The sequence below is a fragment of the Desmodus rotundus genome, chromosome 12 (genome assembly GCF_022682495.2).
Source record: "Desmodus rotundus isolate HL8 chromosome 12, HLdesRot8A.1, whole genome shotgun sequence".
In the NCBI taxonomy this organism is placed as follows: Eukaryota; Metazoa; Chordata; class Mammalia; order Chiroptera; family Phyllostomidae; genus Desmodus; species Desmodus rotundus.
Window position 1 is genome coordinate 86,134,347 of NC_071398.1, and position 71,939 is coordinate 86,206,285.

The 71,939-nt window shown below is 46.7% G+C and overlaps 2 pseudogenes; one reads left to right on the plus strand and one right to left on the minus strand.

Moving 5' to 3' along the window:
• Positions 1–32,298: 32,298 nt before the first annotated feature.
• LOC112319433 (importin subunit alpha-8-like) lies at positions 32,299–34,035 on the minus strand (annotated as a pseudogene).
• Positions 34,036–68,209: 34,174 nt separating this feature from the next.
• On the plus strand, positions 68,210–69,009 carry LOC112319528 (protein SET-like; annotated as a pseudogene).
• Positions 69,010–71,939: the final 2,930 nt, after the last annotated feature.

The window sequence follows — 71,939 nt, forward strand, 5'->3', positions numbered from 1 at the left end:
AGTGATGCCTGCTGCATATCTGATACCTCTGATCAAATTCTAGCCTGACTCTTGAGAGATGCCCAAAGTTAAGGCTGAGACACATTGTGACTTATTAAAGATAGTAAAAGCTAACATGAATGTTAGTTAGTATGTGCCAGGAAGTATTCTGAATACTTTACAATGTAACTCATTTAATCCCCACAACACCTCCTAGGTGCTCACCCTCACTTTACAGAGGAGGAAATAGGAAACACAGAGAGGTTAAATGACTGCCCAAAGACACAGAGCAGAAAGACGAGCCAGTGTGGAAATCCAAAATCTGATTCAGCTGCTGCCTTCTATTGCCGCCGTCTGTTCTGTGTGAATCACAGAGTTCCTTAATAGGGGTGCTCAGAGCCCAGGTCTGCTGGTTCCTCATGCTGAGTTCTTTTCTGCCATGGAAACAAATTGATATGCTCCTCGGTGTTCACAGTTGTATGCCTTGACATTAGAAGGAAAAAAAGAATAGCTCTAAAAGAAGAACAAACACTAACCTTGACTATCGAGGGTGTGCTAGGCACTTTGCTAAGAGTTGAGGAATGAAAAATAAATAAGTGCTACCCAGTCACTGTCTTGGAGAAGCTCACACCTCAGAGCAGAAGAGGTCCAGCTGAAATCCTACCTCATTCACAAAGACTTTGCCTGCGGCAGTCTACCCTTGTAGGGGGGCTCCACCTGCAGCCCCCCCCCGACCCCCGCCCACCACGGATGAGAATAAGTCTACCAAGACATGATCTGCTTGGGGAGGAGAGGTGGCCGATCTCTCAAAGGAGAAGGGCCAAGAGCCTTTTCCTCAATGGGCTTTTATTGGGTTCAATTTGCACAGGAATACAGGTAAAGCTCATCAATCATTGTCAGGCAGTAAGGATCAAACAATAGATAACAAACAAAGAACTCTGAAGGCTTATTCTGAGTCAGGGTCAGTTAGCTAAAGGGCTATAAGACTTTGGGAAACAAACTCATTTCAGGCTTGGACCCTTATCATTTAAATTGAGGGTATTAATAAAGCAGGTTTCACAGGATTTTATGCATTCTTTCTTAGCCTGATCGCCCCCGGGGAATCCGCCCTTTCCAGCACAGGGCTGTACCGCGCCCTCTGTCATTATTTCAGGCTTAAGTCAGGCAGGAGAAGTAAGGCAGCCAAGAGATTAGGAGACTTCTGGCAGACAGAATGAGGACTCAGGCTATGTCAAAGCCAAGTGTCAAGGGTCCATCACCCCCTTTTTCTATAACCCCCCAAGTCCTTCCCAGTAGGCCTCTTCATGACCATGCCTGTTTTAGGTCGTCCCTCCCTTGAGGAATCTTACCCGTCATTGGCTAACTGGTCAGGCTCAGGGCCAAGCAGGGTAAAGTAAAGTAGGCAGAGGTGGTGCCCTGCCAGGGAGATAAGCTTTGTCTCCTTAGTGGCTTGTGGTCCCAAGGTCTCTGACTCAGCCTTAACTATGGGGGGTTACAGCTTCTGAAACCAGGCAGGGCGGTTCCCAACATACCCTGATTTGGGGCTGCTCTGTATTCCTGGGCTGGCTGCTAATGTTCTCCTCTTCTGTACTCTAAGCATCACTGCCATCCCTGGGCATGGTTAACCCTGTGGGTTAAGTTTGCACAGAGGACATACTAAGTTGGCGAGATGTTGAGTAGAGTTCTACATGGCATCCTACTGGCCCCCAAAACTGTTCAGTGACTTGACTTCACGGGGGTATGTACACTTTGCTTTGAGAAAGTTGATCAACATAGGTCAGCAGGCTCCATGTGGAGGTTCATTTTATTAAAACCTCTTTAGACATGGGCCCTATAGCTATGCTGTCAGTTAATTTATTTATACCTCATCTCTTTTCAGGAAGACTCTAAACTGACCACGTATAATATGGTTAGTGGAATAGGATAAAAGCAGAAAACTTGATTGAGCCAAAGAAGGTGGATCAAATATTGCCCATCATATAGATTATCACAATTGTTGTGATGAAGCAATAAATTTCATATTGTGCTTCCTAGCTGCCAGAGCAAGGTGGAAAGCAGATGAATTCATCTGTCATTATCAAAAACAGAAAGCATAATAACTTCTCACAGGGCCCCCAACTCATCTAAGTCAAGAGAGATACTTTATCACACTTGGCTGTTGTGATTTGACTATGAGTTTATGCTAATGAGGTGACCAAAGGCTGGGTCTTTCACTGGAGAGACCAAGTGATTAGAGGGCTGGAACTTTGACCCTCACCCACGGACCTGCAGGAAGGGGTTGGGGGCAGGGAGCTGGAAATTAAGCTTATAAAACTCTTGAACGCGGAGAGTTGATGAGCATTCAGGCTGATGAACACACTGAGGTGCTGGGCAGGTGGTGGGTCTGGTGAGAACATGGCATCCTCACTCCCCCCCACCAGGCCCTGCCCTGTGCATCTCTTCTATTTGGCTGTTCCTGAGTTGCATCCTTTATAAGAAACTGGTAAACATAAGTCAAGTATGTTTACCAGTTCTTCTAACTCACTTCCTGAGTTCTGTGGGCTGTTCAAGGAAACTACAAACCTGCAGAGGAGAGGAGGAAAGTCCAGATTTGTAACCAAGTTGGAGAGAGTGTAAGGACCATGGGGATTCACTACTTGCCATTGGTGTCTTAAGTGGAGTGGCAGTTTTGTGGGACTGAGTCCTTAGCCTGTGGGTCTGTGCTAACTCTGGGTAGTTAGTGTTAGAATGGAAGTGATTTGTAGGACACCCAGGTACTATCTGTGGAGAATCGCTTGTGAGATGGCTGAGTCGTTGGGGTGGATCCATCTGGGACAAGGGAATCCAAGAGGATGGGGAAGATGGCCACATGGCGGGAGGATTTAAATTCCCAGGAGCCTCTTTCCACAGGACACCTGACTGTTACAAGGGAAGCTCCCTCCTGGGTTTGGAGTAGGAGTGAATTAGTTCCTTTGGGAAATTCCTTGGTTTCCAGGTTTGGAGGGTCACCAAGATCAGTGTGGTGGAGGTAACCAAGTGGGAAGACAATGTCAGCTCCTTAGCAAGCTCGCAGAATAAGTCCTGGGCCCGGCATCTCCTTCAAACTTGGATGTTTTAGGGCTTTTGATTATGAGTCTTCTATTCTAGGATACGCTGTCCTGTTCTTTGTGTGAGAGATATGTCTCTTGTTAGGGATATGGAATCAGAGCTGGACAGACAACTACACTGGATTTAGGGGGACAGAGAAAACATACCAAATGATTCCCCCATGCCAGTCGAGGATGTGTGTGACCATGGGCTGAGGACAGTGTGTTCACTGGTGAAGAACTGCCTGGCAAAGGGAGATTTTAAAAATGGATAAGGAAACAACTTCCTAGGAGCACTGAGACTTGAAGTGGCCTTTTAGGGACGACTAGGGTGTAGATTGCTGTGGTGATGAGGGGAAGGTGTTTTTGGAGGGGAGGAACCACTTGAGCAGAAGTGTAGAAGTAGGATCGAGTATTGCCTTGAGGAGGGATAGCAGGGAGGTGACAGTAACTACCAAGTGTGAGTTCATTCTGTGCATCAGCCGCTGTTCTAGATTCCTGCCTAAAAGGAGCTTGCATTTGGAGCAGATAGACATTAAACTAAGCAGCAATATGAACAAAATACTCATGGATAATTACAAAGGTCAGGCAGGAAATAAACAGGGTGCTGTGAGAGAAAGCAATGGGTTTATTTTACGAAGTGTTCTCTTACCCACTATTTCATCCACACCACAACTCTTTGATGGAGGCAGGGCAGGTATTATCCTTATTTTACAGATCAGGGGACTCTGGCACAGCCCTCGGCTCTTTCCCTTCCAGTGTGCCCTGCCTACTGCAGTGCTGGGCAATTGAAGATGCTCTATGAATTCTGGACAAACCAACAAGCCTCTTCTTCCAGCTTCTTGGTGATGGGCCACCAAAAGTCAGCAGCCAGCTGACTTTTGTCACATTGAGCCCGGAGAAAACTTCCACTTCACCAATGCATGGTGACATTGTAAACAGTTGAATAAACTGGCCTGGTTTCCTTGCAGAAAAAGAAACATATGCTGAAATGATAGAGGCTCTCATTAATAAGAAGAATTTACGTCCCTGCCTGTGGTTGGCGCTGTTGCTGCAGCTCCTTTGCTTGACCTGAAGCTCAGCAGTTTCTCTTTGTACAGACTCTTCCACTTGGAGAGTGAATGGGATTTGGGGGCACTTTTCAAGGGGCCCTGCTCCACGCTGGCTCTCTGTCCTGTCTGTCGTGTCCCCACAGGGCGAGGTGGAACCAGGTGAGCACCGGCACTGGTTGCAGTGGCGCTATGTGGAGCAAGTGATACCAGACGTGGTTGAGCATGAATTGCCTCTTGTTCGTGCCCACACGCCCAGCCCCCTCTAGTGAAGATGTCAGGAGAGGGGAGCAGTGCCACCATCATGGGGCATCAGAACTGCTGGGTTGATCTGTTGGATCCACAGACCCCCTTGGACCAAGTGATCTGGGCAACACGATGAAGGGATCTGAATCTCAGTTCACCCAGGGAGAAAATGTGTGTAATGCTAACTGGTTTTTAAAATCAGTAATGACTTGAAACTGCTTTTTTAGGGAAACTTAGGATGTAATAAACATCTAAGTCCATTCAACACCCTGGGTGAAGAAGCATCGAGAATGCAGAGTTGAATGGGACTTGGGGCACATGCTCAAGGATGCCATGGTCTGTGGGGGAGATAGCTGTGTAGAAACGAAGAAGGGCATGTGTCTGCTGTGCTGGTATTGTAGTAAGGACGTAGCCCAGGGCTATGCAAACAGATGGTGTAGGCTGGAGGACCCGGGGAAGACCACCAGGAAGTTCACATTCGAGCATGTCCGGAAGACTGAGCAGGAGTTTTCCAGGTGGAACAGGGAGACCCCAAGTTCTGAGGGTGAGGTTTTCTAGAGGCATTCACCTAGAGGAGGTAGTGTTATACTCAACTTGACTTTGGGACTTAGTCTGTTTCTCCTACCACCTGCTCCCCTCCATCCATGGGTGGGGAGAAGTAATTTAATATATGTCCAATCAAGTGTTGAAGGATTAGAAGGAATTACTTCCTCACTTACAGAAGTCTCTAGGTCTGGACGGCAAATCTCTACATGTGGGGCACTATCTTCTTCCTGGGTCTTTGGGAGCCGTTGCTGATGAAGTCACCACACTTTCTGCTGAGCCCTGACTTGGCTTCTAAATGTTTCTCAGCACAGCGCTGCAGACAGCTGCCACCAGCCCGAGTGTGCAGGTGTCAGGGAGCGGGGGGTGGGGGACAAATGATTTGCCATCCGTGATCCAGTTCATCTTCTTTGATCTCGTTAGGCACACGGGTCCAAAGGCAGCAGAGCGTCCTCCCACTTGTGGGTGGGGGAAAAGGAAGTACAGAGTCAGTGTCCCCATCTTAGGATGGATGGCATGGGCCATGGTGGTGAGTAGATACAGCGGGGTGGGGTCTCCACAAGTAAAAATTCCTTCCCTCCAGGTTTGGCTGCATCGTTTCTCTCTCTGTGCTGCATCACGCATTCTCCCCAAGTTTCCGACTTGGGGAGTCCTCTTCATTTTCCCCATGTGAGCCAACAGGAACTACAGAGATGATAAGGGAAGTAAAACACACGGTCCTCAGCCTTAAGAGTCCTGAAATGGATTTGGAGCAATGGGACAGGCATTCATGACCTAGTGAAGAAATTGTGTTCTTTTAACCGTGGATGTTAACATATAGACTCTGTAATTATGTGTAACACCACATAAGTAGTATTTTGAATGCTATTTACTAGGCAGTATATGGTGATGTAAGATATAGCATCGGTCCCCAAGAGTCAGGCAAGGAACAGGGACAAGTAAATCAGCCTTTACACGACAGTGTGGCAGGGGCTGTGTGCTAAAGCTCCTGAGGAGAACAGGGGAGCAGGGACAAATGAACTGGGCCATTTCCAGGCGTTGAGGGTTTGACTGACATTCTGGGAGAAGGGGCAGGAAATGCAAAGCCAGGGAGGAAAGAGAGAACGGCCCATTCAGGACTGAAAGTAATTTTCATGGGTATAGCTGGGGATCCAGGAGATGGCAAAAGAGGAGGCTGGAGAGGTTCATGGAAAATCTGGAAATCTTGTTGAAGAATTTGGGCTCAGCCACAGGGCTGGTGACGAGCTGCGGGGTGTGTTGAGCAGAGCAGAGGCAGGGTGGCATAACTGAGGCAGCACTGAGCGATGTGTTGGAGACGGGTGATGCTGGGGGCGTGCAGTCTACACAGGAGGCCACACCAGGGCCCCAGGCAAAGGAGCGGTGATCCAGGTGCCAAGCAGAGGAGAGCCGCCGTGGGGAGGAGGAACTCAAACACGGTAAGGCGGCGGTAGGGCAGGATCTGCTAACTGGCTGTTTTGAGGCTACATGGGAGGGAGAACTGACCTATGGTTTCCCGATTGCCATCTTGGGGTGGGATGTGGATAGGGAGAGAGGACTCATGGGGCGATGGCTCATCTTCAAGGTTAGGAAGGCCCTTTGAAGGTTAAGGTCCAACTTCCTGCCTTTTGCCATCATCAAGGTCAGATTTAAAGCATCCAGCATAAAGGAGAGTGTGTCCAGTTTATAAAGAGTTACAGGGAGACCACCTCTTTCTCTCTGGAATGGGAAACCATTCCCCTTTGGAACGATTCTTTCAATAGAGAATCGATCTCTCCCCAATTCTATTTAAACACAGCTAGAGTTTTTGTGATTATTACATGTAAGTTACTGTAGGACTCACTGCCTTCTTTCCCGCTTCTGTTCCTGTCTTAATCCTTGCAGATGCCGGCCATGGACTCTGCTCGGGGATGGCTACCACAGGAAGCTCCAAGGACACTTTTCACAAAGTGTGTCACTTAGTGGCTACACTTCCAAGTAGCACTGGGATGATTAATGAAGGGCTAAGTCATCTATCTTGGTGTGTTATGGTCTGGCAGGTACTGGTTCATCATCTGCAGCATATTTAACGAAACACAGCAGTGTACCCACACTTGGAGAGGAGGAGGTAGAGAAAGAAAAGGAAAGAAGGAAGGAAAGGTGAGATGAAGAGGAGAAGGAGGCTAGAACAAAGAGAAGAGAGAAGGGCATGGATTGAAGTGGTATAAAAACGCACACACAGAAAGTTAGTTAGGAGGGAGGATGGGCTAACAGCAGGCCCAGGGGGAGTGAAGGGAAGGGCGTCCTTCAACCACAGGTGGTGGAGAGGAGGGTGGGGCGGTGCCTGGACCTGGACTGCAGAGTGAGTTGAGGGATGGAGAAAGGACAGCCTCCAGGAGGTGTCCGAGCTAGGACAGCAGCACGAGCGATGTTAGCCCCCAGATTACTAAGGGTGACTGCCTACACCATCTTTTATTTATTTATTTATTTATTTATTTATCTATTTATTTATTTATTTATTAAGGAGGTTAAGGATGCAAGTTTTATTTTTAAGTGTTTTTGCTAGGCAGGGGTTCTCGAGGAAGGAAGAATGTCTCAGGAACTCCCCTCCCTCGTCCTCTTTGTGGGTCTCAGCAGCAGCAATAGAAATGTGACCCTGGGCCAGTTACTGACTCTCCATACCTGTTTGCTCATCTAAAACAAAGGCCGGCCAGGCCACTCCTGGGGCTGGTTGTGAGCATCACCAAGCACCAGTGGCTCTTTTCCTCATCACACAACCGAGCATGTGACTATGCCTCCAGCCATTACCAGCTTCACAGAAGCAGGTGCCACACACAGGTTTGCTCCTGCTAAAGCTCGTGGGTGTTCAGCAAGGGTAGCGGAGAGGGGTGCACAGCGGCACACGGCAGCCTGTGGTCGTGGCCGTGTTTCCACAGAAAGGACTGCGATTGTGTGCTAAGTCATCACTTAAATAAGTGGGTCTCATCTGTTAAAGTTCCATTTTAGGACTTATGGCACCGAAGCCCTAAGGTTGCCTAGCTTACGGTCATGGCCAGAAGCAGTGGGAGACACTGGTGTTGGTGCCAGGGAGTGAAATACAGGGGTAACATTGTGGTATCAGGCCCAGGAGAAGAAACACTAGAAATATATTTTTCATTTGTTTCTTATGAAATCCACTCATAAGAGATCTTTCCTTAAGCAAGTAAACACATTATCTTCTTAACAGGCTTTTTTACCGTTCGTAACAAGTAGGCCATTTGCTGTGGAGAGGTCCTCCTTTTTGAAGAAAACCATTAAAGGACACTAATTGAGATCATTTCAATATGTTAATACACCATCTCCTTTCCTGGTGCATCCAGAGACTACGGGCTCAAACTGCCTCCCACTCTGTATGCACTAGACCTCCACACCCGAGGCTTATCGCAAGCAATTATCTTACCCAAATAAAAAATGAAAATGGAAAAGTTAAATAAATAACAGGACATCCTGATGGAATCGCAGTAATGCTCACCTTGGTTCACATTAGCCCTGACTTGTGGACAGCGAGATTTGTTAATGTGCTTGTCCTTTGTTTAGGCGTCTGTGCCTGTAAACCTCCTGACTTTCCAAAGTGAGGGATGGCAGCCATCCCTGTTCTCCCTAAAAATACATTCTCCGGGAAACTGGAGGGAGGAAAACGGGCACTGCAGTCCCGACCTAATATTGCTTACATTGGAGAGAACCCTCAAAACAGGTCCTGACCGGTGTGGCTCAGTGGGTCGGGTGTCATCCAGTAAAGCGAAAGGTTATTGGTTCAATTCCCTGGCAGGGCACGTGCCTGGGTTGCAGATTCAGTGCACCCGAGGGACATAAACATTGATGTTTCTCTCCCCGTCTTTCTCCCTCCCTTCTCCTCTCTCTAAAAAAGTAAATAAATAAAATCTTTAAAAAAAAAAAACAAAACCCAACCAAATTTCACCTAAAATGTATTGTGGTTTTGTGCACAGCAGATCGAGCTTTCTATTGTTCCCAGTTCTCCTGCTGTGTAAGCAGCTCCGCACACCTGTGCCAGTGAAGTCGTGTGAACTTGAAGGGGAAACTGTACCTTGGTGCAGCAGTTAGGACAGACTAGCTTGGCCTCTGGCAGCAAACAAGCCTAAACCTCAGGGGCGTTAACACAGCAGAAGTTTTTAGTCCTTCTTCAAGCGAAGCCCACTGCAGTTGCTGCCGGCTGTCACCCCAGTTGCCCCCAGCTGACCCGCAGCCTGGCCTCCCACTGTGCTGATCTTCATCATCAGCATCTTCATCCCAGTGTGTGTGCTTCCTCAGTAGCAGCACGGAGGGCAGCCTGGAAATCTAGACACTGCTGATTAGGAGCTTTGGCGAGAAAGTGACACAGGGCAGTTCTGTTCACATTTCACTGGCCAGAACTGGTCCTGTGGCAGCCCAACCTCAGGAGGGTGGGGAAGGGGACCCAGAAGTAAATGGAGCACTCAACATTAGTGAACGTGAACAAAGTCTAACTTTAGGAACTTTTGACCACTGACTGCTGGCTTGTATGGTAAGGGTATGTTTAGTTTCGTTTCTCTGTGCTCACCTAAGTCTAACTGGGCAACTTAGCCCAGGTATCCTGGAGACTTCTGAAGTTACCATCCATCCATCCATCCATCCATCCATCCATCATCCGCCCATCCATTCATTCATTTAGAAATACATCTGACATTTAACATTGTGTAACTTAAGGTGTACAACATGTTGATTTGATACATTTATGTTTTGTAATATGGTTGCCATTGTAGCGTTAGCACCCCTATCAACATAACTTTGTGAGGTGGGGGGATAATTAAGACCTAGTCTCTTAGCAAGTTTGCTGATTATAATATGACATTGTTTTCTGTAGTCACTATACTGGGCATTAGATCTCCAGGACCTATTTTTCTATTACTTACAAGTTTGCATCCTTCTATTATATAATTATTACATATATAAATTATACATATCATTAAAAATAGACATTTTAGAGCAGTTTTAGGTTATAGCAAAATTGATCAGAAGGTACTGCGATTTCCCATATACCCCATGTCCCCTCCCCCCACCACACAACCTCTCCACTATCAACATCCCTCACGAAGTGGTCCATTTGTTAGGACCGATGAACCTATACCGACACATCATTATCATTCAAAGTCCATAGTGTACAAAATTGTTCCTCTCGGTGTCGCATAGTCTGTGGGCTTGGACAAGTGTATAATGACATGTATCCATCATTGTGACATCACATGGAACAGTTTTACTGTGCTCACAGTCCTCCGTGGTCCATCTCTTCAGTCCTCCCTCCCTGCTAAACCCTGGCAGTCATGGACCTCTTTACTTTCCCCTTCCTTTGCCTTTTCCAGAATGTCACATAGTTGGATTCATACTGTATGCAGCCTTTTAAGACTGGCTTCTTTGCCTTTGTACTGTGCATTTAAGGTTCCTCCATGCCTTTCATTGCTTGATAGCTCATTTTTTTTTTTAAGATTTTATTTTTTTAGAGAGGGGAAGGGAGGCAGAAAGAGAGGGAGAGAAACACTGATGTGTGGTTGCCTCTTGCACGCCCCCCCCCCCCCCCCCCCGCCCCCCGCCGCCCAGAGACCTGGCCTACAACCCAGGCATGTGCCCTGACTGGGAATCAAACCAGCGACCTTTTGGTTCGCAGGCCGACACTCAACCACCGAGTCCCACCAGCCAGGGCTCATTTCTTTTTAGTGCTGAATAATATCCCATTATCTGGGTGTTATCACAGTTTACCTCTCCATGCACCTGAAGGGCAGACATCTTGGTTGCTTCCAAGTTTTGGCGGCTATGAGTAAAGCTGCTTATAAACATCTGTGTGCAGGCTTTTGTGAGGACGGAAGTTTCCAACTCCTCGGGTAGATAACAAGGAACACGACGACTGGATCCTATGGTAGGAGTAGGCTCAGTTTTGTAAGAACCTGCCAAACTGTCTTTCAAAGTCGCTGCACCATCTTGCATTCCCACCAGCAATGAGTGGGAATTCCTGCTGCTCCACATCCTCGCGGGAATTTGGTGGTGGTATTGTTTTGGCTTGTGGCAATTCTGATAGGTATCTCATGGTTGTTTTAATGTTCAGTTCCTTAATGACTTACGATGTGGAGCATCTTTTCCTTTCCTTATTTGCCATTTGGCGAGGCATATGTCGAGGTCTCTTGCCCATTTTTTAGTCAGGCTGTTTGTTTTCTTATTGTAGAGTTTTAGAAGTTCCTTGTGTATTTTAGATAACAGCCCTTCAGATATGTCTTTTGCAAATATTTTCTCCTAGTCTATGGCTTGTTTTAAAAATATTTTTAAAAAATGACTCAGAGTCTCAGCCTCCATATGAAACCCACATTCCCATCAATGGCTCTGTAGATTCTTGGAAGTAGGGGGCTTATATTTTTCTTTGCCGCCTCTAGCTAAGCTTTTTCTATCCATAGTATTTTTGATTTTTGTTCTGAGTAGAGTAGATGCGAACATGAAATGTAGCCTTCTTTTTCTTGAAATTCCTTTCATCTCTAGCAGCCCTCCCTCTATTCTACCTCTGTGTACCACTGGTCCCTGAGGTCTGGGGCAGAGGTGTGGAGGTTACAGCGTGACCCTGTGTAACAATTCAAAATGCAGTGTTCGATAGAGCCATCCTTCACAGTTTCTCCGCCATGCCCAGCACCTGGAACAGCTCAGGGGCCCCCTCTTCCTTTGCCTGCAAGTTGCTTTTTCCCACCTGTTTCTTTCCCCTGGACTTCTTATGCCTCCTGCAGAGTCTCCTCTTTCCTTCAGCCCTTTCTGATTGTAAATCCAAAAAAACCCCCAAAACATTTCCTCTTTTTTCCTGACACAGAGGCACTCATTCAATCCTTCCTTTTTTCATGCCTCTCTTCTAGAACATATTCTAGGATCTGTCATTTCACACCCGAATCATCCATTGGGCATGCCATCAACACATAATACGTTTTCTCTCAGAATTTCTGTGGCTGACTTTTCAAATACCCCTTCCTTCACCTTTGTGGGATAATCTCGCCAAGTGTGATATGGGGGGAAGGGTTAAAAAAAAAAAAGTGTAGGCGCAAGGCCAAGTGAGCCCTGCTGTGCAGCTTTGGGAGCAGGAATGAGCGTTTTATCACGGCAGCCACTCCCAAGCACACCTGTTCACGGGGCAAACCTCATCCTAAGATCAGGTGTTCAACTTGTTTTAGGGACAGTTTGCCCACAAAGTTGAAGATCCACAAAGGATTGCTACAAAGAAAAACTATTTTGACATGTTGCAGATTGAAAGGCAGAGGCTGAGCTCAGCACTGCCCTTGGGCCCAGCCTGAGGGGTTCTTGCCCTGGCCCTAAACTTGTAGGGCCCAGCTTTGAAACCTCTTCCACCCATGCTCCTCTATGCAATACAGAGAATCTCTGGGACCGAGGATGTTTGTCCTGAGCCCGTGCCTCACCCCCAATACTTTCTAGATCATACACAGGGTTCAGAACCCCAGAATTCCTTGGGCTCCTAGGGCTGGCGTGGCCTCTGTCCTGGGTCAGTCCCCTGAGCACAAAACACAGTGTTCTCGTGCACACACTCAGCCTGTGGCCTTGCCGGCAGCGTGTGCAGGGAGGTGGGCATGTGTCTGAGAATCATCGGTATGAAATTGGCCTTCCAGGTTGATCTGAAGGCTTATCTGCAAGGTATGAAGATAGAAAATATTTTATCTAAGTCCCTTAGCTCAATACGTTTTAGACATGTCACGTGCGACCTCCATTTGTACTCCCGCCCTGGCTGGCAAATGTTCCTTTTTCTCCTTAAAATTATCATTAAGGGTTTCCTTTTAGAAGAAACTGTTCATGGAACAGAGGACAAAGGCAGCGGCAGCGATGAGCTGGTCTCCTCTTCCCACTGACCAATCAGCCTCATTCCGGACAAAATGCAACATGAAACCTAATGAGAAAGACTCAACTCTGGGCTCTTTCCTCTGTGTTCGGCTTGTCACAAGGCGCTGGTCCTTATTTGTAGTTTGTGTAGGAGGCACGCCGGTCCCAAATTCCTCTGACTCTCTGTGACAGCAGAACTTTTAAGGACGCATTGCAAACGGGATCCGCCTACACGTGTGCACACACGTGCACACCCACGCCCTCTGCATACTTGGTAGCTTCTATGGACGCAAGGCTTCCATAGAAGCCTTGCATCCACCTGTTTGCATCTGCTACTGAAGGGGCTTGTAGAGAGAGTTACCATGACACATCCTTGCAGAAAACAAGAGCTGACAGATGTTTTTTAATTAAAGAAATGCAGGTTACGAGAAAGGTGCCATGGGTAAAGAGAGGGGGATTTGCCAGCCGCAAACCCCTGCTCATTCCACTCTGCCCCGACTCACAGCATCTGCTTCTGGATCCCATGAAATGCCATCACCAGGAGCAGAAGGGAGGGGGAGCAGACATAGGTATTAGGATGCAGCCTCCAGCCCTTGATTATCAACCATTTGGGGTGCAGGGAGCTGTATTAGTAGAGAACACCAAGCAACACTGTAGCTGAATGTTCCCACTTCCTTCTTTGACAAACCATCCATTGGACTGAGTCTCTTCGACTCTCTTTCCTTCCTCTGGGGCCAATGACAGGGAGGAAAGAATGTACCCAGGACACAGAAGCAAGTATCCTCAGTCCTGCTCAATCAGCTCTCTCTGATTGGCTTGGCCAGCAAAACCATCATATTGAAATCTCCAGAGGGAACTTGGAGGACTTCTGGTCCCATCCTGCACTTTGCCATTGAGGAAACAGAAGCCCACAGAGGGGATCTGACTTGCTAACAGTCCCCCAGTGAAGTCAGTGACAGAGCTTGGCCTGGGACCAGGTCTCCCACTCATGGCCTCCACGCTGCCCATGAGGACCCCTTTATCCTAAAGCTCTTACAGCCCTTTTGGGCCATGCAGGTTAACCTCTGGTGACCTGATTTCTTTGGTAGCCCTCCCGCGTTAGTACCATTTAATGTGCCCAGTGGAAGTACGAGCGGGCTACAGTGGTCACAAAATGTCCATGTTACTGAAGCCAGGTGGGCGAAATAAATGAAAACAGTGGGGAGTGGAGGGCCTGTGGCGTACTAGAAGATACTTGTCTCTCATTACAGCATCTACAACTAATTGAAAATCTGAACGCTGTGTTGACCAAACAAAACATCCACAGGACTCACTGACTCAGACTGACAGATGGACGACCCCTGACGAAGAGCCTAGGACTTCAGTAGTGGTTGAACACCTGGGCCAGTGCTGTCTAATAGAAATATTATAATGCAACCCTCCGTTACAGGTAACTTTAATTTTTCTAGTGACCATATTACAAAGTGAAAATAAACAGATCAAATTAATTCTGAAGATATACCTTATTTAGTCAACAATATCCACAATGTTATTTCAACATGTAATCAACTTAACAATTATGAATGAGATGGTTTACATACTATCTTCCAAATCCAGTGTGTTATTTTACGGCAGGCCTGGGATTGGGCTTTACCCTTCCTACAAGCTGCATACAGCATCTCATGGATGCTGGCAGAAGAGATGAGATTCTTGGGGCAGAGATAAAGGCTTCCTTCCTCCTGGTGCAGGAAGCCCCCCGAGCGTCAGCATGTTTTCATCAGTGCCCCCGGTGTATTGTGCTAAGAAGAGTTCCAAGGTGGCCCCAGAGATTCCCAGCCCCTTACCCCAGCATGCCTTCTGCTCATCATTCCATTAAACACGCTCTGAAGGGGTTTTGCAGATAGGATTCAGATCTCTGGTCAGTTGGTGGGAAAGTAGGGAGATTAAGCAGGTGGGTCTGACCTAATCACATCAGCCTTTTTAAATCTGGGTCTAGAGTTCAGAGACAGAGAAGTCGGAGATTAAAAACTTGAGAGGAATTTGACACTAAGCAATTCTGCATTGTTGGCTTCAACCTGGAGGGGGCCAGATGGGAAGGTATGCAGGTGGCCTTTAGGAGTCGAGTGGCCCCTGCTGACAGCCAGCCAGGAAAATGGGGCCCCAGGTATGCAACCACAAAGAACTAAGCTCTACCAACAGCCTGAATGAGCTTGGAAGTGGACTTTTTCCCAGAGTCTGGTCACTAGACTCAAATATATTTCTCTGCTTGTGGTATCATCCTGAGACTATAGGATTTTTTTCAATCTTTTTTTCTTTTTACTGATGCTCCTTCTGGAACCTTTTTAGGCATCTTCCCCTAATTGTCCTCCCTCTTCTGTGAAATATATCCACAGCTATATTATATATTTATTTATGTACTGTGGCCCTTTGGAAGGCCAGTGGGACATTATAATATTTAAGTTCCCCACACCCCTGACCCCAGTATCAACCTTTGCTCCCTTGGGGGCAGTATTGCCTCTGCTGAGTATGTAGGCTCTAGAGGACTGGAGTTATATTTACCAGATTCACCAGAGGCAGACTGATGACTTAGGTTGCCAGTGTATTTCATTTATGGTGGAATAACTTACTCCACTATTTGTGTAGTGATGTCTGTATGGCATGTCAGGTGCTCGGAGCAAGGAGATGCTGGGATCAGGCAGGTTAGGATTCAGAGAGCTGGACTCCCTTACCATGGTGGCCCTGAGTCCACATTGCTGCAATGAGTACCCCACCCACCTCTCTTTTCTAGGCTCTTGGGCCAGATGGCAACTCCTGCCCTTGAACTAGAACTTCAATAGTAGCCAGGCATATGGACCAGCACTGTGTCTTCTTGGGGACAGCTCTGGATAAACACTGAAGCATTTTTGTTCTTAGGGTCTCTAAGAACACGCATCAGTTGCACACACCAATCCCAATGAATGTCCCCTTTTTTCTCAAGCATTTTGAAGAGTAGATAGCCTAATTCAGCTTTGAGACGGTTATTTTGTTCTTTGGAAGAATGGGAGGGAAACTGTCTACCTGGATGTGTGAGCCCTGGGAAGAATATGATAAGCCAAACATTTCAAGTTCAAGTACTTTTAAATTCCTGGAAGTTAATCTTTGCAGGGACAAGCCTAGTAAAGTCAAGATTGCACATTCAATATCCTTAGAGGCCAAGTTCTTTCTCCCTGTTCTGGGGCCACTTACTTCTTCTCTGACTTTGACCAGCCAACTACAAAATGCTAGCCATTAGTGAAATGAGGAACTGTGCCTGGCGGTGTCAATGAGGTGGATGAAAACTAATCTTGTTGAAGCACTCGTGCTCTGTCAAGGATGTGTTTACCCACTTGACTTGGAAGTACGCTTTTAAAATCTTCAGAGTTTTTTGTAACTAACTTCTAACTTGTACAATGGTCAGGGCAAGTGGTCTAACTGATTCTAATGTTTGGTATTAGCTGAAGCTCTCTTTGCAGCCTGGCATCTAACTAAATTTCATCAGTGCTCCGTGTGTGTGCGGAAAGAATCTATTCTATAAAATTGCCTGAAAAGTTCTATATGTGTCTTTAGATAAAGTTTTTAAATTGCATTGTTGAATCTTCTGACTTTACTGATTTTCCTATGTACCTGATTTACTAATTTGGAAATAGTTTATTGTTGTCTCTCACCATGATGAGGGATCTGTCAATTTCTTCTTTAAATCTCATTAATTTTTGTTTTGTATATTTCGGATCTTATTTATCTAAAGTTTGTAGTTATCTTATTTTCCTGATGAATTGTTCTTTTTATTGTTAAAAAGTACCTCTTTTTATCTCTAATCATTCTTGAAGTCGATTTCATCTTATAGAAATGGTGATAGAGCTTTCTAATAGACAGTATTGATCTAGTATGTCTTCTATGATTTACTTTAAATATTTCTATGTTGACATATTTTAGCTATGTCTTTTGTACAATATACATAGCTGATTTTTAAAAAGACAACATCTTTGTCTTTTATTTGAGAATTTTATTTTGTTCATATTTATTGGAATTATGAGTAAAGTTAGATTTATTTTCCCAAAGATTTTGTTTTCTATTTGCTGTGATTTAATTTTTTTCTTTCTCATCTCCATTCCTACAGTTTCATGTGTGTCAATCAAGCTCTTTATTCTTTTCTCTATTGTAATGATTTTAAGATCGTTCATTTTATTTTTGTTCTTTAGAGGCAACCTTAACATTATAGCTGTATACTTGACTTAGAAAGTGTCAGCCAGGATTTGTAGTGCATTTCCATGAAACACCGGTCACATTGTGTTCCGCGTTGTTAAGCGGTAAGGCCTTGATCTCTATTCTCCCCCAAACACAAGGAGCTGAAAACGTTTTCACTGATCACTTCCTTCCATCTCCCATAACGTCGTCCGTTTCTCTAATTATCTTTTGCTTTTGTACCATAGTCATTTTTATCATTATTGATTTATATTGTTCTTCATTATTTACATTTAGTTACCCATAAGTTTACTAATATTTTTGCTTACCTTTTTTTCTTACATATTACTTCTTCCTTCTGGATTCAATTTTGTCTTTCTTGAGGGGTAGCACTTTAGTAGTTCTTGTATTGAGGATCTATTAATTTATTTTCAGTTTTTTATTGCCTTAAAAAGTCATAATTTACCTATGTGACATACTTTCTCTCGAATGTATTAAATAAAACATAACAAAGAAAACCCTTTTTAGTTATTGTGCCTTCACTCTTGAATGATAGATTAACTGGGTATAGAATTCTAGGTTCATAGGTATTTTTTTCTTAGCACTTTAAATATTTCTACCTGTTATTAATTTACTGCCCCTCAGCTCCAGATCCACCCTTCTTTGCCATACTTTGTGATATCAGACCTGAACTCTGTAGATTACATTCCTCCCTTGCCAGAAGGCTTGGTGTTAGGCTCTGCCAAGAGAGGGCACCAGAGGGACACTATGAGGCTGGAAGAGGAAAAAGGAAAAAAGATAATTCTTTCCCCCCTTTTTTCCTTCTGGTTCCTGATCTGCTCCCTGCTGAGCCACAAAACAGACCAGAAAGAAGGCCGGCTTCACTGGCACCACATCACTGGGTATCATGTTCCTATGGCAGCCACACCCTATCCTCCAAGGGCTGAATTTCTGCTTTGCAGGGTCCTCTCCTCTAGGACTTCTAAGTTTTTTTCTTGTTTACTTTCCTCTCATCCCTAAGGATAATAGTTTCTTGCTGTAGTGTCTAAACTCTCTACACCTTGGAGTTTGTTTTGCCCATTTTAGTCGTTAACTACTTTTTAATTCACTATATTAAATTTTTCCTGTTTAAATTGCTGATGTGGTTTCAGGCTCCTGACTGGACCCTGACTAATAAAATATTATTCTATTGTTTTCTGTTTTACTTTGTTGCTGTGCTGAAGACTGTTGTCAGCCAAAGATTTGAATAGACACTTCATAAAAGAAGATATATAATCAGCCAATAAGCCCATGAAAAATTTCAACATTAATATTCAACAATGTTCAACATTATTAGTCACCAGGGAAATGTAAATTAAAGCCACAATGAGGTACTGTTACATATCCACCAGTATGGCTAAAATTAAAAAGTCTGACAACAGTAAATGTTGACAAATGTGTAACAAGGAAACTCGCATACTTTGTTGGCAATGCAAAATTGTACAACCAATTTGGAGAAAGATCAGGTAATTTCTTATAACTGTACACCTACTTCCTCTATGACCCCAGCGATTCTTCTCTGAGGTATTTTTATTTCTTTTGGGTAAATACCTGATAGCATAAATTATTGGAGTGACATTATTTTATATTGGTTTTCGACATGACTTATTTCATAGTATCTTCCACTCATTTGCACTTTGAGAAAGGAAGTCCAGTTTGGTCCACCCATTCTCATCAGACTGGTTTTACAGTGACCAGGAAGAGTGGCTGATATCAGGACTTTTACCAAAAGAAATATGTGCTCATAAAAACACTTTTTAAAAAATGTTCCTAGCACCTTGATTCATAATCTCTAAAAGAGAAAGAGCTCAGATGTCCAGCAATAGGAGAACCCATGAACAAACTGGTACATTCGTATGATGAAATACGACTCAGCAATACAAAGAAATGAACTGCTGATGCCTGGCACACCGTGGATGCATAAGAAAACCAGTTATGTTAAGTTAAAGAAGCCTAATGCAAACATGTAGGATTTCACTCACGCACAATTCCAGAACAAGTAAAAGTAATTTGTGGCAGGAAAAAAATCACAGTAGTGGTTGACTTTGAGGGAATGGAGATGGGGTTTGACTGGACAGGTACACGAGGGAAGTTTCTGGGGGTGATGATGTTGTTTTATACTTGCTAGAAGTTTGGATGCCACAGCAATTTACACTTAATCATTTGTGCATTCCTTTGTATGTAAATTTGACATCAGAAGAAAGCACGTGTAAACAAACACTGAACTCTATTTCATGATAACCTTGCTAAAGCACTTAAGGAGTACAGCAATCTCTGTAATTGGCTTTCAAATGCACAATATAAAACACCCCTAAATAAAACAACATCGACAAATGAATGAGGGATGGATACAGAGATGGAAAGAAGAGAGTTATGTGCTAAAGCAAATACAGTAAAATATTAATGGTAGAATGTAAGTAGGGGGAGATAGGTGTTTGCTATAAAGTTCTTCAACTTTGCTCTATGTTGAAAATTTTTATAATGTTGGAAAAGGGGGCTGCTGTCTATTGTTTATTTTTAAGTATTCTGTGTTTTCTCTATGGTTTTAAAAATATTTTTTTTAAACATTTTTTTTTTTTTGGTGTGTGTTCTGCACTTTCACCACACTCAGAGCTCATGTGCTTACATCCTTTTTCAATTCTTGAAATGTAGCAGCACTTTAAAAAAAATATTGCCCTTCCTCTCTTCTTCTGGACTTTCCATTAGATCTGCTTATGTAATGTCTCATCCTTTGTCCTCATATCTTAGAGCCTCTTTCACATTTCTTTCTCTCTGCATCTTTGGGTATTTTATCCTCATGTCCATTTTTCAGTTTACGACTCTTCAGCTCTATCTAGTCTGCTGGTTAAACTATGACTATGTTTTCCTTTCTAGAAATTCTATTTAATTCTTTTCCCAATGTTCTTGTCATTTTGTGGTGCCATCTTTTTGATCCTTGTATGTATTTAATCATTTTAAGCAAATTTAGTTTTTAGCTTACTTCTGATAGTCTATTTTAAGTGAGTGATTTGGGGGTTAAAATTCTGCTATTTGCCATATCTGCTGATTCTTGCTCATTGTGGATCGCTTCCTTGTGTGCTTCATCAGTTTGGATTGTGACTTTTGGTCAGTGGACATTTATAAAAAACACTTCCAGCTTGAGGAAAATTATGTTCTTCCAGAGAATTTTTTTCATTTGTTTCTGCCTAGAGAAACCAGAGCCATGGGCTTGGATGTGATATTATTTTTTTTGAATATCAAGCATCTAGAGCAAAGTAGAACCCAAAATCCATATGAAGGCAAACCTGTGCCTATGAAGTATCAGAGGAGACCTTCTTTTCTTCACCTAGAGCCCAGTTTGAGACAATTAAGCTTCTTGATCATCTTCCTGAGTCTGAGTGTAGGTTGTGTTTGCTCCGTCCTCCAACCTCGAAGATCCTGGCTTTCTGCGGGGCAATGCTGGAGTGGGGAGAGGGTGCTTGCATCGCACTTCCTCGCACCGCGTGGACTCAGGACCTAGCCCCCCGATATCATGTGGACATCCACACCCAAGCCCCCACACCACCAAGTCTGGCAGCTGCAGCACCGGCTCAGTGTTTTGACTCAGGTTTTCAGTTCTCCCATCGTTTTGGGTCTCTGGAAATTTCCCTCACTTTCTTCTAAAATCAGTTATTGCTTGTAAAAGGGTATTTGTTACAATCTATTCAGCACTTTGTAGGTGTTTCATATGGGGAGGGTCTTCAAGTAATCTGACCTTCCATCATACTGGAAATGAAAGCAGTGTTAGGCATTTCACATGGATAGTAATACTTATTAATAATTCACAAAACCTTATAATATATATATTATTAGTCCAGGAAATCCAGGCATAGAGGGATTGAGCAGCTTCTCCAGGTCTTACAAGCTGGTAAATGTGGAAGTTGGAATTTTCCCAATGTCTACAAGATTCCAGTATGTGGGCTTTTGTTCTCTTGTGTCGTAAGGGTAGAGAAACCCATCTCTGGCCTGGGAACGCTGCTTTGCCTGGGTCAGCAGGGCCTGTAAATTAGTACTGGAAGAACCTCCCTCTCGGTATGCATTTGCTATCTCCTCATACAGCAGCAAGGCCTGAAGAGTGTCCTTTGAACCATAAGAAACAGGTGGCTTTGGATTTTTTCCATTTCCTTTCTTGTCCAGATTGTGGGCTGGCTGGAAAAATAACACTCAGGGTCCTGCATGGGGACACTCTCCAGGGACACTCTCAAGGCTTGACAAGAGCACTCAGCCAGAAGATCATGGGACTCCTGTGTCTGGTGCTGATTTTTGATTGAATTATACTTAAGTTGCTTGCTCTCGTTTGCAAATCTGATAAGTGATGAGCTTTCCGTTTGTCTCTGAGACTGCTCTGTGGACAGTTAGGGTAACCAACTGTCCTGGTTTACCTGGAATGAGGGGTCTCCTGGGATGCAGACTTGGAGCACTAACGTTGAGTGACTATGGGCAAACCAGGATGTTAGTCACTCTGCAGACCCTCTCCTGGTATTGTTAACCAGATCAGGGCCAGTCCTTTGCCACAAGAGGCCAGAGCATCTTCTGGTTTCCAGATTTCCCCAGAGATGAAAGGAAGGAGGTTTAACAGCGAGAAGAGGAGCACAGAGGACAGAAGATTCATTTCAAGGACATATGGAATGAAGCAAAACCTCACCAGGTACTTCCAAGCTGGTCCTCATTACACCCCAGCAGAAGATGGAGCAGCTTACAAGGGACAAAGAGTAAGAACATCAGGGGAGAGAACTAAGATTTATAGAGCGTGGTCTTCTGCACCAGGTATTTGGTTAGATTCTTAATCTGTATCATATCATTTAGTCCTGCCTGGAGACCATGTTATGCCCATTTTGAAGAGGAGGAACTCGAAGCTCTGAAAGCTTAAGTCACTTGCCCAGTATCATGTATTTATGAATGGTCATGCCTGGATTCACACTGAGGTGGACCTGACCCCCAAACCAGGACATCTTCTCCTCTGCCACAGCGAGGGGATGGGGAAGAGTGTTCGTTATGCCAGCACTGGTTGCAAGGGTTGTGCTCCAGGGAGGAGAGATGAAAAACAGGCAGATTCTGCAAACTGTTGTGAGTCTTGCACAAACAGTCCCTACTCTTGGGAAGTGGCAGACAGTGGCCACTGCCCTAGGGGCACCTTCAGGACTGCAGGATTCAGGGAAGTGGGCAGGAGAGTGTGAGGTGCTCCCTGCCAGTACCCACTCTCTATTCCTTTCCTCCTCCCAACATACTTCTACTGTTGGGTTTGGGCAGTGAACAGGGATGCTGGACTTGGAGGTGAAGATCCCTTTCCCCTTGGCTGTGCTGTTTGTGGACCATCCTGTAGGCAGCCCCAGTCCTCTGATGCCTGGATCTGTGCTTCTTGCTGTTGGGCACCCCACTGCTTGGCTTGAGGTCGTGAGTTTGGTCTATCGTGTCCCCACTTGTGCATCTGAAGAAAAACGCCTCCCACTGCCTGTCTGTTGCATTGTAAAATGCTGGATCAATATTGAACATTATTAGGGCATCCTCGCCTAACACATTCTAAGGATCCAGTGATCAGAGCAGCTTTTAAAGGCCTCTTCTAATATTTACCTACCCAGCTTCCTTCTATAGTCTTAGCTGTGTTTTTCTGAAACAGCTGTGTCTAGAACAGAAGGCTCTTTTGTGTAAACTCATAAGTCACCTGTACTTATTTTGTGTATCCAGGGTTGTTATGCTCTGCAGCGAGCTATTTTTTAAAAAAAAATAGGAGTGGGTATTTGATATAATAGATTATTACATGTTCGGCATATAAATTACTAGGTCTCAGAAGCAAGAAACGAGTAATTTTGCCCTGAGGTAATATAACAGCTACTGCAGAGTCACTAAAATCAATTAAATAGATCATTTGTGGTCAGGGCAGAAGCTGGAATTACTACCTAAATAGCATTTAGAAGTCATTTCCTCATTTAATCATTCAACAAACAGGTATTGAGAACCCGAGGTGAGTTGGAGACATTATCTAAGTGTTGGGCAGGGCTACATAGACATGCAAACCATACAGCCTCAAGGAGACCTGAGACTCTCCCGATCCTTCCCACAGAAGGTTAACTGAGGTCATTGTGCTCTTTGATGGGTACACCTGAGTGCGAGGGAAGTGGGCTCTCTCAGAAGCAGCTGGACGCAGAAGCTGAGCGAGGGGCAAGCTACAGTTCTGTTGAGCAGGGTGTGGAGGGAGGAAGAAGCGGCAACATGAGCCAAATCCTAGAGACTGTGTCTCCAGAAGACCAGTTATGATGCAGGGCATATTCAGAGCCCAGGGGCTTGGTACTAAGCCCAGCTCTGCTGCTTATTAGCTGAATGATTTGGGGGCAAGTTCCTTATCCTCACTGAGTCCCAGTTTCTGATCTGTCCACAGGTAATTGTACTGTTTACCCCCGGATTATTATAAGGATTAGCCGAGTTACTGTATGTGAAATGCCCAGCACAGGGTGGTCACTAAAAAAAAAACAAACCCAAAACCAGAATGACCATGATGCTTATAATCCGGGCCCCCATGGAGGGTTGGGTGCCCTTCTCACCTTGGGGACCAACCCCCCCCAACTTCCAGCTCAGAAGACCAGAGCTATGAGGGGCTAATGCTGCCCTTGTTACTGACTTGGGTCCCAGCTGAAAAAGAGACCCCAGTTTTCTCATAGTCCCCAAAGAAGAATCCAATTTTGTGGGAGAGTCAAGGAGATCATCGCATTCTCTATCCAGGATGGAAGCCATTTGCTACTAGTATTTTTCCCCGCCCGTAGGAACTACTTTAATCTTTGCCAGTGAGGGACTTGTCGTTTGCCTCTATAATTGAAATAGGACCTGTGGGTCAGCGGGTTGGTGTTATCCGGCCTGTGAGTCATCCAGGGCCGTTGTCCTCTTTTTATCAAGTGAGTCAAGAATACATTGACCCAGGTCAAATGGTGTGGAGGGCTGAGAAATTATCTAATGAATTTGAGTGATCGAGTCCCACCCCTATACCTCTTTAGGGGGCACAACACCCTTCAACCCTGAGCCCACCCTCTCTTCCTGGCCACTGTAAAGCCAGCCTGATGGGAATGGGTGGGCCAAACTGGACTTCCTTTCTCAAAGTACCAATGTGTGAAAGATACTATAAAATAACTCATGTCAAAAACCAATGTTAAAATTATGTCGTTCTCTGATAATTTATGCTCTCAGGCTTGACAGCGAATATGCTAACTAAATTAGTCTTTAAATGCTTGTGTTTCTTCCAATTATAGGTTTTGGGTCTAATAATTGCTTTAACGAACAGATGAATTGCCTCAATATTCTGCCTATTTATGATGTAAAGATGTGGCCTTTATAAGCCGATATTCAATAGAAATAACTTAAAAAAAATTTCCCTTCCCTCAATCTGTAAAACGAAGGACTCTTTTGAATGATGATTAAAGGAACTCTTGACAATCCCTTCAATTACACTTAACCGACTTTCATTGGGTATTTTCTCAGCTGGAGGAACAGGGCCGGCGCTGATGGGGACACAGAGACAGGAGGAAAGGAGTCGTGATCACTCTGAGCACAGTAAGGTGCTGCAAGAGCCTAGAGAAGTCGCACCAGGGAAAAGCAGCATTTTCAGAATGCCCTGTAGTTGGCTGGACCTTGGAAGCAGAGAGGCTGGTGGGGGAGAGTTTTCTGGAAGGGACAGCGAAGGACAGAAGGAAATCAGTAACCTCAGAGATGGCCATTCTCTGGACTCTCTGTGAGGCCTCAGTACCTATAGCTCCCTGAATATTAAGAGTCTCTGTCCCTTTAGCTCGTTTATAACCAGCTCATGGTCACTGGCTAGTAAGCTAAGAAACCAACATTGCACCTTGGGTCTGCCTGATGCTTTTGAGCGTTTGCTGCTTGTTCTTAGGCTTGGGGCAGAGCAGAATGGCCTGGGCACACTTTTGAGACACAGAATCCAGGCGGGCGGCCTAGGCTGTCTGCAGGACCTCTGCGTGGGAGCCTGGGTGTGCGTATATTGGAAACCTCTGGGGCAGTGCTTCTCAAGCCCAAGTGTACACAGGTCCCCTGAAGAGCTTATTGACATACAGATTCTGATTCCGAGGGTCTGGGGACATTTTTTACAAGCGTCCAGCAGAGCCTGAAGCTGCTGGTCCTTGGACCATTCATTCTTCACCCAGCTGGCCTAGGTTTCTGAATCTCCCCTGAGGATGGGAACCATAGCATGGTCTACATGGGCTCTGTGTAGGCTTCTCTCAGTGTGGATAACAACTATTCATAGGGTCCACAGAGGCTCAGAGCTGAGAGGCCGGAGGGAAGCAGGTACGGGTGGGCCCTGGGGTCCAAAGTGCATGGTGAGTTTCAAAGCAGGAGGACATGCGGGCGGAGCAGGCCAGAGCTGTGGTTCTATCCCTGACGGATTCCACCCACAAGACCCTCAGAAGGACCTGCTGATTAAATAAATGTGTTCTCAACATAGGAGGAAAACCCCAGGTTTAAAAGTAATTTCCTTCTGTGGGCCAAGCCTCCCTTCCCCAGTAAGACACACACAGACATTCTCAGAGGAAGTAACTGGTTCTTTGAAGGAAACCCACATGAGGGAGGCACATCCAGCCTTTGATAGAAAGGATGGTCTTCCTGATTTTCTCTGGGTCCCAGACTGGGGAAATGCAATTATGTTCCATTTACGTTGAAATGAAACACATTTTAAAGTTTTTTTTTTTTTTTTAAATAATGGAAAAAGCAGGTAATCCAAAGAAGTGAATGTCATTCCTTTAAACTAACAAAATAAATGAATTTAGGTTGTTTTTTTTTTTAATCAGGAAATAGTTTCATTGTTTGAATTTAGATATAATTAAACCATTGATTTGGCCTCATTAGAAAGTGAATGTTTATCAAAGAAACAAGGACACTATTACAGGGATACGGATGGTGGGGAGCTACGGACTTTATCCAAATACGTACTGCTCATTTCTTTATAAAAAGATAAAAATTAGGATTAGCGAGCAGCCTCAATAGGAATTGTGGCGGATGTCTTCTGATTTTCCTGAGCGCCCCCATCTCGGCAATATTGTGTTGCTTAGGAACTAACAAAACATGTCTGTGTGTGTGTGTGTCTCTCTCTCTCTTTCTTTTTTTTTTTTTAATGGTCCCTTTGTGCCCTGATATTTTTCCAAGTTGGCAGCTGTGAGGAAAAACAATGTGATTTGGTTAGATGCAACCCCCCTCTCTCAAGTCTGGAGCAGAATAGATAAGAACTTGTATGTCAGAATACAAAGTTTACTCAGCACCAGTCAAAAGCTTTTGATGTTGCCCGCCCAATCTGGCCTCGCATCTTTGAAGTTCTGTTACACATGCTAGAGTTCCGTCAATAAGAAACAGACCTTTCTTTCCCCTGCTAGTTAAAACATCTGCCTCCTGGAAACGCCCCACATGAAAGCAGGTTACAATAGTTCCAGGGCTAGTGGAGAGCCAGGCTTCGCCACACTGGTGACAGGGAGAGAAACGTGTAAGGCATGGAAGCCATTTAAGAAAACCCTCCCAGGCCTGGGGAGGCACTATTTCCCATTCCAAGACTGAGGAAAAAGGGTTAGTTTGGTCCTCTTGTAGGCAGGGGGGGGGACAGGCCAGGGTGGCCTTTCCGGGTGGCTCCGTGCACAGTGCGGTACTCATGGTATAAATCACGTGTGATCTACACTCTTCTTCTGGGGCATTAGCCGTTTCCCAGGGAATAGGAGCCGGGAAAACACCCGCAGTGGGTTGTGGTGCCAATTGGTTTGTGGTCACTCTTTGCGATGCCATGTAAACTGCTGGGCAAATGGCTTATTTGTCAGAGAATATTGCGTTTTCCTGGAATAAAACCCAGTTACTGATTGCTGAAACCTGTGGATATCAGAAATAATATCGTGATGTGCTTTTGCACAGGAGTGTCCTTTGAAGGGACAGAGAGGTGGGGGTTGGAGAGCCTCTGTTCCTGGAAATGAAAACACCTAAATGATGTATTATCTGAAGGACCCCTCACTTGGGCCTGCAACGAAAGCGTTCACCTCAGAGTCTAGTTCTGGAAATGGCAGGGGTGACTGGAGGTCCAAGGGCTGTTGGTGAAGGACAGGGGGCCAGATAAGCAGAGGGACTGCAAACTGGTGTCTGGCAGCCCCAGGTGCAAGTCCTGACTCCGGCTGTAGGCCCCCTACATCAGCTGTGAGGGGCGTGGGGCGTGGAAGGTGGAAGGAAAAAGAACAGGAGCGCATGCGTGAGAGAAGTTTTGCCAAAGGCTGAGCTCCATGTGCCCACGGCAGGGAGAGGGGCAAGTGGGGTGCCGGGGGCTAACAAAATCTTTGGGCAGATAAGTTCTGAGGTATCACTACCACCCGCTTTCTGTGCCTTTTCTTTTCTTGACGGTCCCTCTCTTCTCTCCCAAGCCTGAAATTTGGTGTTCCTGTTACTCTTCTGTTCTCCTTACCTCCCTCCCTTCCCTCAACTGTGATACAGGATTAGGATCTTTTCAGCTTAGCCATTTGAAGAATAAATGACTAGAAATGATAATTGGGTAACTTCTACCAACAGCATTTTCACTTTAAGGGAAGACAAAGCTTAAGCCAAAGAAATGAATCTTCGGAAACTTAGGCATCGATGGACAGAATTGAATTTCCCTGGAATTATACCGTGGACAGTCTCTACTAATCTTGCTGAGGAAAGATAAACAGTCCGTTCTCCCAGTCAGTTTGCAAAATAATAGGAAAGAAAACCACAAGAGACCCAGAATTCTGACCTGAAACATTTACAGGTAAACCAGGGGTATGGGGCGTTAAGGGAGGTTGGGTGGGGGTGGGAGGGGGTGGAGGGTTGCTTGGGAGTTTGAGGTGGGGTGTGGGGGTGTAGGGGGGTGCTTGACTCTATAGCTACAGTTCAGTTAGCTCTTGGCTAGGAGTCTTCTGAAAGGGTGGAAGGTATAAATGTCCGGGCATGTCCAGTTGAGACGCCTGCCAAGGACAACCTCCAGCAAAGAGTGCCAGTGTGAGCCCCTAAAAGCCGGTATCTGCAGCAAGTATGCAATGGGGCAACACCCCATAAAGGGCGTCTACCACCCTCGTACAAGGCTTTCACCTGCCGGGGTCTACTTGGGTCTTCAGGCCCACAATAAGTTTCTGCATCCCCTGGCCTTTTCAGGCCTTTGTGCTTTTCCACGTGCTCTTGTGCTCTGAAACCCCTTTCCCCCTTTTCTCTGTCTGTTGTACTTCCAGTCAGCATTTCAGATGCAGTTAAAATGCCACTTCCTCCGAGGAGCCTTCCTGACTCCTCCCAAGCCAGATCCTGACATCCAGGGCAACCCACAGTATGTTGCATTGCCTGCATTGTGGCATCACCAAAGGTCGCTTTTCTGTTTCTCTCACGCATCTGTGTTCTGAGTCCGCTCGAAGCTCTTGGAGGGCAGGGAATCCATATTTTTAAGAATTCATTTTGAACATCCAGTGGCTGTCCTGTGTGGCTGGCAAGTATTCTAAACGTGTGCTTAATGAGAACTTATGGAAGTATGAATGAACGGGCTGTAACTGTAGGGTGCCACTGGAAGGTAAGGGAGACCCCTACTTCCCACATAGGGTGCTACCTGCATGTGGGGCTTGGGGTAAATGGCTTAAGCCTCCTGTGCTGTGTTGCACTATCTGGAAGTATGCGAGCCCCTGGACACCCCCAGCTAAACCCTGCTCTCCAGGCTTTGGGTCCTGCTGCCAAGCACAAATGAAACCTGGGCAAAGATGACCTTGATCTACCATTTGCCAAAAGCACCGAGAATCCCTCTTGAGGGCATGTGATGTTCCTGCTAACTGTCATCAGCCAGGACCACATTACTGATGGCAAACACATCCTTAAAACACCAAGAACATTTAAAAATGGATGGAAACATTTTCACTCTGACATCTATTTCTTTGAAAAGACAGTTTTATATTATCAACGAGGCTTCTAGACTTAAAGTAGGAAGGAAGGTTTTGGGGTGAGAGGCACAATGGAATATTGGAAACTGCTTTGGGATGAGGAGAAGGAAATGAGGAAATGAAGTAATTTGGTTAAGCTCACATGGCTAATAAATGATGGGAATTCTTTGAACTTTAAAAGCAATGCAAAAATCAGTTTGATTGAGTTATAATGTCTGTACAATAAAATGCACTTAAGTATAGAGTTGATGAGTTTTAACAAATATGCTCCCCTTCATAACACCTTCAAAATCAAGATTCAGAACATATTTATCATCCCGGCCCCCCCCCCACCCCCCAACACACAAATCCTGGCCTAGGCATTCAGTGATCTTTCTGTCCCTACAGGTCAGTGTTGCTTTTTCTAGGATGTCATTTAAGAGGAACTGTGCAGCGTGTCATCCTCTGCATCTGGATTTCTTTCGCTAGCATACTGTTTTTGAGAGTCACCCTTGTCATCGTGTGTATCGCTGGTTCGTTGCGTGTAATAATTGCTGAGTAATATTCCATTGTGTAGAGGCTCCACGTCGGTTCATTCATTCGCCAGGTGAGGGGCTTTGGGCCGTCTCCAATTTGGGGCCACTGAGAATAAAGCTGCTGTGAATATTTGTGTACAAGCCTTTGGGTCAACATGTTTTTATTTCTCCTGGGTAGATACCTCAGTTGTACAGTAAGTGCAAGTTTATTTTCATAGGAAGCTGCCAAACTGCTGCTCCCAGTGGCTGAACCCTTTTGCATTCCAGGAAGCAGCAGTGCATGAGGCCTGAGCTGTAGAGCCTGGTGCTGAGCTGAGGTCCCTCTGATTGTGAAGCCGAGGTCCTTGCTCTCCTGTGTACTGGCTGTGTTCCCAAATCTGAGTGTACGTCAAAGTCACCCAGTGAGTTTGTTAAAAAATACAGAGTCAAGGACTCCATCCCCCAGGTTAGTAGGTCCGGGGTGGAGTTTGGGAATTTGCAGTTTGAATGAGCACCCAGAGGTTGCGGGAGCTGGAGATCCACAGAACATCATCTGAGAAACTCTGCTCTGTGCTTCGCCAGGTTTTCCAGAGGAAATCCCCCAACCAGAGACATCTGGTGTTTTAACAGGGAAATGGCTGCAGTTAACAAATGCCAACATCTGGCTCCTCCAGCTGTTTCTGTGTCGCCATTATCTACGGACGGTCTGAGATGAAGAGATAAATGACATCAAATGGTGGATAATTTCCAGATCTTTCTGAAGAGAGTTTGAAACGCATTTTATACAGGCAGACCTCATCTCGTGGCACTTTCCTTCATTGTGCCTCATGGGTACTGCGCCTTTAAACAAACGGAAGGCCCGTGGCCACCTTGCGTTGAGCCAGTCTGTCGGTGCCGTTTTTCCGACAGCGTTTGCTTGCTTCGTGTCTCTGTGTTGTATTTGGTGATCCTCACATTTTTCAAACGTTTGCATTATTATTATATTTGCTAGGGCGATCCTTGCTTTTATTATCAATAATTGTTTTGGGGTGCCGCAAACCACACCCGCCTGAGAGTGAACTTGATGATGGATGTTGTGTGTGTTCTGATTGCTCTGCTGAAGGGCTGTTCCCCATCCCGCTCCCCACGCCCCCAGGCCTGCCTGTTCCCTGACCCAACAATATTGAAATTAGGCCCATTAATAACCCCACAGTGGCCCCTAAGTCTTCAAGTGAAAGGAAGAGTCGTGTGTCTCTCACTTTTAATCAAAAGCTAGAAATAATTAAGCTTAGGGAGGAAGGCATGTTGAAAGCTAGGCCTCTGGTGCCAGTTAGCCAAGTTGCGACTGCAAAGGAAGAGTTCTTGAAGGAAATTGAAAGTGCTACTCCAGTGAACACACGAATGATAAGAAAGTGAAACAACCTTATTGCTGATATGTAGAAAGTTTTTAAGTCTGGATAGAATATCAAACCAGCCGCAACATTCCCTTAAGCCAAAGCCTAATCCAGAGCAAGGCCCTGACTTTCTTTCTTTCTCTGAAGATGTGCTGGAAATAGCGAGAGAACGGGAATTAAAAGTGGAGCCTCGAGATGTGACTGAATTGCTGCTGTCCCGTGATCGAACTTGAACGGGTGAGAAGCTGCTTCCTCTGGATGAGCTAAGACGGTGTTTTCTTGAGACGGAATCTCCTCCTGCTGAAGACTGTCGAGGTGTTAGCAACGGATTTAGAACATTACATAAGCTTGGTTGACAAAGCAGCAGCAGGGTCTGCGAGGGTAGACTCCAGCGTCGAAAGAAGTCTGTGGTGGGTCAAATGCTAACAAACAGCATCCCATGCCACAGAGAAATCATTCGTAAAAGGAAGAGTCCATCGCGGTGGCCAACTTCATTGTTGTCTTATTTTAAGCGATGGTCCCAGCCACCCCAACCTTCACTCAAGCAACCAGCACCCTGACCAGTCAGTAGCCAACAACGTCAAGGTCAGACCTTCCATCAGCAAAAATATGACGACTTAAAAACAAATGTCAAAAAGATTACTGAAGGTTGAGAGGATGGTTAGCATTTTTTAGCAATAAAGTGTTTAAGGTATGTACACTTTTTAGACGCACGCTATTGCACACTTAGCGCACTACAGTACAGTGTAAATAACTATCTCCTGTATTTCCTGGGAAACAAAATATCCTACGTGACTCGCGTTATCGCAGCACTCACTTCGTTGCGGTGGTCTGGAACTGACCCCGTGATATCTCCAAGGTGTGCCTGTCCTTGTTTTTCTACTCGTATGCTTTAGGAATGAATGTCAAACAAACAGACGCTGCATTTTGAGGAGAGAAGTCAGAAATTCCTGGGAAACTGTAATTTCCCTTGCTGCATAACTCCTCCAGGACACCAACTCATACCTTGAAAAGACGAGTGCTTCGCAAGTGTTCTGGGCATAAGCATGTCCTGGGCGTGTGTTAACATGCAGATTTAGGGGGGGCCCCCAGCAGGAAACTGCATTTGTTTAACACCCCAGTTGCAGCTGCTGGTGGTGGTGGACCAGGAACCACACTTCGAGAAACTCCGAAATAAACCATTGCTTCTCAGTTTCTCTCCAGGTCTCCAAAGGGCTATAGACAAAACAGACAGAAAGTGGATGTTTAAATTTTTTTATTTGTAGCAGTCTTCTTAGTGGGTATTAGGATGTGGTGAGTAAGAAACTGATCCTTCGAATCAGACCTGAACTTGAGCTTCAACTTCACCCCCTCCTGGCTGTGTAATCTTGGGCTAGTTCTGTAGTATCCTCACCCCTCAGTTGCCTCATCTGTAAAGTGGCAATACCATCCATTTCATTCACCCTTATTCATTGTCTTTTCTTTTTTTTTTTTAGAGATAAAATTATCAGTTTTATTAACATTCAGTTTTAAAAGCTTTATACCCGGGCACACCAAGATATGGGAGTGCTGCTTCTTAAAGGAGTCGCCCTTTAGGGTTTGGTCCTTGGTTTAGAAGTTGTGGATCTTTGGGGGTTTTTTATGCCAGGAGCTTTAAGAATCCATGACCTTGGTCCAGGGATGGTGATATTGTGCCATTTTCTTTTTCTTCAGAAAAGTGGTTCTTGATAATGCTCGGAATAGTCAGGACAACCTCATGGTTCTCGTGAAATTGCAAAGCCTTGCTTCTACCGAGCATGCTAAGTTCCTCGGTCAGAAGACACAGGGATTCCTCCTCAGAGAGCTTCTCTGTCGCCTGGAGGAGAAAAGAGATGATGTCAATGATGATGATGACTAACTTGGTGTCTGGGATGGTGAGCAGGTTCACCAGCGGCTCCAAGACTCCCAAGTGGACAAGCTGGATAGACGGGTTGGTCCATGGTGCCCCCATTGCAAAGTTAGCCACCATCCAGACAGCCTCTTTCTGGGCTTTAAAATCCCCAGTTTTCATCAGACCCACCAGGGGAGGAAGGGTGTGGCAAACAATGGGCTGTCGGAGGTGCGGGTGGGGTCCAGTGGCCACATTGCTCAGGGGCCCAGCTGCCTCCTTCGGGAGGGAGGAGTTGGGGTGCAGCAGGAGCTGGGGCAGCACGGCCAGGATGCCTGCACCAATGGCTGCCTGGGTCTGGTGATCCGTTCCCGTGGCGGTGTTGCCCACAGTGCAAAGAGAAGGGGTCGAGACATCGAGTTCGGAGCTGGTCATGAGCTCAACCAGCCTGGACAGCACCCCCATGTCAACCACGTGGCCAGTGCACTCATTGCAGCCCTCAGTGAGGTAGGACAGGGCCTGGCAGGTGTCAGAGAGCACCTCGCTGTCTTGGTGCTGCAGGAGGTGGGAGAGGATGGGCAACATTTGCCTCACTGCCTTTTTGCAGGGGTACAGGCTCTCTCTTTGGCACAGGTGGGGCAGGGTCCATGTGATGTTCTGCAGAAATGTGATTGGTGTGGGTGCTGAGATCAGGGCCCACAGGTTTGGGACGGCATTGCTCAAAATAGCAAAGTCTCTGAATTCTGGGTCATTACCTGCTACATCACCAAGGGCCCACACTGCCTGTTCACACACGGTCACATGGGGGGAAGACAGAGCTCAGCCAAGGGCTGGATGCTCCCCCCCACCTTCCATGCCAGCGCGAATCTGCTCTGAAGTCCCTGAAGCAATGTCAGTCAGAGCCCAGGCTGCCTCAGACTGCAAGCAGGGGTGACGAGAGGACCTCAGGAACTCCAGCAGCCTGGGAGTGAGCCCCGCTTTGACAGTCAGTTTTAGAGGAGGGTTCCTTTCCAGGGACAGTGTTCTCCTGGCTGCCTGGGTGGCCTAGAAACGCGGGTCTGAATCTGAGGCATCCACACCACTGCTTATTTCTTGCAGATTGAGGCTGACCTGGCTGGTCCCTTCTTCAGAAGCTGGGTCAGTGGAGAGATTGGTGATGCTTCTTGTCTTTAAGTCCTGCTCATCTTTCTTGGCCTTCTGGAGATGACTGTTGTCCGCGGCTGTCACCTTACAGATGTGTCTTTGCCTTGGTGCTTAAATGTTCTCAGTCTCTCTTCTGGGCTTCTAAAGTCAGCATATTGGCTAGAAGAAGTAAACCACACGGCAGGGAGGGCCCCCCGCTAATAGTTTTCAATGGCTGTGAAGATAGACTGAGATCCTGCCCAGAGCCTGGCATATGCTTGGCACCTCATGAATGTCAGGTAGAAACAGTAGCTTACCTGCTCTTACTCCCCTGGCCCATGGTGGTCCCGGGTTGTGAATGGTGAATCCCCATTACAGGACTTTCCCTCTGCAGAACCTGCCCTTCAGGGACATTCAGGGGCTGGCCTTTTGCCCCTCCTACCTCAGAGCACTTGGGAGAAGCACTTATTCCACCCCTCCTTCTTCTCCCAGGGGAAGAAAAAGTGCCTCCCCACCCCCTAGCTCTCAGCCCATTTCCCCACTGAGTGAGAGATTATTGCTACTTGTCACTTCTTATCTGATCTCCGAATAACACAAAAGGTAATTCCTTCCCAGCTAAGGTCTGATTGCAAGTGACCTTCAGACACCCGGGCGTGTGAATGTGTGAGAACAGCCCAGGCTGGAGCAAGGAATTTGTCTTCTCACTCTCAGCTCCGCCCCACTCCCTGATGGAGCCCTGCCTTCTCCCCGCCCCTCACCTCTGGGGGGCTCTCCTACTGTGGGCAGATGTGTCTCCCCTCCTGCCCTCACCCTACCCCAGCAGACTGTCTGCACCTGGAGAGAGGAGCTCACCTTTTGTGGTCTCTACCCTGACGTGTGGCAGTTTGACATGGCCTTGGCAGAGGGTGCCCTGGGAGCACAGAGCGGGTGCCCAGGACGAGCTTCAGATAAGGGGCCCGGAGCAGCTCCAGTTCAGGCAGAGATAGGGCACGCTGCCTTGAGAGCAAGGGGTCTCACGGTCAGAACGCGACTCCACCGTCCTCTCTTCAGACCCCCAGACACCTGTGCTCTGGTTCCTTTCTGGACAGTCACGCCCGACTCTTTCTCTGGAATTGTTGGCTCCTGCTCTGAAGTGTGTCCCCCTTCCCTCCCCTCCCCTTTGCCGTCCACAGTGACCTTGGCGTGTCTGCCAACACAACATCGAGAGGCTTTATAAACCTCATATCTCAGAAGGGGCCGACATTACATTACAAGAGGATCTGTAAACCTCCCCGAGATGACTGATGTCTTTTTTAAACAACAGACCAAGACTTCATTTAAATTAGTAACATGGAGATTAGAGGCGCTCTCTCAGCCCCTGGCGCGGCCACGCCGAGACGCTGGGAATATCAGTCACATGAAAGCTGTTAAGTTTGAGATGGAAATAAATCTGGGAGCCTGTAAAAACTGTCAGCAGGTCAGGGAAGTTTATGAACTCTTGCTGGATCTAATCATAAATCATCAGAATAAGCTAAAACTAAGAAGAAAAATGTCCTCTTTTGTAATCTAATGCTGTCTGTTAGGGCAATAAAACTCAAATGAAATGCATGCATTGCAATTTTTAGCTGATACTTTACATTATTAGTAAAGTGAAGGAAGAGGCTCCAACTTAAAAGAGTGAGACAGATGAGGGGAAGGCCTCCGTCCTTCTAAGGCTCCACGCTCTCCATCCTTCGGCTTTGTGGCTCTTGCCTCCCCTTGTACCTCCAAACAAGGAAGCAGGTGATTGAGATCCCTGGGACTTGGGGGCTAAGTGACGGGTAGCGAGAGTGTCCAGGTGATGGCCTTGAGAGGTCACATGGCTTCCTTTCTCAGCTCCTGGGGTGGGGGTTCCCACACTGCCTGTGTTGACCCAGTCAACATTCCCACACTTTCAGGCTGCAGAGGGTGGGAGGTGAATGTCAGCTTCCCCGCTTGTTCTCACTGGCCTGGACATGTGCCCTCATTCCCCAAGCTCTTTAGAGGTGACTCACCTGTCAGCCCAGGTTCTTAGACACTCCTCTGTCTCCCCGGAAACCCTTGGCACTAACTCATGTGTTCCGTACCTTTCTCCCATTGTCCGTGGTGTCTGATGTTAAGAATCACCTTTTGCCTTTATGTCTTTTGGGACCTGCCCAGGGGTTGACAAAGCCCCGAGCAGGCACAGAAGTTGTGTGAGGAGCAGGTTATTTTATTTATATCAGCTGTTGATAGAGTGCCAGATCCGTGCCAGGTGCCAGAGACCCAAAGGGAAATAATGTTCCACAGGAGGGTGGAGGTGGGGAGGAAGGTGGGGGAGCCCTGGGTTCCTGCTAGCTGGATATCATGGGTGACATCCAGCTGTAGCTGCTGCCCCTCCTTGGTCTTCCTAAGCACTGGGAAGGTCTAGGTGGGAAAGCGTCTTCCAACCTGGTGGTGGCATCTCCCATATCCTGTGCCCCACGGCAGTATATCCTTGGGCTTGAGTCCCTGGGCCTCTGTGGTTCTCTCTCCCCCAAAGGAAATCGAGTGAAGGGCGGGTCGCTCTGCAGGATGTACACATACCCCAGCTTGGTGTAGGGGTCAGAGGATTAATTCCTCCAGAAACCTCCTTCCCCAGGGAATCAGCTGCTTTGAGCAGAGAACTCAGACCTGGGGTGTCTGTGAGCTTCCAGGAGGCCTGGGACTCCTGAACTGTTTTCACCTGCACTTGCTTAAATTTAATGTTTCCTCTAGGTGGTAGGTACAGCAGAAGAGAAAATTCAAAGGGAATTTTGCCTTTATGGCTATTTCTCCATTTCCTATTAACTTCCACATACACATTTTTTGGTTAGCCTCTTGATAGTCCCGGAAGAGGGCTGCTTGTAAGGGCTATTCTTTCTTTTACAAGTGGGGAAACAGAGCTTGCGTAAGAATAGCTAATGGGTGGCATGGTCATAACTTGAACCCGGGCCTCTTTGCTCTCAGATCGCTCTGTTTTCTGTTATATCCTATCTCCTGTTTGTCTTCTAAGAGTCCATTGGTCATGTGGGACCAGAGAATTATGGGAAATGGGAGTTGGCACAGGAGCTCGAGGTTATTAGGCAGTGGACTGAAAGATGGGCAGTAAGGTGGAATGCGTACACGTTTTGTGGGGGTGCATTTTTGCCTTATCTTTGGGATAAAGAGGATGTGTGTATATGTATTTGCACCACTGGGGGAGAGGGAGCAACAGTACAAAATAAAAATGTTTGTGAAGCATCTCGTACTCTCTTGACTTGGAAGACCATTTGTTGTACATATGACCCTCTGTTACATTCCCTGGGGGCAGACAAGACACTGATGCTGGACTGCTAGGGAATGTGAAATGTAGGGGCGCTAATGATACTACAGAAATCCATTTGTGCGGGCGTGGTATAATCTCCTAGTAGGTGGCACCGTCTTACCAGAAAATCCCCTCTTTCAAGGAAAAGTGACTAAAATAAGCTCCATTGCCCTTAAGGAGTGGGAGGAAGAGGAGAGAGTGCAGAGATGGAGGTGGAAGCCATCAGAGAGCAAGCTGGAATGCAGCTTGTGAGAATGAAGGGCAAGTTCAAGAAGGAGAAGTCAGCACATCAGAGGTTGAATTTTCTGGGCCACAGATGCTAAGAAGAAGATTCACATCGGGGAGGTTTCTAGGAAGTGTTTTTGGACTCAACACCAGTAGAAGGGAAGAGAGAGAAGCAGACTCAGGCAGAGGAAGAGGCTAAGCTCAGATGTAACATCTGCTGAGGCCTCACGTGTGAGAGCTCTGAAGCCGGATGGCCCTTCAGAGGTGTCCTGAGGTTGGGGTAGGGGACTGAGTCTCCAAACACCACGAAGATTAGTCCTAGCAGCGGGCTGTTCTGGGCAGGCCTTGTGACCTTTGTGGGGAGGATTCTCATCAACTGAGGCTTCTAAGCCCTGAAGTTCAGTGGGAATGAACGGGGCAAGGTCCCTGCTCCCATTCTAGTGGGGGGGAAGCAGACATTAAACAAGCCCATTTGTTGATGAATGATGGTTTCAAAGAGTTGTAAGAAAAGATGAACAAGGTGATCAAAGATGGATAAATTTATAAGAAGAAATGACGAACATAAAAAGGAAGCTGTGAAGGAGTATGAGTAGGGGGTGGGGAGTGGGAGGGGAGACCTGTGGGAACTTAGGCCAGGCCTCACACAGGACAAGAAGAAACCAGCCAGCCAACCCCTGGGGGCCAGGGCCGGGCCGGGCAGACAGAGGGGCTGATAAGGGTGTGCGCCCCAAGGTGAACATGGACTCAAGGTGAGGTTCTCAAGCATCGGAAGTAAGGCCACTGTGGCTGGTCACCGTGAGGAGGAAGGTGCTGGAAACAGGCAGGCAGGGCCCACCCAGGAGAGCTGAAGAGACCAGGCTGAGAAGTGTGCCTTTCATTGTAAGAACTGTCAGGCATGGGAAGGCGACTGCTAGGGAGACATGTGATCTGGTTTTTGTTTTCACCAAGGTCTCTCTGGCTGCTGTGCGGAAGATGGGTTTTCCAGGGGATCCCAGCTGGAAGCAGGAGACCAGTTAGGAGCCTACTGCAATCATCCAAACACACAGCAAATACATAGAAAAGGGTTCAGATTGCATATCATAGAGTCTTGAGCACACCAAGTTCTAAGGGGAAGCTGCTGGGAGGTGCTTCATGGAGGAGGTGAGATTGGAGTTAAGGCCTTGGAAGGGCCCTGAAAGAGAGGAGAAGAAGGCATTCCAGGTAAAGGGAAAGGTATGAGCAAAGGCCCGGTGTGGGAAGGAACTAGGGTAGGGGAGTGTGCTCTGGGCTGGGAGGAAGTGAGTGGGCAGCTTGGTGGCCACTAGCCACCTGTGTCCTTTGGGTGCTTCAGATACGGCCAGAGTGACTGAGGATCTCAATGTAAATTTTATTTTAAATTAAAAAAGTTGAAGCAGTGAGGACTTTTTCCCATTGAACAAAATGCCACTGTCTTGGTAGGGCTGCACTTGACTTTAACTGTTGACACCTTAGCATCCGAACTGAGACGAGCTACGTGTGTAAAGCATCCACCCAGTTTCAAAGACCTGGCATGCAAAAAAATGTAAGCTATCTCACCAACACTTTTATATTGGTCACACATGGAAATGGTAATGTTTGGATACATAGATAAATAAAATGTTACTAAATTAATTTCGCTTTTTTATTTTTTTACTTTTTAAAATGTGATTACTAGCACATTTAGTATCAGGTGTGACTCCTGTTGCATTTCTATTTGACAGAGCTGCTCTGGAGAGGCAAGGTGGGGAACTCCTACAGTTTCTCCTCTAATAATTCAGACATGCCTTTTAATCAAGGTCCTCAAGTAGCCATTGCTTACATCATCCTGATTTTCATAACAATAACAAAGTCCATTAACTAATCGCTTTCCCTGATACGATCAGTTAACATTTATACAGCGTTTATATGATGGTGTTGTAAGTACTCTCCATATGCAGATACAGGTTCATTTAAACCTTCAAGCAACATACAGACCCAGGAAGGCACGAACTCTTTGGCCTGACTGACCATAGGGATGCATTCCTCCTGGTGGGAAGGGCTCCGCAGGCCAGGGGCAAGGTGCTAGGCAGCAGCCAAAGCTGGCACGCAACTGGCTGAGGGTGGGGCAGAGGTCCAAGTGAAGCCATTCTGCTTGGCAAAGTGGCCTGGGGCTAGATTTGGTTAAAAAAAAAAAAATCTTGGCCCTCGTGGCCTTGATGGGGGTGGGGCAATGCATTAGAAACATCCAGTAGAAGAAGGAAGAGAGCCATTCCAGAACAATACGTTTTTATTCCCCATCTTAGGCTGTGAACAGAGAAATTTCCTGTTTGTGAAAACAAAGCTGGGCTTCAGTCCGGGGCTGCCGTGACACCACAGATACCAGGTCCCAGACTCTTCCTCACTAGATAAAGCTCCACATGATCTGTATCACCCACAGGGACACAGATGTACCCATGTGACTCACAGGCCCAGACACGAGCACGTGGGTCACAGAACTCCTGCTTCTTTCCTGCTGAAATTTCCACCTCCAACCATTGTACCCCAGAGGGAATGACCCATGTTGAGTTAGCTAATGACAGTGACTTCCTCTTGCAGCCTCCAAAACACGGCGGATGCTGTTGTCCAGTCCCCGGCGGGGCGGCGGGGCAGAGGAAAGGTGATGAACCAGCCTCTTGTCCATTTCTCCTCATTGTTGGGAGAGGACATTACGACTGCATTTCCTCTGCAAAGGGCACTCAGGAGAAGGGCCAGACAGGCACACAGGTGTCCCCTTCCTGCCCGTGAGTCGCTGGGAGACAGGCCATCAGTCCCCCCACATTGTCTTTAGCTGCTTTCAGAAGCCAATGTCTTTGTCCTGCCAGTCCCCCCACCCCAGTGCATGCCTTGCCCAGGACACCATGCAGCAGCTCTGTGGACTTTCTGCCAGATGCTCCCAGAGCCTTTACCTTGGGGGGTCATAGCGAAGCCAAAGTCGAACTGTGGGACAGTCACCATGTTCAGCCATTTCTGACCTACCAAATGGTAATTTCATTCATTTTTAACTTAGTAATATCTGAAGCTATGCACACCTTAACTTAGTGGGAGCGCCCACATTTTCCAGTGGTCTCTGCGTGATGTGGCAAATGCCCAGTTCCCCAAGGATGTTGTTGGATTATGGGGTTTTCTTTTCCTTGTTTTCTTTGTTTTTATTTAGTTGTTAAATACTGGAAATAAAGGCAGATGTGGGAGAGAAAAGGACATGGGAAATGAATTGTAGGAGGTAAGTTAATGACAAATGTCACCTAGTTTTAGGTAGATTCTGAGTTATAAAGATGGCAGGAGTCGGCAAAGCCCGGCTCCATCAGTAGGATGGAGCCAGTGTTACCACGTAAACGGAAAAGCCCTGCCAGTTAAGACAAGCAACAAAGAGCGGACGGAAAGGCTTAGGGCAACTTTGTAAAAATGAGCAAAGCATTTCCTGTCTCTCTTCAGTCCTGCTCTGGGGTGACAGCTGGGTGCTCTGCCATGGCTGATGGGGGGCCTGCCTGGTGGTCTGATGGCTCCTGCAGTCGGGGAGAGGGGCTATCTTCCCATCTTTGAAGGCTTCTCTCCCCCAGCACTGAAAATGAAGTCTAGTTGAGGAAGAAGCCAGAGCGTGGAAAGAACTGGTTTGACGGGCTTGGCTGTGAGGGAAGGAAGGGTCAGCTTTTCACTATGCCTGGCTATCAACATGTGTCTCCTTTATGAGAAAGGGGACCCTCGGGTGAGAGCGCCCTCCTGCTTGGCGGGAGGGCTTTTCCATCACTGACGCTGTGATCTTTGCAATTATTTCAGCTGATTGTTCCTTAACGCTGACAATTGACAGCTGATCATAACACCACATTTCCGCAGAATTCAAATCCTTAAATTCCTCTCGCTCGGGCCTCACTCTTGTCTGTCAATTATTTAGCAAGGGTTTCTCAAATACAGTATTATGCCGAGAGCAGAAGCCACACTTTTTGCCCCTGCGAAGTCAAATATTGAGATACATACTGAGTGCAGCAATGAGAGAACGATCCGGGAAGGGGAAGCACTTTGTATTCGACGCTGATGTGGGCCACCCTGCCCCTGTCAGCCAGGGCGGCCACGGGGACAGACCTCAGTGATGGGAGCCGGGCAGTGACACATCTTGCAGGGGATCGATGCCAGTGTCGGGACAGGCAGTTCTAACCCACGTGGCTGATTCACAGGCTGCACAGACTGAGCACCAAGGGGGGTGGCGCAGCTGAACACGGGAATAGAGGCACGTTATGTAATTGTTTTCTTCACTCCGTAGGTATTTACATTATTTACGATTGAATCTGTGTTTCCTTTGTGGTTTCTTCCATTGTTTTTGTGTTTGCAACTTCTGTCCCACCCGTCTACTTAGAAAACATAAGTATTCACTTATGTGTTTTTCTGGTTAAGAAAATGTAAAACTGGTATTTGAATATTCAAATGATACCCATCCAAAGGCATGGAGAGATGGAGTCAGTGCGCAGGTGGGCGTGAGGCTAGAGCAGGTTCGCAGGGTAGCCCTCGTCAGCTGTGGAGGAGTGAGACAAGCAAGGTCAAGGCCACGTCTGGGACAGGAAACCTTTTAGGACATCATGAAGATGACTCAAAGAAGAAAATGGAGACGGCAGACCCAGGGAGAGAGCGTTGCAGAAACCTCAAGGGGGATTTGGCAAGAGAGGGCCAGGTGCCCACGCCAAGTTTAGCAGGCGGTCCACGTTGGACAAGGTAGGAAGGGGGCACGCGGATCAGAGGGACTCGGTGAGCAGGTGGCTCAGCGGGCCAGCAGCAGTTTGGGACTGGTAGGCGCCTGAGGCGGCTCTGACAGGTAAATGCTTTGGGCGCTTGGCGGTCTGTTTCACTGGAACCCGCTGAATACCAAGAAGCTCAGAGCTGCTCTGACTTTGTCGTTCACTTGGAAATATACTCACGGAACAATGGAGGAAATAAAGAATGTAGAAGCTAAAGGACGGGGTTGGGCCTGGGGTTGGGCCTGGGTCAGGCGAACCTCGGTGGCATTTAAAGAGGCACCTGCCGGACCCTGAGGATGAGCGTCCCCATAATGCCTGCCCAGCTGTGGAACGGAGCCCAGAGATGGACGGATAGGTAATGATTATAGGCCCCAGTCTAAAAGGAAGTTAGGCTTTAAGAAGTCACCTTTCCAAAATAAAAAAAACCCAAATAGAAAGAAGTCAACTTTCAATCTCAAGATTGTCTAAAAAGCTATAGCATAGGAGACAGCTTGTCCCAAGATGCACAGAAAACAAACATACAAATAAAACCTTTTTAAGGAATACAATCTTACCTGTGCCAGGAGAATAGCCCTGAGAAGAAGTATGTCTTTGTCCTCCAGAGCTGCAGGTATTGTTATGGCCCATCTTCTGCATCCCCTAGAAACAGGTGGGAAGTCTCCAGCTAGCTTAAAGGGGACCCTCCCTCATGTTGGCAAGTACTCTCTATGCAAAGCCAGTCAGCCCACCCAAAAACGGATCTAGCTTTTAACTCACCTAACTAGGGCTTTGAACCACCTACAATTATATCTCCACTCTAATCCCAGCTCTGTTTCTGGCCTACCCATGTGGCCTTGGGCAAGTCACTTCCTTCTTTTGGGGCCTCAGTTTTCCCAGCTTTCAAATGGGTGGGTTAGACTCCATGCTCTCATCGTCCCCATTTATCTTTAGCCATCTACAACTGGGGACATCAAAAGATGAGGAAACATGAGCACTCTCCTGGAAAACACTGATTTGGGGAGCCTGTATTTCAGTCCTTCAAAACAGACTGCATCTCCCATTTAGAATCTTGTGACATTTTTAGGTTCTTGTGATTCCCCACGTTTCATATGAACAAAATGCAGTGGTGTTTTATTCTCCCTGCTTGGAGTTCGGCAGTGGGCACGAAGCTCAGATATGAGGGAGGCGTGTAACTGTGTCTTATGTTTATGATCACTGGTTGCATTTGTGATAAACAACTGTGCTTTATTTAGGGAGCCAGCGATCAGTAAGGCAGATAATATTTTCATCATGTTCAAAAAGGCTCATGTTGTGAAGACAGCCTGTGGAGGGGGCCTCTGTTTTCTTAGCGGCTTCCCAATTTCCTGCAGACGGTCTCCCATCCAGGCTCCTCTCTCCGCTAGTCTGTCCCCCTTCCAAGCACCAGCAGAGTGAGACCCAGTCATTTGCTAACGCTGGAGAGGAAAAAAAAGTGTCACTTCTGGTAGAACGAGGGGGAAAAAAAAATCATGGCAAGATTTTCTTTTTCCATATTTCCAAACAGTGGGGGGAAAATAATGGAATGTTTGCCTTGAATTTTGTGTTGCTTTGGCTGCAATGAAGAGAGAGTTTCTTGAAGGCAAAAATCTGTCTTTTGTCTTATTGTTGCCATCTTCAATCACAGGAAAATCTGTTCTAGCTGGCGTTTTGCATTATTACTTTTCCCCTCAAATCTGTCATTTGTACCGATTGTGGAGTTTCTTGACTCAAACATGGATTTGAAGGGCACGGTAAAGAGAGTGACCGTGACTCTTGGACAAATCAGAATTTTCTGCCTCTTCTCTCCCTACTCGCTGCTAGGTCTGCAGAAGCCCTGAACTGGGGTAGGTGCTCAGGATGACATCCATAGTGTGGAGAAGCTCCGTGCCATCTCAGAAGCTTGGGACAGTCCCCTCTCTACCCCTTCACTTTTGTGAAAATCACTTTTTAAATAAACATACAGGCGTGAGTGTCATTTTGGTGATTCTCTCCTGGGGAAATAATTTGTTTTTCTCCTGAGGCCTATGGCAACTGGGGTAGCCAGAGACAACTTGAACTCCTTCTCCTAACCCAGCTTTCTGGATCCCTGGAGTCTTCTCTTGGCCTCTTTTCTTCCCTACAAAGGCCAAAGTGACAGGGGAGGTGTCTGTGGGGGGAGGTGACAATGTACAATCACTGGGAACCACCTCTGGGCCCCCACCACCCCCAGCTCTATCAACAAGACACTCACCAGAATTTTGACTTGAATTTCTTATACTTTGAAAATAAACAATCACAGTGTGTAAACCTTTTTGATAAGACGATGTGATGAGATAACCTCAAATACAATGGCTGGTACATGCTAGTTCCTCTGTAATTTTCATTAAGTGAATGAATGAATGAGTGGTAGGGAATTATGTGGCCCCAAATATTGGTGGATTTCGTAGGAAGCCTGGGAAAGTTTCATGGCCTCCCAGGCTGGGAGGGAGCAGGAGGCAGCGGGTCTTGCCTGTGAAGCACTCTGGGTAAAGCAGTGTGTTGTGGGATAGAAGGAAATTACTAGGCACGGGCAAAGTAGCAGGGAGAGGAGACTGACACATCCTGATTCCTTGGGCCCTGGCACAGGGCCAGATTCAAGGTTTTCAGAAACAGGTGAAAAATCCCACCAAATGAGGTGATTTTCTTTTTCTAAAACAAAAGTCTGATCCAGTCCCAATGAATTAAATTGGAGGCAGTGGTTCCTATTTATCTTTGACTTGGATGTGTTCATAAAAATGGAAGTCCTTAAGTCACATGACAAGGTCAAGGACGAAGAAGATAGCTGCAGGTCACAGGGCCTTGACGCCTCAGAACCTGGGAGCCGGGGTGGAGAAGGAAGCGCTCCCCCACCCAGGTGGAGGTGCTTCTGAGCTCGTGCTGTTCCCACAGGTTGGGGACAGCCTGGGGCTGGGGACATCAGGACTGGACTCTGAACTGGCTGCATTTGGTGCCCTGCGTCAGGCGGCAATTTAGTATCCAGTAAAAGCGGGCACAGAGAGAGGTTGGGTGGGAGGAGACAGCCAAAATCAGCTCTGGTGCCTATTCTCGTAACTTGGCTCCTACTTTGCTCTTTGTCATTGAACTTCAGCCTGAGGCCCCATTTCTGGGAACTGTGTCCCTGCTCAGTTTCCTGCTCAGGGTCTCAGTTCCTTCCAGGGACTGAGTACTGTCTCTGAAATCCAGTGTCTCCCTGGCACCTGCTGCCAAACCTGCCATGTGGGCTGCCGACCCTCCCTGCCCACTCTCGTCTGCTACCCGCCACTCCTGGGGCAGCCATCTATCTGCCTGGCCCCGCTCCCGCGGGCTCGTCAAATCTTCAGGTCTTGATTTTCCCTGCTCAGGTATGGTCCCAGGCCTTGGAGGCCAGAGAATCAGAGGGAAGGCGGCCGGTCAGCAACTTGGGGAAGTGGAGGGGTGTGCAAGAGTGTGAGTGGGTGGCTCCCTTGGGAGGCCAGAAGACTGCACACACGGGGCAGTCCGCAGTTCCCCAGGGCACCCCGTCCTTTCTCCTAGCTGGGCCTTGGGTATCACGTTACTAGACCTGGAACATTCTTTCCCTTTCTCTCAGCCCATCCTTCAGGTCTCAGCTTAGATCAGAGATTCCCAAACGTTGTCTGTCATGGTGCCCTTAGTGTCTCAGTATTTTTGTTTGTGTTTTTTTAATATTTAAAACTTTTTCAATTACAGGTGGCACACAATATTATGTTAGCTTCAGGAGCACAGCAGAGTGATCAGGTATTTATAAGACTGACGACACACTCCTCCTGATGAATCCAGCACCCGTCCGATGCTGTCCAGAGTCATTCCAGGGTTATTGCCTAGATTCCCCGCGTTGTGCTTTACATCCTCATGTTCTGTTTTTGTGTCTAGCATTCTGTCCCTCTTAATCCCTTCTCCTTCTTCACCCAGACCCCAAGCCCCCTCCAGCAATTTTTTTATGGAGCTTCAAGGCCAAGAGAAATCCGTTAACAGTTACTCTGATTAAGTATTTAGGTCTCAACAAGGAAGTATATTCCCTACTACCTCCATAACTGTTTGAAAAAGAACTCTCACAAATGGAAGGAAATACAGTATTTAAAGTTGATTCTCAAATAACCACAATTACCTCCCATGGGAGGTATGGAGCTGGACACTGTCCACTTTCTTAAACCTCAGATTTTTTACACAGTACTTTTTATCTCAGCAAGTGCTGAAAATCCAGCTTTGCAGCTACATCGTAGGAGGAAGGCACTGTGCTCTCCTGTGGAAATAGACCCCACCGCCCGCCAGGAGTTCATGTTGCCTCTCACAGGTGTAGAGTATTGCCGTGTGACCCCCCCCCCCCCCAAGACTTTAAATACCCACCGGAGTTCCCATGAGCTTGTTGTGATGGTCTGGGCTCCCACCCACCATTGTCTATTGACTTGTCTCTTTCCTGTTCATTTAGTTGTCAACCTCACGAGGACAGGGAAGGTATCTGTTTTGCTCACCTCACGCAGTGCTTTGCATGGAGGTGGCACGCTGGGGATAAATACTGGCGGAGCGGAGGACTGGAGCCCGTCCATTTCCCATGCCTGGTCTCCTTGCAAAGCAAAGTTGGAGAATTTGGAAGCAAACTAGCTGAAGGGGTGGGTTTGGTAACAGCAAGGATGTCACTCCCAATTTAAGAGGCTCTGGGAGATGATGAGGGGAAATAATCAAGGTTATAACGGAGGACGTATACAAGGGATACAGCGCCAGGTGCTGCCGATTACAGAATGAGGTTGAGGACGTGCAAACCAAGATAAGAAAAGCCCAAGGAGAGGATGAAAGGAAGATTGCAGCAGAGGTCAAGACAGATAATGAGAAATGCTTCTCGTACATAAGAAATGTCCGCTCCAGGAGGACGGTGGCGGCAACCCCTCCAAGACAGAGCAAAAGCAATTTATTGACAGACACAGTTTCTGAAAATTTAATGGGTCTTTGCCTTGGTATGCTCACAAAAGAAGGGCAGAGGACAGATCCCACAGAGGCACAGATTTCCCAAGGGACGGAGAAGAAATATCATGGAAGGCCTTGGGGGGTGGGGGGCAGGTGAGTGGAAGAGAGAAAAATCCCTTATTTTCATAGCATTGCTATGACCTTCTGGGGCTGGCAGGCGGTCCAAATGGGACATCAATTGAGGAGACCAATCCCTTATTGCCGGCCCTGCCGGCCCCAAAGCTGCCAAGGGTTTGGTGCCCACGCCGGTCCCCAGGGGCTCATTTTGTCACATTCTGTTTGTGGGTCTGGGGTGAACGGCTCCAAACAGGCTTCCTTGCCAAGTGGGGGCAGTGAGAAAGCTGTACTTTTGAAGTTGCTGTTAGTGTCTTCCTCAGCGGATTTCTGTAAGGTATTGTCTGGTAAAGGAGGAATAAGGGAAATACTTCAACAATCACTGCTCTGAGGGAGTGTGCCCAGGGAAAGCATTATGTCTCCTGGTGCCAATCAGTGTCAAGGCAACAAGCCAAGGTGTCCTTAGGCCGATGGAGCCCAGGCTGCTGCTCCGAGGTCGAAACCCGCGCCGAGAAGGGAGTCTGCGCAAGCTGCCTCCTCGGGCCCCCCAAACTGTCTGAGGTGTGTTTGACACCAACTGTTCTTGTTGTGGGAGTTATGGTTCAAAACCCTGTCCTCCAAGAAGAGAAAAGAAATTCTCACAATGATGATAAAATGTAAGAGTCAATGGTACTGAGTCCTCCTTCTGGGCCAGGCATTCTAATAAATGAACACACTGTGTCTGATCTCATGTGAAATGCACTCAATGATTATCTCCATTTACAGATGAGGAAACAGAGAGCAGGCTCCATCCCAGCCAGCTTGTTTGCAAAGCTTGGGTTTTCTCTGGGAGGTGACGCGGAGACATCCCTGGCGGCCCGGGTAATCTTCTTCCTGATCCTGTACTAGGCGCGGAGCAGTGTTTTCAGCAGTGAAGAGGCCACACAGGAAGAATGACATGCTCTCCTCCCACTATGGAACTATTTGGGAGGACAAAGTAACTCAGAAGAAATAAGCATCCGATTACGGGCTAGACTGGCCAAGCTGGAAAAAAAAGTACAATTTCAGTGAAAGTTTGAGGGTGTGATAATATTATTACAAATTGGGAAAATCAGTCTCATATTTTAGGAAAAATAAAAAGAGAGATAAGCCATTAGAGCTATATAGTCATAGAGGAATAAAGGATTTGGAAATTAAGTATAATCCTTTTTTTTTAATAGAAGAGGAAACTAAAGGCCAGGATAGTTGTCGCACAGTTATACTGGTAGAGACCTGTCTCCAGCATTTACAGCTGACTTCCAAAGTAGCTGTGACCCCTGCCTGCCCTCCTGCTGCTGGAGAGCATGGGGACCGAGGAAGCCCTCCTCCACCACCCTGGGGCAAGGCTCCATGTGTGACAAGGGGGACATGCAGGAGGAAGGCCGTACCAGGGGAGATATTTAGGCTACTAGGCTGTTATTTGGAAGTCTCTAGAACAATGACTATAGTGATAGCAATAATGACAATACAGGTAGCTCTCTTCCCCCAACTTTTAGGAATATCACGCACACATTCAGGGCTGGGAGCTCACAGTAGTTCTTGCCTGAAACCATGTGATTCATTTTGAGTTAGAGGTGTCTGGGCTCACCTGGCTGCCCTTCCGGTTTGAGTTTTCTGAGACTCAGGGGAGGTCTTCTCAATCCTTCCATCCTCCCCGTCTCAGTGGGCTTCATTGAAAGGAGGTAATGGATGTGGTTCCATTCCCAGGATGCCAGAAAGCTTGCCTACCACTGTTGTCCCCAAATGTCTTTGACACTCAGAGTCACGTGCCAACATGCTGCCTTTGGAAGTTCCTTCCCTGGGCTAAGTTTGCCATCTCCCTGTTAAAAATGGAGACCTTTAGCAGGATAAATGTTGGTGGGACATAACCGGTCAGGTAGTTTCCAGGAAGCCAGAGATAATGAAAGGCCAACAAAGTGGAGGATGGGAGGGGGTGATGACAGTGGCGTGGGGAGCTATGATGAAGGGAGCGGGGTCTTCCCAGCCTGTGGAGGCCGGGTCCCTGAAGGGAGAAGGCGGGTGGGTCTACTCGGCTCTCGTCAGAGCATCTATGTAGCTCCCCTGTGGGAGCCACCTCCAGTGGCCCGGTAAAGGGTGAGTCAGGTTCAAGGCTGGGATGGGGCCTCAGGGCTGCAACCCAAACATCAGAAGGTACCGAAGGGAAATAGCACTTGGAAAGCAGGATTCCATAGTGGCGACAGGACGGAGGGTCCACTCGTGGATGACGTCAAAGGCCACCAGGGTACAGCTTCCTCATGGAAACACAAACCTGGACAAAAGGACAGACGTGTTTGGATTTTTAGACAAGGTTTTCCTGAGTATAAAGGTAATCCCTGATCATTGTAGAAAAACCCCAAAAACACAGAGAAAATAAATCGTCATTCAGAACTTCACCACACACAAACACAATTAATATCTAGGTGGTTTTCTATCTTTCATATACATGATATATTTATATTTATACTACATTATATTATTTTGTACTTTGATTTTCAATTAATATCATATTGAGCATTTTTCAATAAAACTCTCCGGTAATGTAAAATAATTTCACTAACATAATTTTACAATATTTATTCATATGGTAAGGATATACCATAATTCATTTGACCGGTTCCCTGTTGTGTAGCATTTACATTATTTTCATTTCTTGCTTCCCAAATATTTGTCAACATTTCAGATCTTTTTTAAAAAAGATGTGGAATTACTAAAACAAAGAAAATTTGTTAGTAGATGGTACAAAAAATAGGAACAGAAGGTGAGATTAAAATCGATAGAGAGATAAGGAGACTGAGAGGAAGAGGGAGGGAAAGGAAGGTCGAGGAGAAGGGGGCGGTTAAAATCACCCTTAATTCTTCTCTCCCTGCCTAACAGTTCTGTGGTCTGAGGCAGGTATACGTGATGGCCCATGTACAATATGTCTAGATATTTAGAAGGTATAATCCTGCTGACAAACTATTAAATGAAATATGTTCTTACCTTTGTGCCAATCCTGAAGTCTACTGTCAAATTTAGGATTCTAGGACTCCTTGATGTTTCAAGCCCGAATGTGGTGGTATGGGGAGAGCTGACCCCGGGTTCCTGACCACCTCCTTTCCCGTCCCGGCCGTGACTTGAGCCTTCACCGTGAGGTAGGTCCCTTGTGTGCACGTGTGAACACTCCAGTCTCATATGCCAGCGCCACCCACACCCATGCAAACGGCTTCCTCCTGGCCACGCCTTGGGTCTGCCGCACATGGGCCAGCCACACTATTCTTACCTTCAGGAAGAAGCTAGTGAGGGCTTGGAGGTGGGAATCCAGGGCCCCGGGTCCTCCAGTGTGGAGCAGAAGGAGACGGGCTAGGGCTGTGGGCAGGTTCACCCCTTTGACCTTGCAGAATCTAAATTATGGGGCCCTGGGGAGGCCCTGGGCCTCAGGGTGGTCCAAAAGGAAGATCCAAAGAAACTCAGAAATAAAGATTGGGATTTTATTCTTTAAGATGCTTTTCTACAAATACTCCCCACAAATAAGATTAATCTATTCTTACATGCTACTTTATAATCATCTTTTAAAAAACAGATGCTGTGAACATATTTGCTGATTAATTTTCATGCATGTATACTTCTGTTAAGATTTGGTACATATACACAATGGAATACTACTCAGCCATAAAAAAGACGAAATACTGCCATTTGTGACAACATGGATGGACCTCCAGAATATTATGCTAAGAGAAATAAGTCAGAAATAAGAAAAAGCCAAGAACCATATGATTTCACTCACATGTGGGATATGGAACTGAAGGTCATGGACACAGACAGCAGTGTGGTGGTTACTAGAGGGAAGGGGGTGGGGAGGTGGGGGGTGCGGGGGGCCTAATACATGGTGACGGAAGATGGTTTGACTTTGGGTGGTGGGCATACAGTGCAATATACAGATCTTGTCTCATAAAAATGTACACCTGAAACCTACAGAATCCTGTTAACCAATCACCCCAATAAATTTAATAAAAGAGAAAGAAAATTCCCCAAGATTTTGTAAAGTATCATCCAGTAAGGTTCTCTGTGCTCGTCAGCAGTACCTTGTTTTAAGCCCTGCCCTGGCTCACCCTGGGCGTAGAGCTGAGGGTGCTCCATCCCACTCACGGCTGGTCAAGAACTGCCGCTTTGCTGGAGAGCACTGAGATCTGGAGGGGCCCCTAGAGGGGCACCAGAGGGACTAGTGTCCTTGCGCAGGAGCGAGGGGACTGCTGGGTGGAGGTGCCTGCTCTCAGGGACCCAGGACCTGCCTCCACACTGGAGACACTGTCCTCTTGGTTCCTGACCCCTGGCCCTCTTAGGGCTTCCTATAGCATCATGCAGTCCTTCTCCCTCAGGAAAACAGATTGTGGCTTGTGACCTTGACGTTTATTGGGACCCTGGAGGGAGATCATGGTCTGGAGCACACTCCCCGGAGCAGGAATTGTTTAAGTGCTTCCCTCATCCTGGATCGCAGGAAAACAATGCGTGCAGCCTGTCGGCTGACTAACACGTGCGAGCGTCCATCCTCCGAGCGTTCATTTGCTTTGCTGGGACGTGGCCATCTGTGCAAGGACTCAACGGGTCTGGTCGGCCGGGGTCGCCTGTGGTTGCTAGCAGGAGCAGCGTGGATCCTTTCCTGTCCTAGAGCCCCTCTGCTGGGGGGCACACAGTGACCCCATTGGCATCAAATGTGTGAAGCATTTCCGATGCAGGATGACTGCTTTCTTGCGTCAACTATAGTGGCTGACACCGTGAATGCTCTGATGTCTAGTATCGCTTCGTGTATGAATCTCCCCCGACTATAGGAAAGGCTTGCTGGGGCCAGGCCTCTGTCTCTGATTCCTGCTCAGCCCCACTGGGGGTGGAGCCAGCAGGGATGCTTCTTCCCCGCCTTATTCTCTACATGCCGAGGGAGCTCCATTTGGGTAACAGTCTGGCCTCCCTCTGCCTCCTCACTCACGCTGCCCTGGGAGAGGAGGAATGACCCATCCACTTGGTAAATTTGAGAGAAATTCCTTCCTCCTCCCTGGGATCTGGCTGCCCACATGAAGCACATGCTCTGCTCTGCCGCTCTGTGCCCTGAGTTTTCCGGGACAGGCCCTCTGTGCTTGAGGAGTGAGCATGAGACTGAGGAATTATCCAGCCAACTCCACAGGACCTGCAGCTCACATCTTAACGGAGTCTTCCCTAAGGGGCGTTTATCCCACTGACTTCCTGAAATGGTAGGAAGTGTTGTCAAGGAGAAAGAAGGCATGTGTCATCATGCAAAATTGGGAAGAACAACTATGTTAACCCAAGTTAAACTGGTTTACGTGCTTCGGGATTCTCAGAGCCTTGAATGCACTAACATGCATTTTGAATCTCAGAGGGAGGCTGGGGGGTTTGGCTATGGGATGGTACTGAGCCCCTGGAGCTACTTGGTAAAGTTGCTCCCGCGGCGAAAGCTGATGTTCCTCCTTTCTTAGAGTCTTTGATGTTTCTCAGAACCCACAGTGAAAGGCAAGGATTTAGAATGATAGGCATCAAGCAGGAATCACATCGCAATGGGGAAGTGTCATCACTTAGTGTAGATACGACGAAGTATGTGGCAGGGGAGGAGGCCCATGGTGTTCACAGTGAGGGTTCCTTCTGGGGGAAACCACAGCAGCAGGGCGGCTGGGAGATGAGGTGAGGAGGAGGGAAGAGCTGCCTCTGGCTTTAGGGTGCTTTCAGCCCCGTGAAAAAATCCCTAGGCCAGTGGTTCTCCAGGTGTGGGCCTGGGTCTGAAGCATCAGCATCACCTGGGAGCTTGTTGGAAATGCAAATTCTCAGGCCCCATCCCAGACCCCCTGCGTCAGACACCGTGGGGTGGCATCTGGCCATGTGGATCAGCAGCCTCCAGGGGTTCTGATGCTCACTCCAGTCTGAGAGCCACTTGGCGTATCTGATACCGGAGTCTATATCCTCGTTCAATAAGAACCTCTGCCTCAGGCATTTCCGTAAGCAACTACTCTGGCCACGACCAGTTTCGGGATGAATGGTGTGAATGACATTTGAGAGCTCACATGGCATCAAGGGAAACGCTGAGGGCCTGAGAGAGGAGACCTGAGTGAAAGCTTCAGCTGTTGAGGGCCCTTCAACCACTCCCGTCACTGGCCTCATCAGTAAAGTGCAGGGATTAGGAGCTGCCCTGCAGGACTTGTGGGATTGTGTCAAAAGCGGCCGAAAAAGGTAAGTGAAGTTTCAAGAGAAACTGTGAAGTGCGTTACTCTTGTAGAGATTGATATTGGGTCAACACTTTTTGAATCTGATCCTGGCAAAATAAAGTCTCTCTTTTCCAATGAAAAATTCCAGTCTCGTGATAGTCCTTTTGGATCCAGGCGTCGCTTTTACACTGAGACCTCACCTGAAAATAACCACTTGTATTTTAACGAGGATGTGGGGAGATCTTTTCCTCCAACATACATCACCAAGTACATTTGCTTTGGCAAGGGAAGGTGTAAAATATCTTCATCAAGTTATAGTTGATGTAACCTTTTGCCTCTCCTTTAGAGGATATCAAGGAAATACAGTTTCTGCCTCTCGGTGCCGTTTCCCAGGCTGAGCCCTGTGGGATGGGAGGCAAGGAAACAAACTCTCCTTTCCTTGGTGCTGATGAACTATCATCACTTTTCTATCTCCTGCCATTGCATCGATCACTCGTGTCACCAGCAATGATAACAGACTCAGTCCCAACCTGCTCTCCCCATTTGTTGGGGAGAATTCATGAAGACGTCAGCACATTTTCACTCCGGCAGTCATTATTATGAATGGTGGGGAAGAGCCAAGTTGCCTTAGAAGGAAGGATAGTCGGTGGCCCCTGGGTGGAATGACTTTTGAGAAATTTCTCTCTGCCCCCACGTGCACTGCCCGCATCACTGTGCCAGCCTCTCCACCACTGGCTCACTGCTATCGGTGACCGTTGTCACTCTCACTGTCCGCTATGCAAAGTAACACAGTCGCTACCCAGCTTCTCCAGGGTGTTAGGGTAAGCTCAGAGTACGAGGGAGAGTCAGGGGAAGGGTCCTGGAGCAGGGCGCAGGTTCCAGTTAAGATGAATCGGGACAAAGACATTGGGGAAAAGGTTCATAAAGGGAAAACGCTGAGTTCGAGATGCCGGCCTGTTGTCAATTTCACGGAAGACTCTCTCTGGCTTTAGAACCAAAACGATAATTGGCAGCAGCCAGTGTTTCAGTAAAAATGTATCCATTGGCCTCCCCTTGCTTAATATAGAGATTTCCTAACAGTGATCTTAAAGGCAGGGAGGGGACCTCTACCTGCAAATAAGGGCTTTAGAAATAATTGTAAGCTTGTTGCGTGTGAAACTAGTGTCTCTTGGTTGGAATCCCATCTCTGGGCAAAGGCTGAGCAGGCCAGGTGCCAAGAGAGGAGATGCCCACCACTTTGCCCAGGTGGGATTTCGGCCTCCCCCCAAAAAAACCATCCCTAAGGCCAGAGCGGTTGCTTTCCTTGTGAACGTTGGTTCATATTCAAGCCAGCTGTGCTCCATAACCCTTTGTGTTTCATCAGATAACAGACATTTTTCACAGCTGCAGAGAATACACGTCCAAGACAGCAGAGAATTGGCTTTTACTGTGTTGGGGTGGCAGGAAGATCTTTCCAACTAGTGGGAAAAACCAGTGAGGGTCTGTGCAGTCCTCATTCTTTCTGGCCATGGGTTTGGACAAGTTCACTGTCACGGAGAGTGGAGATGGCCACTTTTTGTCCACATTCCGTCCTCGTAGCTAAAGATCTGCCTCTTAGAGTCACCCAGAAACAAAGAGCAAAGCAGGCCAGTGCCAGCGGCAGAGTCCAGTCCCCGGAGCCCATTCTAGCTTCTCTAGGGATTGCACAGTGTGCTGACACCTCAGGCCACAAGGGGCACTTTTGAGAGCCCTGCACCTTTTGGCTTTTACAGAGGATGGGCCACGGAGGGCTAATGACACAGCCTCGGGGAATTAAGGCATTTCTGAGGCAAGTAAACAGCACACCCCTAATTCTGAGAGCCACACTTAGACGGCAATGCCCCTCCATCGCAAAGCTTGCTGACGACGTTTGGTCAAATTGAAACTCCGAGGGTCTCTTCAGTGGTGGGAGTTAATGTCTCCCTCTGCCATGTTATGAGATATTTGTGTATCTTCTTCTGGTCTGCTGGCCTTGTTTCAGCCTCATTCCCAGTTCAGACCCTGGGAGGGCAGAAACTGCTCCTTAGTCATGTCTCGGCTCCTACACCCTTGCCCCTGTGCCTGGCTCTCAGCAGGTGTTTCCTTTGGATTGGTGGTAGGAGGAGAAGGCTAGTCAGCTTTGAAGAAGTGTCCCATACTACCCCAGAAGGTCACCATGCCAGAGCCAGGGTCAAGGGCAAGACTTGGCTCATCCAGCCTGTGGAACAAAGGCTTGCAGATCTTTGGGATTGTAACCCACAGGAGGAAGGGTGTGTGTGTGTGTGTGAACCAAATGTAATGAAATAATACCATTTCCACGTGTGATGCCCTTCTGTGTTCCATTCCATTTCATTGAAACAATTGCTAGTTGTGACCTGGTATTTTACGTTCACTGATGGATCATAACCCCACAATTTGAGACTCACTGCCACAGAGAACACACCGTTTGCTCCCGCTGAAGCAACGTGGGGAGTGGGAGGCTGGGGGTGGGGGCTGGAGGGTTGGATGGCTCAGGAGTCCTGCTGTGGTGGCTCCGGAGCCAGGAGCACATGGAAGGAACAGCACAGGGCTCTTGCATTGGCCAGTGTCCTCGTTCTGTGGATAAACAGAAGACACCAGCCTTCAGTGCTTGCAATCTGCTACCTTTCAAGAGCTTTCCAATTCAGCCTGAGAGAGGAAGGAAGGAAGGCTGATTAGAAAGAAGAAAGCAACCTCCTCTGCCCAAAATGCCTCTAGCACTTGCAGGCTGGATGTGGTTCTCTCGCCATCAGGATGCCTGCTAGGAGCAAGACATCTTGCAGAAGGGCCAGGATGGAGGGACAAATGATTTGGTGGCATTCAGCCCCCAGGCTGCTCCCCTCCCTAGCTGGTGCCTCCCTTCATCACCGCATGCTCCACAGAATGTGCCATCTGGGGGCCTTGATGCTGGAGATGGCTGGGGCTTTGGGAGCCGGCTGAGCTTCTGCTAAGACAGAATGTGTCCCTGTGAGAATGTACACCGAGTTCAGGGGGAAGCATCCAGCCTGCTTCCCACGGCTCTGCCTGTCTCCATGGGGACTTGGGTGAGAGAGAGAGAGAGCACATCTCTGTGAGGGTGACTGTTGGAAGCGAGAGTGGAATGCTACCCCAGTGACGGTAGGAGGAGGTCAGATGATTAAGAAAGGTTGACTGGTTCGTGGACCAACTCTAGTTCCATACCCAAAGTGCGCAAAGTGCCTTGTGGCCCAGGTGCCCAAAGGGGTCCTTTTGTAGTATGTGTTCTCTCCACTTCCCCAGCACAATAGGCTGGAGTTTGGTAAGGACAGGATTGGAAACGCAGGATAAGCCAAGGGCAAGGCATGGCCCCAGCTTCTAAGGAGCTTACAATCCAATCAGGAAAAGGATATTAAAAACAGAAAGCTACTAATGTACAGGACATGGGAGAATGCAGGCGGATGGTAAGCAGGACAGAGTGTACACACTGAGGAGGTCAGGAGAGGGGAGGCCTGGGGGTGTGCGGGCTGAGCTGGCCAGAGAAGCAGCGAGAAGACCAGTGGGATGGGCACTGCAGCTGCCCGGGAGGGAGGAAGGAGCCATCAAGCTGGAGGGTGAAGCAGTCGTCGGAGACTTTTGATGCCTGGCTAATAAATGTCCTGGGGGAATTTAAAGTCCAGAGCCTTAATTTTTCGGTGACATGTATGGCATGTGCAATAGATACATATACCCTGGGGTGGACACCCAGGACAGGAAATGGGGACCTGTGGCAGGGCAGCCACTGAAGGATAGCTGATGGGACTGGACTAAACGTCCAGAGCTCGAGGCCTTTGTGAGTCCTGCCCCCAGGAGGAGAGAGCTGTGAGGAGACGGAGGGCATGACAAGCGGGTGTGGTCCTGGAAGCAGACAGGCCCGCACTCATACTCTTGCTCTGCCCAGCAGATGAGTTGAGATGAGATTTGAACCATGAGATGTTGGGAACCTCCTGTGGGCCTCAGTGTCCTCATTTGTAAGAAGGCAGGCAGGACAGTGGTCCATGTCGGTCACTCGTCGAATGTCAGTATGATGGGTCTAGCAGTCTTAGGCCCTTGCTGTGGTCTGAGTGTTTGTGAGTCCCCCCAGTCATAGGCTGAAATCCTAATGGGAGGGATTTAGGGGGTGGGGGCTTTGGGAGGTCATTAGGTCATGTGGGTGGTGCCCTCGTGAATGGGATTAGTGCCCTCACAGAGACCCTGCAGAGAGCTCCCTTGCTCCCTGCATTATGTGAGGGCACAGTGAGAAGTCAGGCTGGCTGTAACCCAGGGTGGGCATCCACCAGAACCTGACCATGCTGGCCACCTGATCTTGGGCTTCCGGCCTCCAGAACTGAGAAGTACATTCTGTTGTTTACAGGCCACTGTGTATGGTATTTTGTTTGAGCAGCCCAATGGACTAAGCCCTTGGCTGTTAGGATTATTACTCTGTTTTTTCTCCACCTGGCCCCTCCTATGCAAAACGACAAGCAGCTGCTGCGAGGTTCACCCCATGTCTGGAGGATCACCCAGGGGGGTGTCATGTGAGATCACCTCATGGAGGCTGCCCGGTACCATTGTCCTTCTGTGATGGGGGGTCACCCCATCGGATGGGAACAACAACCACATTCCGTTAGGTTCCACTGCCAGGCACCACTAAAGGGCGTTACTAAAGCAAACTGAGTCTGTGCCAATCAAGGGCATGTGACTGACACCAGAGGATAGGAGGAGGGGACAGGGCAAGAACTGACCTGGATGTGGAGGTGGAAGGGAATTTGCCAACCTGGCCTCATTCTATTTAGAAAAAAAAAAAAAAAATTGCATCGAGTTCCTTTCCTGTGCTTAGGATTGTGCTGCCACTGTTTGCTATTATATTGGGTACCTAGCCATTCAACACTTGATCGAGTAGTTAAATATTGGAAGCTTATTACGAGAGAGTTAAGAAAATACAAATATTATGTTTTAGATAATCCGTGAGAGGAGGATTTTGGTTTTAAGGGGAGCCTTGAGTAGGAAAACTCACGTGCTCTTTTGAGGGACGAAAGCTTGTCCTACTGATGTCCTCACCTGCCGCATCGGGCGGTACCTGCTCCGTCTTCACTTCTACGGGCCCCGCTGAGTGGCCGGGGATGAGTGCTGACTGCTTGGTACATGGGAACAAAGACATTCCATGGCCCTCGAGCCTGGGATGGGAGCAGAGAGAGGCTCTGAAGAATGAGATTCTTCCTGCTCCAGCTTCATGCCTCCATCAAAGAGGTTTTGACAGAGGGGTCTTCTCAGAATGACAAATGGGAGAGGGGTTGGAAATTAGGAAATTGCTATCTGCAGCCCTGTTTCTTTGGGGAATTACTTCTTCCTCGTGATTTATTTTTCCACTTTGAAATATTTCATTCATTCATTCCACAATTCATTCATGGCATTTCATCAACATGCCACTATGAAAAACTGGGCCAACTTAATATTTTTTTTCCTTTAGCACTGAAAAGAGTTCCCCAATTCAGTCACATTTAGGTTATTTTTCCTTCTCAAAAGGGGTTCCTTATTTGAAATGGATTTTTAAAATAATAAACTGGAAGATGGGGAAGGGGGAAGCTCTATAATGACCCCAGTGTAACTTATATTTAGTTAGCAGCATGAACGCAAAGATGGGCCAAAGCAGGTTTACGGCTGTGAGTACACAAAACCCAGAGCTTATTCTTGTATCATTATAATCATAACCTGTATGTCTTTTTTCGTACAACTTTAAACCTACTTTTGCACACCCCTGTAATATCAAAATAATGTGGTTGATCATACCCTCAGTTCTCCTGAGAACATAAGGAGGTCATGTGCATAGAGGCACTTCGACAAGTATGCAGTACTTACAAAGGGATTTTGGGGGAGCAAAACGGGAAGAGCCCAAGCTTAGGGGTCAGACACCTGGGTTCAAATCTGGACTTCATCATTTACCAGCCCTGAGACCTTTAGGAAGGTATGTATCTCTGCTTGTTGGAGATTATACATACAGAGGCATGTTTGGGATATGGTGGACTCAGCTAATGCTAACCATGGTTATTATGCAAGGGCAAGACATTACTGTAATCATTAGAATGATTTTTTAAAAAATTATTTTCAGTCTTAGTGTGAGTCATGTGGCCTTTGTGCAACCTTCTTAATGATATTTCATTCATGTTAATATCAAAATGTGATTGTGTTCTGGGACTGCTGATGTTCGTGAAAGATGAGGCTGAGGAGTATAAAATGTCAAGAGGCCGTTCTTCAAGGTCAAGCCTTGATAGGGGAGAGTACCTGGAGTGGCTAAAATTGAATTTTCCTTGAATTGGAAACCCTTGAGTGAGTTCACGTCAGTTCATAAAAGTATATATCATTTACTCTAAGCCAGGTGCTGGATATGCAAAGAATAACCTCAAGAGATACCTGACCAGAGGAGGCATAAGTGTAATCACAGAATAACGTGGAGAGGGCAGTCATAAAGAAATATATGTGGTTTATAAAAAGGTGAAAGATTTGTGCGTTCTGAAGGGAAACCAGGGTATATATGTGGCTTGTAGATGGGAGAGAAATGGGGCATGTGGATCCACAATAAGATGCTCCTGGCTACTCATAACAGAAAGCTTGGCTTAAAATGGCTTAAACACTAAAGAGATGTGTTGTCTCCCACCAAAAGAAGTACTAACATAAGAAAGTCCGGAGAGGGTTAATTTAGTGGCTGGACACACTCCCAGGTTCTTTTCATCTTCTCAGTTTGCCGTCTCACTCAGTAAATTGCATAGATCCCCTCATGATCACAGGATGGCTGCAGTAGCTCCAGACATCGACTCTATCAACAGGCCTATACCCAGGAACAGAAGGCCTGTTTCTTCCACATGCACCTTATTGAATAAGTAAAAACTGTCTGAAAGTACCTACTTTTCTGTAGCAGACTTCTAATGTTTCCTAACCAAGTCACTGGAGCAGCTGTGAAAAAATCACAGTAAAGAGAAGGGCAACACCAAAAATGGCATTTAGATTTTATTACATGGGGGAAGGAGAGCTTGACATAAAACTAGGGCTTTACCAGCACTGAAGAATTTAAAAGTTGGTTTATAGCTGGGTAGCAAAAGATTCTTCAGCAGTGTCTAACCCAGCCTTGGGGTGAGAAAGTGGGAGTTAAGACTTTCTGGAGGAAGTAACACCTGAACTGAGACTTAAGTTTTGCTGCTCAAAGTAGAGGCAACAGTAGCACCTGGGGCCTTGTTAAAAATACAGAATTTCAGGTCTGCCCCAGACCTACTGAATCAGAATCTGCCTTTTTACAAAATGCCAGGTGACCCATGCATGCACTGAGGTTTGAGAAGCACTGTTATGATATAGGAAAAGGGGTGGCTGGGTAAAAACATTTGAGAATTGAATGGGGCTGGGAAATGGAAGAGGGAACTGAATGAACAGGCGTAGAGGGAAAAGTAATATAGTACATTTGGTTAACTACAAGGAGCTCAGGGGTATGGATTTTTAGATATAGGTTCCGGTGTTTTAAAATATTCAGAAAATTCGATCCATCCAATATCACCAACATGAGTGTGTCCCTGAGGAATCTGGAAGAGCTAACACTAACTGAATGTCTGCTGTGTTGCCGGTGCTGTCCTGCTTTTACATAGAGGTTGTCCTGTGTAGTGCTGTGTAGATTATTGCATTTCTGTGTGGCTGCTTAACAAACTTCTTTAAAACTTAGAACATTGAAACAATAATGGTTCTACTGTATCTGACAATTTTATGGGTCGGAAGTTGGGGCAGGGCTCTGCTGCATGATTCTTCTGCTTCAGATTGTGTCAGCTGGGGTCATTCAGTGGCATTTAGCTGGTGGTTGAGCTAGTCTTTGGGCCCCATGGTGGCTTCACTAACGAGCCTGGTGCCTTGGTGGAGTGGCTGGAAGGCTGGTTTGTCTGCACCCCTTTCCTCTCCTACAGTCTTCCTGCCTCTCCATGGGGCTTCTCCAATGTGGTAATCAGCCAGAGATGACTATGGTCACTACCAGTTCTGTTAAAGTTTAGGCTGAGCACTGACAAACTGCATTGCTTTTCTGCTCCATCAGCCAAAGTCATAATAGAACAGCTGAGAATCAAGAGAAGGAAGAATAATATCTCACCTCTTCATGGGTAGAATGTCAAAGAATTTGTAGCCATCTTTAATCCACCAAATACTAATTCATTTATGCTCCAATAATCCTGAGGTAGTTATAAATTATTTGTGTGCAGATAAAGAAATGGAGGCACAAGGTGGTTAAGTAACTTGACCAAGGTCAATGCTTACTAAGGGAAAATGTCACGATTGAAACCCAGTCGACTAGACTTAACAGGGTATGTAAATATCTGATCACTATGTTGTACACCTGAAACTAATATAATATTATATGTCAACCATAATTGGAAAATAAATCCTAAAAAAGAAATTGGAACCCAGTCGGCCTGATTCCAAAAACCATACTTACCCGCTGTACACATAGTGCCTCTGCTTAGGAAGGACGCACTTACCAAGAATTAGTTAGCAAGAGTCTGTTTCTATAGTTTTCAACTACAAGGAAGGTTATAGCTCCTTTTTTCTGAAGAACCATTTCATGGGCCTCCTGTTGGCTAACTCATTCTCCATGGCACATGTGTTGAATAGCTCACTTACATTCTTAATACCCTGGTGTGGACCCCACATTTTTAAAGAGCTTTTGATTGCTTCTTTCTATGTCCAGTAACCTGGACATAGCCTGGGTGTGGAGGGATCCAGCCGCAGATTAAATGCATTTCAAATAATGAGAAGACAAAACCCTGCCTTCGCTGCCCCCACAAGTCTCCTGGATTGTTGAAGGATTATTTACTGTGTTTGCCTTGACGTGAGCTATTTCATTTTTCCAAAACAGATGCCGCCAGTTGACTAATGGCATTCCCCACTAAAAGTCAGAAATGTCAGCAAGACTCTTAGAAGCCAGTGTCAGTCTGGATGAGAACAATAGATACGGCTGAGAAACAGGGACCTGTGCCAAGTATTCTTGAGGCTAGGAGGTCATGTGCCACTTTTCTGCTGAGAGAGAGAGATATATAAGGGCAAGGGAAGCAGGAGTTTGGGGGTTGGGAATGGCCTGGCATGCGCTAATAATAGGATGGATCACATGACGCCTAAGTCACCTCGAAAGAGGCTTAGCTGGTGGAGGTGAATTTAAGTGCTTGGAATTAAGGACATTTCTTCAACTATCCCCTGATGTGTAAAAATAGACCGAAGGAAATATACGTGTGATGAAGACAGAATTGCCAAGTTCGTCTGCCCTCCCTTCAGAGGGCTTTTGTGGTTTGCTGGGGCATAGTTAGGAGCGGAGCCAGCTGCACAATGTGTGGGGCCCCTGGTTTAAAAATGTTGAAGAAGTCCAAGATGGTGACAGAGGCGCATTAAACAAAGTGTGGGGCCCCTCTGAGTACAGGGACCCGTGACAGGATGCAGGTCCGTGCCCCTGGAGCGGCCTTGGTTAGGAGAACCCAGTGCCTGATGAATTGAGTGAGCGAATCTGATGGTGATCTGCAGGCCTTGCCCCGGGCAAGACTATGCAGGGGGCAGTGTGTTTAGAAGCTCGTGTCCTCTCTGTGCCCTTTTCTCTGCTCCTCCTGGCCTGGGCCTTCCTGAGTTAGCCACAGCTCCCCGCCTCTGTCACCACGTCCCATGGCACTGCCTCCATCCCCACTCCTTGGAAAAGCTGCCTGCAGGAAAGGACCCAGAAACTTTCCAGACAGAAGGTGTAAGTGGCTGATAGAGTTGAAGTGCTCCCCTATGACGTGTTGTGCTTTTATTTTATAGGCATTTACACCTGGGGCCAAGCCATGATGGAATCTCAGGTGTTATCTGGCTTGTGGGGAAATTAATTTCTTTTTAAACTGGGAGATTTGCCCAAAGCCCTTGAGATCACACCGATATTATAGACATCCACTTATTTAGGCGATTTTGAAGGCTTGTGGTTCTTTTGCTCTTGGGGGCACTTGCCCCCAAGGGTACAAGTTGCGGCCTCTTCTGCCAGTGGAGCTGAAAAGACCCCTTTTCCCCTGCCCACAGGCTGGACCGTAGGATGTGCCTAAATTCTGTCCACAGGCAATGTCTACAGATTCAATTCTATTTTTGGTTGTACATCTGCAGTCTCCGTCTCTCACTGCATCCCACCCTGGCCCCTCCAAGCCCACTCAGCCCTTCCACAGCGCACGCTCCCACCTCGGCAAGCTGAGCCACCCCCTGTTCCTTGACACACTCTCTCTGAAAACCAGCAACACCCCTGGAGCTGGCTACACACATGTGTCCGGGCATTCGCTCCCCCAAGCCCCCAGCAAGCATGCGCTCCAGGGGAGGTCTTGCTGCTAGAAGAGCTGGGGCTGGGAAGTGCCCTCCGGACCTCCCAAGCCAGGCTTTGCTCCCTTTCTCTTGGGCCTGCTATGGATTGTTGTCCTTCCCCGGCTTCATGTCAAAGGAAACGCCTTCTAAAACCACAAACCACCAGGGCATCCTTTATTTCTCAGATGCAATTACTTGGCTTCTAGAAGTGCTTGTGGTCTCCAAAGCCACACCATGAGCCTGAGAGAAAATCATTTCAGACGCATGAGGCCAGGCAGAAGCTCGACCTCGAGGAGGAGGTTAATATTAGAGCCCACCCTGGAGGCAGTCCGGGAAAGCCTTTGGAATTTTCTGCCTTCAGACACACCTTGGATGGAGCTATTCAGAAGCATTTTATTCTCTAGGCCCTTCTCAGTGGCGACCTGGCTCTAGAAGGAGAGTGATTGCAGTTCTGGTTTTGAAACCTCGGGGACTATGACTGTTTTAGGGTTTGAAGCCAAAACATACTGAGCAAATAAAAACCTCTGACTCACTAGGAATCGTCCCTCTCCGTTTTCAAACACATCAAAAAGTCTGTCAACAGCTTTGACCAAGGGTCTGCTCTGTGAAGAGCCATGGACTGGGCACTGAGGGGAGATTCGGAGAACTGTGTATTAATAGTTTCATTCATCCATTCATTATCTAGCAATTTAATTTAGTGAATTGAATCAAATCAGAAATACCCACTGAGCCTTGAGAGCCACAATACCCTGCCTTTGAGGGATGCCGGAAATACAAAGAGAGTCATGTATAAAAAGTCACTGTCAAGAGCTTACCATCTAATGGGGGTGGTGGCAAAGGCAAAGACATAAATAGATTAGCCCAGGCAAACGCTCATGAATGTAACAAGAGGAGTGGACCACAGGTGTTCCAGAGATTCAGAAAAGGGATCTGTCTCACTGAGTGGAAAGAACTACAAAATGCAGTTTTTTAAACCAGGAAGTCATTATTAAGCACATTGGATACTCAATAAATATGTGTTGAAAACGACAAAATACAGCAGCCTTGGATGTGGGCCTTGGAGGACTGGGAAGGTAATGGCAAGGTGAAGGCATCTTGGGTGGTTCTTACCATGAGTAGCAAGTCTGGTGAGGTCTAGAGGGACAGCCAGCTGTTCTGTTTATTCTTCCATCATCTTTCTTCATAAGATGTCACACTTGGCAGTGAGGGGCAAAGCAGGGGGGCGACTGGCCCCAAAGAAGCAGTGAGTGGGAACTAGAAAGTATTTACAAATTAAGAGACAGTGAAGCAGGTGAGACCAGCCAGTGGAAGTCCCATGTTGAGTGACAGATGGGAAAAGAGACAGTGGTAGAACCCAAAACATGGGTCAGGGCTCAGATACCGTGTTAGCAAACGAGGTGACTGCATATAGACACCCACACACGGTCTCTGAGTCCTTGTGATTTAATCTCCAAATGGGCACTTCAGCTTGGTGCTAATTATATATTAAGTACTTGCTCTGTGCTCAGCATGAGCCAGGTGAGAAAAAGATCCAAGAGAAGTACATGAAACAGTCTCTGTCCTGACCGAGCTTATAATCCAGTTGAGCAAACGGGGATAAATAGAAAAGAAACAAGTGGAGCCTAATATGAGAACAATTGTAAGTATACATGTAAAGGACGAATGAGGTGTGGGAACTTGCAAAGAGCAATTGGAGTCCACCTTCAGTTCATTAATGTTGACGGGTACCTGGTTGCTCTGGGCAGCCCCTGTTTGAGGAAGCCTTTGACGAGTGGCCGGTCAGGGATGGTCAGGCAGGAGTTCAGGGGCCTGAGCCAGGGCACATCTGCCTCAGCCTACAGGACTTCTCAGAGCCCCAGCTAGCCACTGTCCATAGTGACCAGGGGCTGAGCAGATCCGAGGAGGCCCCTGGGCCCGCAGTGTTCTGGACCAGTTCGCATCAGCTTGGGAGAGCTTATTTTGTGCCTGTCCTTCCAGCTCACTTCCATGTGACATGTTGGTAGGTTGAAAGCGATCATGCTGGGACTATTGACACCATATCAGCAAGTGCTGCGATTCAGGGAATTTCTTCCCCCTGGATGGCTGACTTATTAGCCCTTGTTGGCCCATTTCCCCCATCAGGGAACGATAGAAATAAATCACCACCTCCAGGAGGAGGCTTCTCAACTTGGGTCTGATTTTACTTGTATTTGAAATAATGCAATAAACAGTTCAAGAATTTGTTTCAAAAAGCATGTAGTTCTGAGTACCTACCACCTGGCAGGCATTGTGGTGACACAGGAGCCCGGAGATGGGCGTGACCCAGTGGTGAGGGGAAAGGGACACACAAGTCGGTGGCAGAGTCAATGGGCAAGGGCCTATCTGTAGGATGCTCGAGGCACACAGAAGATGGGGACTGAGGTGGACAGAGAATCAGGGCAGGTTTTCCCAAGAAAGGAGCACTTGTCCTCGTTCCTGAAAGAGAATTCCAGGCAGAGAAAACGTACCAGCAGAGGCAAAGGGGTGTTGGAGGGCGTTCTGCTCTGTGCCCTGTCATTTGTCAAGCTGGAACGTAACAGGTGAGCCACCAGAGGATGCTGGGCAGGGAGGCAGGGGCCTCCTGACGGGGTCGACAGCATTTGAATGTTGTCCTGAAGGTGCAGGTGAACCAGGGAACAGGGTGCAGGGAAGCTAGGACCCGAGTGAGCCCAGGAGCTAACTGCATGGTCTGTTTTCCTACCAGTTCTTTCCTTGCTTCTCTGGGGTCCTTTTGTAGCTTCTCACCAGGGTTTCTGAGAGAAGTTGGGGCTCCCTGCTCACCGCAGACATGGAGCAGATCCTATGCCCCAACTTCCCAAGCCCAGGCCCGACTTCTCCGATCCACAGGTATTGCACTTCCCCAGTGCCTGGGACTACCTGCTCCTTCGGGGGAGGCAGATCTCTCACTGGACCACTGGCTTCTTTCTCCCTTTTAGAGAATGTTCAGAGCTCAATCCATGCTGCCACAAATAGATTGGTCTGACTCTTGTGAAGTTGGTATTGTATTCCAGGATGCAGATACATATTCTTAGCTCTCCCCTACCCATGCCCTTTAGGTTGTTCTCAGATTTTTATGGTTACCAGGCCAGAATGAAGATCCCTATATAAACCTCCTTGGGCATGCATGTAAGTGCTTTTCTATACAATAATTGTAATCATTAGGTAGAAATATATAATATTGTAATAGGTAAATTAAGTGTTAAATGATTTACCAACTTAGTCCCCACCAGTGGTCAATGTCCCCCAACCTCTTGCCTTGATAAAGGCCATTGTCAAGGGTTTTAACCTTTGCTAATTGGATGGGTATAAAAATGAGATCTCACTGGTTTTCTTTTATTTTAAAAAGTAATGTTATTTTTAAAAATAGAGGGGTGGTTTTTTTTGCCCTGTAAAATTCTATTTTTAAAATGATCAGATGGTAAAATTGGCTGCTTTTGGGTGAATTTTTACACAAGCACAATTGAGACACACTGTCCCCTTTCCTAGCACCTGGCAACCATTGATCTATTCTCCAGCACTGTAGTGTCATCTTCTGGAGAATGTCAAATAATTAGAATTATACAGTATGTAACCTTTTAAGGCTGGCCTGTTTTACTCAGCGTAATGCTTTTGAGATGCATGAGACTAGTTGTGTATTGCCAGTGCAATTGACCCTTGAAAAACACAAGCTTGAACTGCATGGGCCTACTTCTATACTAATTTTTTTCAATAAATACCATCAGCCCTCCATATCCATGGATTTTGAGTCCCTAGTATTTTCCATCTACTCTTGGGACTCCGCAGGTGCAAGGGCAAACTGCGTGTGTTGTTCTATGCCATTTTAATGAAGGACTTGGCCATTTGTGGATGTGGGTGTCTGTGGGGATCCTGGAGCCAACCCCTCATGGATGCAGAGGGCCGACTCTAATTAAGTTTTGAAGAGTTATACCTAAAATTTTGTGCATCGAGCAAGTCTATCAGTACCATTTGTCTAGCGGCATTTGCTCACTTTGTGTCTCTGTCATGTTTTGGTAATTCTCACAGTATTTCAAACTTTTTTATTATTGTATTTGTTAGGGTGATCTGTCATCAGGGAGCTTTGCGTACCTATGGTAATTGGTTTGGGGGCACCATGAAAGGCGCCGAATAAGATGGCAAACGTAATCGATAAAGGTGTGTGTTCTGACTGCTGTCTCTCCTCAGGCCTCCCCATTCCCTGAAACATAGCAACACTGAAATTAGGCCAATTAATAACCTTCCAGTGGCCTGTGAGTGTTCAAATGAAAGGGAGACTCGTATGCCTCTCACTTTAAATCAAAAGCTAGAAATGATTAACCTTAGTGAGGAGGACATGTTGAAAGCCCAGACAGGTTAAAAGCTAAGCCTCTTGTGCCAAACAGTTAGCCAGGTTGTGAATGTAGAGGAAAAGTTTTTGAAGGAAATTAAAAGTGCTACTCCAGTGAACACACAAAAAATACAGCCTTATGACTGACATGGAGAAAGTTTTAGTGGTCTGGATAGAAGATCAAACCAACAACCACATTCTTAAATCAATGCCCAATCCAGAGCAAGGCCCTAATTCTCCACAATTCTATGGAGACTGAAAGAGGTATGGGAGCTGCAGAAGAAAAGTTTGAGATTTCTCAGAGCTTCCTCCAGCCGTGCAACTTCCCTTCAGCCTGACTCTCTGACTTTCCTCACAGCATGGCCCCCAAACACCGGTCTTCACTCCCACGCCAAAGGAAGAAACCGAGACCTCCTGCCTCCAAGCCAGAGAAGAAGTCACTCTTTCAGGACTTGCCAAAGGAGGAAAAAGAACAGCAAGAAGCAATTGAATACATGGATGCAATACAAAATGAAATAGACTTAATGAACAAGCCAGTGAGGAGATTCTGAAAGTAGAACAGAAATATAACAAACTCCACCAACCATTTTTTCAGAAGAGGTCAGAATTGATCACCAAAATCCCCAATTATTTTGGTAACAACATTTGCCAACCATCTGCAAGTAGGGAAAGGGGACGAAGAGATGCTGCATTATTTGACAGGAGTTAAAGTGACAGAATTTGAAGATATTACATCAGGTTGCAGAATAGATTTGTGTTTTGATGAAAATCCTTACTTCAAAAATTTCATCTGAATGATAGTGGTGATCCATCTTCCAAATCCACTGAAATCAAATGGAAATCTGTAAAGGATTTGATGAAACATTCAAGCCAAATGCAGAATAAAGCCAGGCAGCGTGAGGAACCAGAGCTTCTTTACCTGGTTTACTGACCATTCTGATGCAGGTGCGGATGAGCCAGAAGTCATCAAAGATGATATTTGGCCAAATCATTATAGTATTATTTGGTCCCTGATATGGATTGAAGAAGGGGGAGGAGAAGAAGATGATGATGATGATGAAGGGTTGGAAGATATTGATGAAGAAGGGGGTGAGGATGAAGGCAAAGAAGATGATGAGGGGGAGGAAGGAGAGAAGATGAAGGAGAAGACAACTACTAGAACACTGATGGATTCCAACCTTCTTTTTTATTTTTTTCCAGTCCCTGGGAGGAAGTTGCAATCTTTTTTCTCCTCTTGTGCTCAGTGTGTCTCTGTTTCTGAGGCCTCTTTTTTTCTCCTCATCATGGTTCTCCCCTTATTTGGGGGAGGGAGGCACATTAAGAGGAATACAGTGGGAAAAGAATCTCTGCCCCTTTCTGTTCCAAATTCATTTTTATCCCTTCCTATCTTGAAAAAAAACTTTATAGAATCAACAGCACTGCACTCTGTGGGGAAAAAAGAAAAACTTTAGCTTCCTTAGCTCTCCTGGAAGCTGGAGGGTGCTAGGCTCCCATGGAGCAGTACATAGAATTCTAGCTTTTTTCTTCCTTTCTCTGGATATTGGGCTCAGAGATTACACTGCATCTTTATGTGAATATGGACAGTTAGCATTTACCAACATGTATCTGTCTACTTTCTCTTGTTTAAAACAAGAAAACAACTTTTTAAAAAGCAGGTTATAGAAGGTTATAGAAGGGTGGGCTTGAGTTATTTGGGTGGGTTACATGGGCATTTCGACAACATGGCTTCTCCTGTGGCATGTTTAATCGTGATGTTTAAGGGACATCCTTGCAATTTAAGATGACACTTTTAAAATAAAATTCTCTCCTTTTGATGACTTGAACCCTGCCACTCAATGGGAGAATCAGAAAATCTGTAGGATCTTATTAAGAATTGACATTTGTCTGTTATAATTTTGTTCCTGTTCCTTTTTTTTGTTCCTGTTCATTTTTAAATTTTCTTTCTGTTTCACTGCAAAGGAAAGATGATGCTCAGCTTTAAATGTTAATAGTGTACAAGTTGCTTGGCTACAATAAAACTAAATGTGCACACAACAAAAGAAAAAGAAAAGTTTGAAGCTAGTAGAGGTTAGTTCATGAGATGTAAGGGAAGAAGCCATCTCTGCATCACGAAAGTGCAAGGTGAAGCAGCAGTGCTGATGCAGAGACTGCAGCAAGTTTGCCAGAAGATCCTGCCAAGACAATGAAGGTGGCTGCACTCAACAGACTTTCGATGTAGTCAAAACAGCCTTCCAACAGAAGCAGATGCCACCTAGGACTTAAATCACAGCTAAAGAGGAGAAGTCAACGCCTGGCTTCAAAGCTTCAAAGGACAGGCTGACTCTCCTGTTAGCAGCTAATGCAGTAGGTGACTGACTTTATGGTGAAGCCAGTGCTCATTTGTCATTCTGAAAATCCCAGGGCCCTTAAGAGTTATGCTACATCTACTCTGCCTGTGCTCTGTAAATGGGACAGAAAAGCCTTGATGATAGCACATCTGTTTACAGCATGGTTTACAGAATAGTTTAAGTCCGGTGTTGGAATCTGCTCAGAAAATAAGATTTCTTTCAAAATATTACTGCTCATTGATGATGCACCTGGTCACCCAAAGGCTCTGACGGAGATGCACAATGAGATGAATGTTCTTTTCATGCCTGCTAGTACAACATCCACTCTGTAGCCCATGAATCAAGGAGCAATTTTGATTTTCAAGTCTTAGTAAGAAATGTATTTCAGAAGGCTATGGTTGTCGTAGACAGTGATTCATTCCTCTGAAGGATCTGAGCAAAGTAAGATGAAAACTTTCTGGAAAGGATTTAAGAATGTACCATTCTAGATGCCACTGAGAACAGTCATGATGCATGGGAAGAGGTCAACATATCAACATTAACAGGAGTCTGGAAGAAGGTAGTTCCAACCCTCATGGATGAGACTGAATTTTTGAAGGGTTCCAGACTTCAGTGGGGAGAGTAACTGCATACGAGGTGGAAATATCAACTAGAATTAGAAGCAGAGCCTGGAGATGTGACTGAGTTGCTGCCGTCTCATGATCAAACTTTAGTGGATGAGAAGCTTCTTCCTCTGGATGAGCAAAGAAAGTGGTTCCTTGAGACGGCAAATACTCCTGGTGAAGATGCTGTGAAGATTATTGAAAGGATGACAAAGGATTTAGAATGTGACATAGACTTAGTTGATTAAGTAACAGCAGGGTTTGAGAGGGCTGATTCCAAGTTTGAAAGAAATTCTACTGTAGGTACAATTTTATCAAATAGTATCACATGCTACAGAGAAATTGTTCATGAGATGAAGAGTCAGTTGACGCATCAGACTGCATTGTTGTCTTACATTAAGAAATTGCCACCACCACCCCACCCTTCAGCAGCTACCTCCCTGACCAGTCAATAGCCATCAACATGGAGCCAAGACCCTTTACTAGCAAAATGGTTATAACTTGCCAAAGGCTCAGAGTCAGCATTTTTTAGCAATACATTTTTTAAATTAACATACGTACCTTGTTTCTTGAGGCAATGCTAGTGCACATTTAACAGATGACAGTATATTGTAAACATAACTTTTAGATGCACTGGGAAACTAAAACTTTGTGTGACTTGCTTTATTTGCGACATTCATTTTATTGCAGTGGTCTGGAAGCAAACCCACAAGATCTCTGAGATATGCCTATAATTGAACTTAACTTCTACCTTGATCCTCAGTGCTACGGATGGTGGAAACTCTGTCATAGTGAATTGAGAGTAAAATTGGTCATTTATCTTTTCTTTTCGGTAGCACATAGTTTGGGATGTGGAGAGGGAAATGGGCAGAGGTTAGTTATATGTCATCAGGGCATGAGGAGAGTGTGACCCTCAGTTGTCACCTGGTCACCCTGATTCCGCAGCTCCATGACATTTCCTCTGCTCTCCAACCTCCATAACTATCCTGCCTCAGATGCTTGCTGTCCTACCTGGTCCCTGGTCTACCCTCGATACCTGTCAGTCTCATTTCTCACATCCCAGCTCTGCGTCCACCTGGGTCTCTTCAGCCTCTCCCATTCCTGAGTCTCTCCCAACTGCAAGGGAAAATAGCTACATCTATATAAATTCCAGATCTGTT